The 68,168-nt window shown below is 48.1% G+C and overlaps 1 protein-coding gene across 4 annotated transcripts; it reads right to left on the reverse strand.

Annotated features, from left to right (window-relative positions):
* Window positions 1–2,347: 2,347 nt before the first annotated feature.
* On the reverse strand, window positions 2,348–46,516 carry LOC147092764 (NACHT, LRR and PYD domains-containing protein 3-like). 4 transcript variants are annotated; one of them, XM_085976019.1, is made up of 7 exons: window positions 45,796–46,434; window positions 40,787–40,882; window positions 30,067–30,228; window positions 6,052–6,135; window positions 5,689–5,859; window positions 5,380–5,547; window positions 2,348–5,215 (listed from the first exon to the last, which is right to left on the reverse strand). In XM_085976019.1, exons 3-7 carry the CDS (start codon window positions 30,096–30,098, stop codon window positions 5,128–5,130), a joined length of 543 nt encoding a protein of 180 aa, XP_085832145.1. In that variant the 5' UTR covers window positions 30,099–30,228; window positions 40,787–40,882; window positions 45,796–46,434; the 3' UTR covers window positions 2,348–5,127. The 4 variants fall into 4 exon arrangements, 2 of the variants coding, with proteins under 2 accessions (XP_085832145.1, XP_085832144.1); XR_015075073.1 differs by lacking the exons at window positions 2,348–5,215; window positions 5,380–5,547; window positions 5,689–5,859 and adding exons at window positions 14,145–15,760; window positions 46,444–46,516 and having other exon boundaries at window positions 6,050–6,135; window positions 45,796–45,968; XR_015075074.1 differs by lacking the exons at window positions 2,348–5,215; window positions 5,380–5,547; window positions 5,689–5,859; window positions 45,796–46,434 and adding exons at window positions 14,145–15,760; window positions 42,581–45,789 and having other exon boundaries at window positions 6,050–6,135.
* Window positions 46,517–68,168: the final 21,652 nt, after the last annotated feature.

Consider the following 68,168-nt stretch of genomic DNA (forward strand, 5'->3'; position numbering starts at 1 on the left):
AGGAAACTTGTTACAGAGTCTGACTCCTCACTGGGAGAGACACACACTGTACACTGGGACACTTGTTACAGAGTCTGATTCCACACTGGGAGAGACACACACTGTACACAGGGACACTTGTTACAGAGTCTGACTCCTCACTGGGAGAGACACACACTGTACACAGGGACACTTGTTACAGAGTCTGATTCCACACTGGGAGAGACACACACTGTTCACAGGGACACTTGTTACAGAGTCCGACTCCTCACTGGGAGAGACACACACTGTACACGGGAACACTTGTTACAGAGTCTGACACCTCACTAGGAGAGACACACACTGTACACAGGGACACTTGTTACAGAGTCTGACTCCTCACTGGGGGAGACACACACTGTACACAGGGACACTTGTTACAGAGTCTGACTCCTCACTGGGAGAGACACACACTGTACACAGGGACACTTGTTACAGAGTCTGACTCCTCACTGGGAGAGACACACACTGTACACAGGGACACTTGTTACAGAGTCTGACTCCTCACTGGGAGAGACACACACTGTACACAGGGACACTTGTTACAGAGTCTGACTCCACACTGGGAGAGACACACACTGTACACAGGGACACTTGTTACAGAGTCTGACTCCTCACTGGGAGAGACACACACTGTACACAGGGACACTTGTTACAGAGTCCGACAGCTCACTGGGAGAGACACACACTGTACACAGGGACATTTGTTACAGAGTCTGACTCCTCACTGGGAGAGACACACACTGTACACAGAGACACTTGTTACAGAATCAGACTCCTCACTGGGAGAGACACACACTGTACACAGGGACACTTGTTACAGAGTGCGACTCCTCACTGGGAGAGACACACACTGTACACAGGGACACTTGTTACAGAGTCTGACTCCACACTGGGAGAGACACACACTGTACACAGGGACACTTGTTACAGAGTCTGACTCCTCACTGGGAGAGACACACACTGTACACAGGGACACTTGTTACAGAGTCCGACAGCTCACTGGGAGAGACACACACTGTACACAGGGACATTTGTTACAGAGTCTGACTCCTCACTGGGAGAGACACACACTGTACACAGAGACACTTGTTACAGAATCAGACTCCTCACTGGGAGAGACACACACTGTACACAGGGACACTTGTTACAGAATCAGACTCCTCACTGGGAGAGACACACACTGTACACAGGGACACTTGTTACAGAGTCCAACTCCTCACTGGGAGAGACACACACTGTACACAGGGACACTTGTTACAGGGTCTGACTCCTCACTGGGAGACACACACTGTACACAGGGACACTTGTTACAGAGTCCGACTCCTCACTGGGAGAGACACACACTGTACACAGGGACACTTGTTACAGAGTCTGACTCCACACTGGGAGAGACACACACTGTACACAGGGACACTTGTTACAGAGTGCGACAGCTCACTGGGAGAGACACACACTGTACACAGGGACATTTGTTACAGAGTCTGACTCCTCACTGGGAGAGACACACACTGTACACAGGGACACTTGTTACAGAGTCTGACTCCTCACTGGGAGAGACACACACTGTACACAGGGACACTTGTTACAGAGTCTGACTCCTCACTGGGAGAGACACACACTGTACACAGGGACACTTGTTACAGAGTGCGACTCCTCACTGGGAGAGACACACACTGTACACAGGGACACTTGTTACAGAGTCTGACTCCTCACTGGGAGAGACACACACTGTACACAGGGACACTTGTTACAGAGTCTGACTCCTCACTGGGAGAGACACACACAGTACACAGGGACACTTGTTACAGAGTCTGACTCCTCACTGGGAGAGACACACACTGTACACAGGGACACTTGTTACAGAGTCTGACTCCACACTGGGAGAGACACACACTGTACACAGGGACATTTGTTACAGAGTCTGACTCCTCACTGGGAGAGACACACACTGTACACAGGGACACTTGTTACAGAATCAGACTCCTCACTGGGAGAGACACACACTGTACACAGGGACACTTGTTACAGAGTCCAACTCCTCACTGGGAGAGACACACACTGTACACAGGGACACTTGTTACAGAATCAGACTCCTCACTGGGAGAGACACACACTGTACACAGGGACACTTGTTACAGAGTCTGATTCCACACTGGGGGAGACATACACTGTACACAGGGACACTTGTTACAGAGTCAGACTCCTCACTGGGCGAGACATACACTGTACACAGGGACACTTGTTACAGAGTCTGACTCCACACTGGGAGAGACACACACACAGTACACAGGGACACTTGTTACAGAGTGCGACAGCTCACTGGGAGAGACACACACTGTACACAGGGACACTTGTTACAGAGTCAGACTCCTCACTGGGCGAGAAACACACTGTACACAGGGACACTTGTTACAGAGTCAGACTCCTCACTGGGCGAGACACACACTGTACACAGGGACACTTGTTACAGAATCCGACTCCTCACTGGGAGAGACACACACTGTACACAGGGACACTTGTTACAGAGTCTGACTCCTCACTGGGAGAGACACACACTGTACACAGGGACACTTGTTACAGAGTCTGACTCCACACTGGGAGAGACACACACTGTACACAGGGACACTTGTTACAGAGTCTGACTCCTCACTGGGAGAGACACACACTGTACACAGGGACACTTGTTACAGAGTCCGACAGCTCACTGGGAGAGACACACACTGTACACAGGGACATTTGTTACAGAGTCTGACTCCTCACTGGGAGAGACACACACTGTACACAGAGACACTTGTTACAGAATCAGACTCCTCACTGGGAGAGACACACACTGTACACAGGGACACTTGTTACAGAATCAGACTCCTCACTGGGAGAGACACACACTGTTCACAGGGACACTTGTTACAGAGTCCGACTCCTCACTGGGAGAGACACACACTGTACACAGGGACACTTGTTACAGAGTCCGACTCCTCACTGGGAGAGACACACACTGTACACAGGGACACTTGTTACAGGGTCCGACTCCTCACTGGGAGAGACACACACTGTACACAGGGACACTTGTTACAGGGTCCGACTCCTCACTGGGAGAGACACACACTGTACACAGGGACACTTGTTACAGAATCAGACTCCTCACTGGGAGAGACACACACTGTACACAGGGACACTTGTTACAGAGTCCAACTCCTCACTGGGAGAGACACACACTGTACACAGGGACACTTGTTACAGGGTCCGACTCCTCACTGGGAGAGACACACACTGTACACAGGGACACTTGTTACAGAGTCTGACTCCACACTGGGAGAGACACACACTGTACACAGGGACACTTGTTACAGAGTCTGACTCCACACTGGGAGAGACACACACTGTACACAGGGACACTTGTTACAGAGTCTGACTCCTCACTGGGAGAGACACACACTGTACACAGGGACACTTGTTACAGAGTGCGACTCCTCACTGGGAGACACACACTGTACACAGGGACACTTGTTACAGAGTCCGACTCCTCACTGGGAGAGACACACACTGTACACAGGGACACTTGTTACAGAGTCTGACTCCTCACTGGGAGAGACACACACTGTACACAGGGACACTTGTTACAGAGTCTGACTCCACACTGGGAGAGACACACACTGTACACAGGGACATTTGTTACAGAGTCTGACTCCTCACTGGGAGAGACACACACTGTACACAGGGACACTTGTTACAGAGTCTGACTCCTCACTGGGAGAGACACACACTGTACACAGGGACACTTGTTACAGAGTCTGACTCCTCACTGGGAGAGACACACACTGTACACAGGGACACTTGTTACAGAGTGCGACTCCTCACTGGGAGAGACACACACTGTACACAGGGACACTTGTTACAGAGTCTGACTCCTCACTGGGAGAGACACACACTGTACACAGGGACACTTGTTACAGAGTCTGACTCCACACTGGGAGAGACACACACTGTACACAGGGACATTTGTTACAGAGTCTGACTCCTCACTGGGAGAGACACACACTGTACACAGGGACACTTGTTACAGAATCAGACTCCTCACTGGGAGAGACACACACTGTACACAGGGACACTTGTTACAGAGTCTGACTCCTCACTGGGAGAGACACACACTGTACACAGGGACACTTGTTACAGAGTGCGACTCCTCACTGGGAGAGACACACACTGTACACAGGGACACTTGTTACAGAGTCCAACTCCTCACTGGGGGAGACACACACTGTACACAGGGACACTTGTTACAGAGTCTGACTCCTCACTGGGAGAGACACACACTGTTCACAGGGACACTTGTTACAGAATCAGACTCCTCACTGGGAGAGAAACACACTGTTCACAGGGACACTTGTTACAGAGTCCAACTCCTCACTGGGAGAGACACACACTGTACACAGGGACACTTGTTACAGAGTCTGATTCCACACTGGGGGAGACATACACTGTACACAGGGACACTTGTTACAGAATCAGACTCCTCACTGGGAGAGACACACACTGTACACAGGGACACTTGTTACAGAGTCCAACTCCTCACTGGGGGAGACATACACTGTACACAGGGACACTTGTTACAGAGTCTGACTCCTCACTGGGAGAGACACACACTGTACACAGGGACACTTGTTACAGAGTCCAACTCCTCACTGGGCGAGACACACACTGTACACAGGGACACTTGTTACAGAGTCTGATTCCACACTGGGGGAGACATACACTGTACACAGGGACACTTGTTACAGAGTCAGACTCCTCACTGGGCGAGACACCCAGGAACACAGTGCAATTGTCAGTGTCCCACTGCTGCCCAGACTGATCCCCACCCTGGGCCCTTCCTGTCTGTGCATTTCCCCAGTGCCCCATTGGGGAACATTCAGCCCCGGATATCCTGCAGAAGCAGCGCTGTGGGGCCGGGCGGCTGAGTCTCGTGACCCTGTGGCTGGGCCTCTGACCTCACAATGGGAGTTGACGCGCTCAGCTCGAGCTGGAAACCCTTAAATTAAATTAAATTCAAATCAACGGCCAAAAATGGTCAAATAATGAGAGCAGTGACGTCATCAATTGAAATGTTCACACACCCACACTCAGTCCGGGTCTTGTTGCCCGCAGTAACTCCAGCTGTTTCTTTCCTGTTGAACTGAACTGATTCCTCCCCAGCCTGAAACAGTTTAAAGATTAAACAGGAAATAAACAGATTGAACAACAGTGTAAATACAGGGAGACTGGGGTTAATATTACAATAATAATTACAGACAAATATTACCCATAAAAGTGACTGAATCCCATTTATATTTTATTTATTGCATTAACACAAACACTCACCAGATCCGCTCCAGACTCCTGCAGTTCAGTATGAGGTGGCGGAGAGCGGGGACAGATCGGTCTGTGAAGAAGTTTGATCCCAGGGTCAGATCCTTCAGTGACCGGTTTGTACTGAGAGCGGAGGCGAGATCCTCGGTACAAGAATCTGTGAGACCGACATTATACAGCCTGGGGATCAGAGAGAGAAATAACAGGAATCAGAGTAAATCCCCAGAGTTTATTAATAACACTATTACTGATACTAATAATAATGTACAGTGTCAGATATCCAGTTATTATAAACACAATCTCACAGAGTCTGGTACTTACCACAGTTGCTGTATTTTATAGTCCGGGTTCCTCAGAGCCGCAGACAGTAATTTCACTCCTGAATCTCCCAGTGCATTATTACCCAGGTTCAGATCCGTCAGTGAGCGGTTTGTACTGAGAGCAGAGGCGAGATACTTGGCATAAGAATCTGTGAGACCGACACTATCCAACCTGGGGATCAGAGAGAGAAATAACAGGAATCAGAGTAAATCCCCAGAGTTAATTAATAACACTATTACTGATACTAATAATAATGTACAGTGTTTATTAATAACACTATAACACTATTACTGATACTAATAATAATGTTCAGTGTCAGACATCCAGTTATTATAAACACAATCTCACACATCTGGTACTTACCACAGTTTTTGTATTTTACAGTCCAGGTTCCTCAGAGCCGCAGGCAGTAGTTTCACTCCTGAATCTCCCAGTTTATTGTTCAGTCTAAACACAGAGAGAGAGGAACAAACTGAATCAAACTCCGGATCTGATATATTTTTTTCTGTCAGATATTACAGCAATCACTGAAAGTACTTCAGGACATTAATAACCCGGTTTCCCCCCGCGATTTCCCTCCCTGGGCGGATCGGTGGCGGGTCAAGTGCAGCCGGGGTCGGTGGCAGGTCGGCTGGGGCCGGGGTCGGGTGCGGCCGGAGTCTGTGGCGGGTCGGGTGCGGCCGGAGTCTGTGGCGGGTTGGGTGCGGCCGGGGTCAGTGGCGGGTCAGGTGGGGCCGGGGTTGGTGGCGGGTCGGGTGCAGCCGGAGTCAGTGGGGGGTCGCAGCTGGAGTCTGGTTGTGTCCTTGCTCTGGAGAATTGGCGGAAGCGGGGTTGATGACGTCATTTGATGACACGCACATTGGGTTTGAGCATTGTGATGTCAGTGTTCTACAGTATTGAGGTGCTGCAAACACTGACCACCTCTGCACAGAGGAGCACGGTTGCACCCAGGCTCGCCCATAACTCCCTCCATATGCTTATGGTGGGAGTCACAGCACGCAGGGAGGCTCTCTTCACTTCCAATGGGCGGAAGAGACCAACGCAGCCTGGTTGCACATTGCAGTGGGGCCCAAGCATGGATGTCGTCAGGAGGACCAGCCTGCAGTGGCGCAAACCTTTCAATGAACTCAGTAGATCACAAAATGTTCCTGCAAAGCCACACTCATAGTCATAGAGTTATACAACACAGAAAGAGGCCCTTCGGCCCATCGTGACTGCGCCGTCCATCAAGCCCTGTCCAATCTAATCCCATTTTGCAGCATTTGGTCCATAGCCTTGTATGCAATGGCATTTCAAGTGCTCATCCAAATGCTTCTTGAATGTTGTGAGGGTTCCTGCCTCTACCACACTTTCAGGCAGTGAGTTCCAGACTCCAACCACCCTCTGGGTGAAAAAGTTCCTCCTCAAATCCCCTCTAAACCTCCTGCCCCTTACCTTGAATCTATGCCCCCTTGTTATTGACCCCCCTACTAAGGGGAAAAGTTCCTCTTTATCTACCCTATCTATGCCCCTCATCATTTTGTACACCTCAATCAGGTCCCCCCTCAGCCTTCTTTGCTCCAAGGAAAACAACTCCAGCCTGTTTAGTCTTTCTTCACAGCTGAGGCGCTCCATCCCAGGTAACATCCTGGTGAATCTTCTCTGCACCCTCTCCAAAGCAATCACATCCTTCCTGTAGTGAGGCGACCAGAACTGCACACAGTACTCCTGCTGTGGCCTTACCAGCGTTTTGTACAGCTCCATCATAACCTCCCTGCTCTTATATTCTATGCCTCGGCTAATGAAGGCAAGTATCCCATATGCCTTTTTAACCACCTTATCTACCTGTTCCGCTGCCTTCAGGGATCTATGTACATGTACACCAAGGTCCCTCTGACCCTCTGTACTTCCTAGGGTCCTACCACTCATTGTGTATTCCCTTGCCTTATTTGTCCGTCCAAAATGCATCACCTCGCACTTTTCAGGGTTAAATTCCATTTGCCACTTTTCCGCCCATCTGACCAACCCGTTTATATCGTCCTGTAGTCTGAGGCTTTCCTCCTCGCAATTTACCACCCCACCAATTTTCGTGTCATCTGCGAACTAACTGATCATACCTTTTACATTCTCATCCAAATCATTTATGTAGATCACAAACAGCAAGGGACCCAGCACCGATCCCTGAGGTACCCCACTGGACACAGGCTTCCAGTCACAAAAGCAACCTTCGACCATCACCCTCTGCCTCCTGCCACTCAGCCAGTTTAGGATCCAACGTGCCAAGGCACCCTGGATCCCATGGGCTCTTACCTTCTTGACCAGTCTCCTATGCGGGACTTTGTCAAAAGCCTTACTGAAGTCCATGTATACCACATCCACAGCATTTCCCTCATCCACACACCTTGTCACCCCCTCGAAAAATTCAATCAGATTGGTCAGACATGATTTACCCTTGACAAAGCCATGCTGACTATCCCCGATTAATCCTTGCCTCTCCAAGTGGAGACTAATTTTGTCCCTCAGAATTTTTTCCAATAATTTCCCTACCACAGATGTTAGGCTCACTGGCCTGTAATTCCCTGGTTTATCCCTGCTACCCTTCTTGAATAATGGTACTACGTTAGCTGTTCTCCAGTCCTCTGGTACATCCCCTGTGGCCAGAGAGGTTCTGAAAATTTGTGTCAGAGACCCTGCAATCTCCTCCTTTGCCTCACACAGCAGCCTGGGATACATCTCGTCCAGGCCTGGGGATTTATCCACTTTTTGGCCTGCTAAAACCGCTAGTACCTCCTCCCTCTCGATGCTAATATGTTCAAGTATGTCACAGTCCCCTTGCCCAATTTCTATGTCTACATCGTCTTTCTCCATAGTGAACACAGATGCAAAAAATTCATTTAAACCCCCGCCTACATCATCTGGCTCTACACACAGATTGCCACTTTGGTCCCTAATGGGCCCTACCCTTTCCCTGGTTATCCTCTTGCCCTTAATATACTTATAAAACATCTTAGGATTTTCCTTTATTTTGCTCGCCAGTGTTATTTCATGGCCCCTCTTCGCTCTCCTAATTTCTTTTTTAAGTATGCCCCTGCACTTTTTATACTCCTCTAGGGCTTCCTCCGTCTTTAGTCTTTTGTAACTGCCAAAAGCCCCCCTTTTTTTCCTAATGCATTTTTGTATATCCCTTGTCATCCAAGGTTCCCTTTGCTTGTTGGTCCCACCCTTGACCTTTACGGGAACATGTTGGCGTTGTACTCTCTCTATTTCCCTTCTGAAAGTCTCCCACTGTTTTGATGTGGATTTTCCTATAAGTAGCTGCTCCCAGTCCACTTTGGCCAGATCCTGCCTTATATTAAAATCGGCCTTCCCCCAATTTAGAAGCTTTATTTCCGGGCCGTCTTTGCCTTTTTCCATGACCACCTTAAATCTCACCGAATTATGGTCACTGTCGCCAAAATGCTCTCCTACTGACACTTCCACCACTTGCCCAGCTACATTCCCTAGAATTAGGTCCAGTACCGCCCCCTCTCTTGTAGGACTTTCTACATGTTGGCTCAAAAAGCTCTCCTGGATGCACTTTAAGAATTCTGCACCCTCTAAGCCTTTCACACTCTGACTATCCCAATTAATATTGGGGAAGTTGAAATCCCCCACTATTATTACCCTATTATTTTCGCACTTCTCTGAGATTTGCCTACATATCTGTTCCTCTATCTCCCCCTGACTGTTTGGGGGCCTATAGTACACTCCCAGCAAAGTGCTTGCCCCCTTTTTGTTTTTAAGTTCTACCCAAATGGCCTCATTAGAGGAACCCGCAAATATATCATCCCTCCTTACAGCAGTAACTGACTCCTTAATTAATATTGCAACACCCCCTCCCCTTTTACACCCCCCTCTGTCTCACCTGAAGATTCTATACCCCGGAATATTGAGCTGCCAGTCCTGACCCTCCCTCAACCATGTCTCCGTGATAGCAACAATATCGTACTCCCATGTGTTCAACAACTTCAGTTCATCCACCTTATTTGCAAGACTCCTTGCATTAAAATAAATGCCTTCCAGCCTTGCCATATTCCCTTTTGCCTTCACATATTTGCTCTGCCTTCCCAGCTGACTTGTTTTTTCCTCCTTATTTGGCTGTAAATCACCCCCTACGATAGCTCCACTCTGTATCCCACCCCCCTGCCAAGTTAGTTTAAACCCCCCCCAACAGTGCTAGCAAACCTCCCCGCAAGGATATTGGTCCCCCTCTGGTTCAGGTGTAAACCGTCCGACTTGTACAAGTCCCACCTTTCCCAGAAGCAGACCCAGTGATCCAGGAAACTAAAGCCCTCCCTCCTGCACCATTCCTTTAGCCACGCATTCATCTGTTCTATCTTCCTATTCCTATACTCACTAGCACGTGGCACCGGGAGTAATCCAGAGATTACAACCTTTGAGGTCCTGCTCTTTAATCTTCTACCTAGTTCCCTAAATTCTTGCTGCAGGACCTCATCCCTCTTTTTACCTATGTCGTTGTTACCAATGTGGACCACGACCTCTGGCTGTTCGCCCTCCTCCTCCAGAATGCCCTGCAGCCGCTCAGTGACATCCTTGACCCTGGCACCAGGGAGGCAACAAATCATCCTGGATTCACATCTACGGCCACAGAAACGCCTATCTGTTCCCTTTACTATAGAATCCCCTACCACTATTGCTCTCCCACTCTTTTTCCTCCCTTCCTGGGCAGCAGGAGCACCCCCAGTGCCAGGAAGTTGGCTGCTGCTGCCTTCCCCTGGTAAGTCATTCCCCCCAACAGTATCCAAAGCGGTATACCTGGTTGAAAGGGGGATGGCCACAGGGGTCACACTCATCCTAGTCCAATCATAGCAACTAACAACACGCAAGGCAATTGTGTGTTTTAGCCAATATTCATGCGAAGTTTCTGTTAATGTGGTGTCAAACATTGAAATCTTTAATTTCAACACTTTCCGTTCTTCGACAGATTTGTGTGCACCTTTGGAAGTGGCTTAGTGAGTTGCAGTGAATGGTGTGACATAACGCTACCTCCCGCAATGCTGATGAGCGTGACAGGAATGGCTTGGGCATTGTAGGGATGCTTTATGTTGTTGGTGTGGGCTGGTGGCAACCTGGCGCATCATGTGGCATTCGGGGCGTGCAGCGTCAAGTGAAGTAAATCTGGCCCTGGTGAGGCCATCTCCGGCATCACAGTCAGCAATGTGTTCTGGTGTTGATGCCCTCTGTGCTGTGCAGCATCAGGAGTTGCGGAAAGGGTTGGTGTTGTTGTTGGTGCTGCTGGTGTACCTGGTGCTGCTGGTGTTGGGGCTGATCGTGGTTGGACTCTGAGGCCCAAGGTGAGACAGCATAAACCATACACATGCTGATGTAATAGATGGCAGGTGAACTTGAGATGACAGAAGCGATTGGTCAATGGTGAGAGAGGTGGTTCCATTGAAGGGGCAATGGATAGAAAGTTTGCTTCAAACACTTGCAACCTGCATAAAGCTCAATCTGTCTTCCAAATGCAGGAAGCAACAGCTGCTTAGCTTGGAAAGTGAACAGCTGTGAGACGGGAGCTTTTATAGCACATTTCCAGATGTCAAGTAATGAGATGATTTGATGGCCATTCACCTCCCGCCCTGCTTACCTGACGTTATCCCCGAGCAGCGTGGACCATGTGGGCGACATGGTAAACTCTGAAGGTGAGCTGAAAATAGTTGTTAATCCTTTGTTAACAAGGTCTTGACCTGATTTGCCTCCCCCGCCACTGCATGTCGGGTCTGTTTAGCGCTGACAGACCCGACATTTAGGAAAGGCGGTTTGCCGGGGGTTGACAGCGGGGTCCCGACCCGCAGGGGAAAAATCCAGTTTCCCACCCAACCCGCCACTGATTGCGCCCGCTGAACCCTGCAAAACTCCCCCCTCACTGGGAATGTATATATATGCCCATATATTCAGGGACTGTCAGTAAATGTATTTATTAAATAAAGTGCTGTCTGTGTGAAGCCTTTAAATGTCCCTCAGTCCGGTCTCATTCCCTGATGATCAAAATTAGCCTGACCCGGCCGAGACAAGTTTGGGGAAAATTGTCTCATTTCTGCTGCTCCTTAAATCCCGTATTTTATGGGAATGGGGCGATTTTCCCTGAATTAAATGATAACGCGGTGATTCCCTACACTTTATACTCTGCATTATATTAATCTATATAATATCTCGGGGCGAGTTATATTGTGAAACGCTAACTGCTGCTGTAAAATCCGTCCCCCAGGATTTTATATAACAAGGAGAATTTATACTGAAATAAGAACAGAACATACTCGAAATACCCAGCAGGTCAGGCAGCATCTATAGAGAGCGAAACAGAATTAATGTTTCAGGTAAAGGACCTATCGTCAGAACTGGACAAAAGTTATAGATGTAACAGATTTTTAAGCAAGTGTAGAGGCAGGGAAATGTGCGGGAGCGGGGAGTGGAGGAAAGAACAAAAGGGAAGGTCTGTGATAGGGTGGAAGACAGGAGAGATTAAAAGACAAAGGGGATGATGGTGCAAGGCAAAAGGAGATGGTAATGGGACAAGTTAAGAAACAAAAGATGAATCCAGATGAGATGTGAATGGCAATGGCAGAATTTTTCAACAGCTGTCATGCAAGAGAAAAAAAAGTGCAAAGGAAAAACAATAATGAAAAATATAAAATAGGGGTCGAGTTTATAGTCTGAAATTGTTGAAGTCGATGTTGAGTCGAGAAGGCTGTAAAGTGCCTAATTGAAAGATGAGGTGCTGTTCCTTGATCTTATGTTGTACTTTGTTGGAAGAGTGTTAGAGGCCGAGAATGGAGAGATCAGAGTGGGAGTGGAGCAGAGAATTAAAGCGATAGGCGACCAGAAGCTCGGGGTCACACTTACGGACTGAGCGGAGGTGTTCCGTAAAGTGGTCACCCAATCTGCGTTTGGTCTCCCCAATGTAGAGGAGACCGCATCATGAGCAGCGAATACAGTATATTAAATTGCAAGAATTACAAGTAAATCGCTGTTTTACCTGGAAGGAGTGTTTGGGGCCCTGGACAGTGGGAAGGGAAGAGGTAAAGAGTCAGGTGTTGCATCTCCTGCGCTTGCATGGGAAGGTGCCGTGGGAAGAGGAAGGCATGTTGGGGGTGATTGAGGAGTGGACCAGAGTGTCATGGAGGGAGCAGTCCCTTCGGAATGCTGAAAGCGGAGGTGAGGGACAGATGTGTTTGGTGGTGGGATCACGCTGGACGTGGCAGAAATGGCAGAGGAAGATCCGTTGAATGCGGAGGCTGGTGGGGTGAAAGGTGAGGACAAGGGGAACCCTATCGTGGTTCTGGGAGGGAGCAGAAGGGGTGAGAGCAGAAGTGTGGGAAATAGAACGGACACGGTCAAGAGCCATGACAACCATGGTAGAGGAGAATCCTCAGTTGAGGAAAAAGGAAGTCATGTCGGAAGCACTAGTATGGAACGTGGCATCGTCAGAGCAGATGTGGCAGAGACGGAAAAACTGGGAGAATGGACCAGCGTCCTTATAGGAAGCGAGGTGGGCGGAAGTGTATTCCAGGCAGCTGTGAGAGTCAGAGGGCTTATAGTGAATGCTTGTCAACAGCATCAATAGAGTTTATTCTGTCCCGTTACAAGTTTTAAATGTCCCTGTGCTCCTAGTTTATAGGGGAAGGGAGTCTATCACTTTATTCCCCATTAAACAGGCTCTACATTTATTTCAGGTGTAACTGGTCCGACAGTTTTGGGGGAATTTTTGGAAGTTTGCTCCCCGAGCGGGGCCTCACACACAGGGGGCGGGTTATGGGGAATTCCTGGGTTCACTGCCCCCGGTTTACCCAGGAGTCACCCGCTGTGTGCGAGGCCCCACCGCTGGCCGGTGTGTGTCTGTACTCCAGGGCTACCACCCCACAATACGTTAGATTGGAACCTTTTTACCGGCAGATTTAAGATCCTGAATATCAATCTTTACTCAATGTTCAGGACTGTGAATAATTGTAAACATTTAAAGCTGAAAGAATTCCCGATTCCCCAATATGCCCGATCCAGGAAACTTCCCCCTCGATAAGACACACCCTGCACGGTATTGGAGTAAATATCGAACTGTTAGTGATTTAAACTCGTAGTTCTCTCCTGTTTCCAGTTGAACTGGTGGATGTGGAAAATATTTTAAATTAATTTTATTTTACTGCTGGATTAAATTTTATGTTTTCATTCCGCTGTCCAGCCGTATTAAATATAATTTATTGTCATTAAGTTATCAGACTCTCAGTATTTGCTGATCTGATAAAGACTGTAAAATCCCTCCTTATTCACCAGGATCCATTTTAGATTCTCCAGTCCTTAGGGAATTACTGACCAATCCTCTTATTATTGGTCATATTTGTGTTGAATCTGCTTCTCTCTGGCTTAACTGAACTGTTTGTTTCTCTTCATTACGGAGCAACAACACAATCCGTGACTGTTACCTCAACACCCGGCATTTGTACGGGTCCCAGCCGATGGACTCTTTCACACTGAATGGAGCAGCTCACTAGACCGAGTTCTTTTATTGTATCACAGGGTCCAATGACATGAGACAGGACCGCACAGTCAATCGGGGTCAGTTACAATCCACGAAATGTAAGTGTTTCCACAGATCCCACTGTGGCCCGAGCCAGTGCTTTATTCTGAGACTCAAACAGGTAGTGGAATGTGTTCAGGAGGTTACTTTAACCAGTTTCACTCCCTGTGTTTCCAATCTGTCCTTCAATCTTCTCCTTCACCCAGTCAATCACTCAGCAGGTGGTTTGATGAAGAAATGGACGCAGAAACTCCTCCAGGGGCCGAGCTGCCTGTGGGGAGAAGAGATCAGCAACAAAACGGAGAAATATCTCAAATCGCCCAGAGGAGTTTCTGGATGTCGCCGGGATCTGGAGTCAGGAATTGTGTGAGTGCGGCTACAAAGTCTTGGATGGTGAGGTGCGGGAATGTGTACACCATGCTCTGGGCAGAATCATCTCTCTCCAAAAGTTCCATCATGAACCCAGACAGGAACTGGGAAGGTTGCAGATTGTACTTGATCAAATCTCCATTTCTAAACACAATCTTCTTCTCGGAGACTCCTGTGAAGGCCATCTCACCAAGCTTCAGTAACACATCACGGGGGCTTTCAATCTCTCGGCCATGGTTTTTCAGAATGTTGTAAATATAGTAGGAATATAGTTGGGTGATGGTCTTGGGAACTTGCTGCTGTTCCCTGTCTCTTTATGTAAAGAAGGGACCCAGTGAGAGCCCGAGGATCCAGCAGTAGGAAGGGTTGTAGCACATGGTGTACAGGATCTTGTTCTCCTCCACGTGTTTGAAAACAGCTGCTGCCACCATCAGATCTTCAAAAAAATTCTTGAAATAATCCTTCCGCTCTTCACCAACAAACCCCAGGATTTCAGCCCAGATACTGATCTCAGCCTTTTCCAGTAAATGTAATGCAGTGGGGCGGCTGGTCACTAGCACTGAACCTCCTGGGAGCAGCTTGTGCTGTATTAAACTGTACACAATGTCAGACGCTTCACACCAGTCTTCGGGATCTATGCACATGTGCTGAGGTTCTGTATTTCTCCGATTGTCAGCAAAATCGATCCTGTCCTTGAATTCATCCAAACCGTCGAATATAAACAGCAATCCCTCTGGGTTCTTCCAGAGCTCTCCCAGAATATTCCCAAAGTAAGGATACAGATCCAGTATCAAATTGCTCAGGTTTATTCTACAATTAATAGCGTTCAAATCGTGGAATTTAAAACTGAAAACAAATTGAAAATGTGGGTATATTTTCCCCAGTGGCTCAATCATGAACAATCTTTTGTAACATTGTTGTTTTTCCAATTCCCGGGACTCCGCTCAATGCTGTTGAACTCCCAGATTTGGATTTTCTCTGGGAAAAATTGCTCCTGAACAATTGATCAGTTCGGATTATTTCCAGCTCTCTCCGGAGATGTTTCTCTCTCCACTTTTCATGGTCTCGGCCTCTTGCCAGCAGTTCATGTTCTACAAGTGTCCGATCTCGAACTGTCAAAATGAACTTTAGCTCAGCATATCGATCAACCAGCTGGAAAACATTAACCGTCTCCTTTATTAGGATAGTTTTCGCTCTCAGTGTTTCAGTTTGTACCCGGAGTGTTTCCTTGTGATTCTGTTGTACATCTTTAATTAGAACAGACTGGTTCTCAGTATTAGATGTATTGACATAAAAACAACTTCTTAATACCATTTCCCTAGTCAGTAAAATAACTCAAGATTTATTTGGCAGTTTCGATAGAGATGAATGTTGAAATTAAAACTCAGTTAGTGGCTGAGAACTGTTTCAAATCCTCACTTGATTCTAATATTTACTGTGAAATAGGGCATAGGGGGATATCAGTGGGATATGGACAGTCTGTGAATGGACAAATGTTCCACTCGGTGTTCTATTTAGCCATTAACTGATCTTCTGACCCCATATCCTCTCCATCACGAAGTCTGCCTGCTTCCACCCCTGCCATATCGTCAGTCTCCACCCTTGCCTCAGCCCATCTGCTGCTGCAACCCTCATCCGTGCTCCTCGTTACATCCGGACTCGACTATTCCAATGGTCTCCTGGCTGGCCTCCTACCTTACACCCTCCATAAACAAGCTCATTTAAAACTCTGCTTCCCATATCCGAATTTACATCAGTCCTGGTTACCCATTACCCATGTGCTACATTGGCTCCCGTTCAGGCAACATCTCAATTTAAAAATGCACACTCTGATTTACGAACATCTCCATGTCCTCACCCCCTCGTTATCTCTGTAACCTCATCCAGCCACACAATCCTCCGAGATAACTGCGCTCCTCCAATTCATGCCCCTTTCGCATACCGGATTTACTTTGCTCCATCATTGGCGGCCGTGCTTCAGTTGCCAGGATGCTGAGCTCAGGAATTACCACCTGAAACCTTTCTCTCCCTTAACAGCAGGTTCACTGTAAATGTCTCAGGGTTTGGGCAGGTTATCTGGGGTATTGTGTGCACTGAGAGAGGGACCAACTGTGAATAGACAGGAGGTAAATTGCTATTGTTTCATGACTTGCACAGGTTATCCGGTGTATTGTGCACACTGAGAAAGATGATTTAAGGTATTCAGAGTTTAGGCTGTGAGAAGGGTTACTGGGTTTGATGAGTTTTGTTTGGTCACGAGACTTCGGTATTGAAATGATTTAATGAAATTGACAAAATTAATGCAGGACACAAGTCACAATTAGCAATATAATTAATAATGGAGTGAATTGAAAGTCAGAAGTAAGAAGGTAAATCAGGGTATTTTTGTCACCCATAGGGTAATAGATCAGGTGGACCAGTTACCAGGGCAGGACAGTACTGGGGCCACGTTAGATGGGGTAGGGAGAATTGAACGTGTTTGTGTAGATACACGGAGAGGAGGGGTAAGTGGGTCATCTCTATAACAGGGACAGGCTTATTTTGGGCCAAATACCCATTTTCTGTACCTAATCATTCTCCTATTATAATGAGCCGGATTTTCCGACCACCACGGGTGCGTACGAGGTGTGTACGCACCCGTAGGCGCCTCGCAAGTACCGGTTTCAGGCAATAGAAGCGAATGCGCTGAAAACAGGCACTTGCGATCTGTCAAGATCCTCCTGCCCGGGAGATGTGCCTCTGCGGGTGGAGTGTTGCGCTTTATGCACAACTTCCGCCCACTGACAGGCCATAGAATTCTTACGCCTAGTGTTGAAAAATAGAAAAATGAAATTAATAACTCATTTATAAAATAAAAATACTCTTTAAAATGATAAGTTTATTTTTAGCCCCGTAAAATCATTTTCTTTCCAAAAAATTTAATTTTTAATTTTTAACTAAATGCAATTTTAATTAATTTAAATTATGAAAAGATTTTTTATATGTATTTAATGTGTTTTTAAATATGATCCCCATTAAAACTTTTGACAGTTCTGTGTGTACTTATTTTGCAGTGTATCAGGATCCTGCCAGGTGTGTATGCGGTTTCACAGTCTATCAGGATACAGCCAGGTGTGTATGGGGTTTCACAGTGTATCAGGTTCCTGCCTGGTGTGTATGGGGTTACACAGTGTATCAGGATCCTGCCAGGTGTGTATGGGGTTTCACAGTGTATCAGGATCCTGCCAGGTGTGTAGGGGGTTACACAGTGTATCAGGATCCTGCCAGGTGTGTATGGGGTTTCACAGTGTATCAAGATCCTGTCAGGTGTGCATGGGGATTCACAGTGTATCAGGATCCTGCCAGATGTGTATGCGTTTTCAGTGTATCAGGATCCTTTCAGGTCTGTACGCAGTTTCACAGTGCATCAGGATCCTGCCAGTTATGTATGGGACTTCACAGTGTATCAGGATCCTGACAGGTATGTATGGGGTTTCACAGTTTATCAGGATGCCGCCAGGTGTGTATGGGGTTTATCAGTGTATTAGGATCCTGACAAGTGTGTATGGGGTTTCACAGTATTTCAGGATCCTGCCAGGTGTTTATAGGTTTTCACAGTGTATCAGGATCCTGCCAGGTGTGTTTGGGTTTTCACAGTGTATCAGGGTCCTGCCAGGTATGGGGTTTCACAGTGTGTCAGGATCCTGCCAGGTGTGTATGGGTTTTCACAGTATATCAGGATCCTGCCAGGTGTGTACGGTGTTTCAGGCCATCAGGATCCTCCCAGGTATGTACGGGGTTTCACAGTGTATCAGGTACCTGCCAGGTGTGTATGGGTTTTCAGTTTATCAGGGACCTGCCAGGTGTGTATGGGATTTCACAGTGCATCAGGATCCTGCCAGGTGTGTATGCGCTTTTACAGTGTATCAGGATCCTGCCAGGTGTGTATGGGGTTTCACAGTGCATCAGGACCCTGCCAGTTGTGTATGGGATTTCACAGTGCATCAGGATCCTGCCAGGTGTGTATGCGCTTTTACAGTGTATCAGGATCCTGCCAGGTGTGTATGGGGTTTCACACTGTATCAGAATCCTGCCAGGTGTGTATGGGGTTTCACAGTATATCAGGACCCTGCCAGGTGTGTATGTGGTTTCATAGTATATCAGGAATCTGCCAGGTGTGTTTGGGATTTATCAGTGTATCAGGATCCTTTCAGGTCTGTACGCTGTTTCACAGTGTATCAGGATCCTGCCAGTTATGTATGGGACTTCACAGTGTATCAGGATCCTGACAGGTATGTATGTGGTTTCACAGATTATCAGGATGCCGCTAGGTGTGTACGGGGTTTATCAGTGTATCAGGATCCTGCCAGGTGTGTATGGGTTTTCACAGTCTATCAGCGTCCTGCCAGGAGTGTACGGGATTACACAGTGTATCAGGATCCTGTCAGGTGTGTATGGGATTTCACAGTGCTTCAAAATCCTGCCACATGTGTATGTGATTTCACCGTGTATCAGGATCCTGCCAGGTGTTTATGGGATTTCACAGTGTATCAGGATTCTGCTACATGTGTAAGTGACTTCACAGTGTATCAGGATCCTGCCAGGTGTGTATGGTGTTTCAGTGCATCAGGATCCTGCCAGATGTATATGGGGTTTCACAGTGTATCAGAATCCTGCCAGGTATGTATGGGGATTCACAGTGTATCAGGCTCCTGTCAGGTGTGTATGGGGTTTCAGAGTATATCCAGATCCTGCCAGGTGTGTATGGGACTTTACAGTGCATCAGGATCCTGCCAGGAGTGTATGGGATTACACAGTGTATCAGGATCCTTTCAGGTGTGTATGGGGTTTCACAGCGTATCAGGATGCTGCCAGGTGTTTATGGGGTTTCACAGTTTATCAGGAGCCTGCCAGGTGTTTATGGGGTTTCACGGTGTATCAGGTTCTTGCCAGGTATGTATGGGGTGTCACAGTGTATCAGGATCCTGCCAGGTGTGCATGGCGTTTCACAGTGCATCAGGATCCTGCCAGGTGTGTATGGGGTTTCACAGTGTAACCGGCTCCTGCCAGGTGTGTATGGGTTTTCACAGTGAATCAGGATCCTGCCAGGTGTGTATGGGGTTTCAGTGTATCAGGATCCTGCCAGGTGTGTATGGGGTGTCACAGTGTATCAGGATCCTGCCACGTGTGTATGGCGTTTCACAGTGCATCAGGATCCTGCTAGGTGTGTATGGGGTTTCACAGTGTAACCGGCTGCTGCCAGGTGTGTATGGGTTTTCTCAGTGTATCAGGGTCCTGCCAGGTGCGTATGGGTTTTCACAGTGAATCTGGATGTGGCCAGGTTTGTATGGGGTTTCACTTTGTATCAGCATCCTACCAGGTGTGTATGGGGTTTCGCAGTGTATCAGGATCCTGCCAAGTGTGTATGGGGTTTCAGTGTATCAAGATCCTGCCAGGTGTGTATGGCGTTTCGCAGTGTATCAGGATCCTGCCAGGTGTGTATGGGGTTTCACAGTGTATCCGGTTCCTGCCAGGTGTGTATGGGGTTTCGCAGTGTATCAGGATCCTTCCAGGTGTGTTTGGGGTTTCACAGTGTATCAGGATCCTGCCAGGTGTGCATGGGGATTCCCAATGTATCAGGATACAGCAAGGTGTGTATGGGGTTTCACAGTGTATCAGGGTCCTGCCAGGTGTGTATGGGGTTTCAGTGTATCAGGATCCTGCCAGGTGTGTATGGGGTTTCGGTACATCAGGATCCTGCCAGGTGTGTATGGGGTTCACAGTGTATCCAGATCCTGTCAGGTGTGTTTGGGATTGCACAGAACATCAGGAACCTGCCAGGTGTGTAAGTGGTTTCGCAGTGTATCAGGATCCTGTCAGGTGTGTATGGGGCTTCACAGATTATCGGGATCCTGCCAGGTGTGTATGGGGATTGACTGTGTATCAGGCTCCTGCCAGGTGTGCATGGGGTTTCACACTGTATCGGGATCCTGCCAGGTGTGTATGGGGTTTCACAGTGCATCAGGATCCTGCCAATTGTGTATGAAGTTTCACAGTGTTTCAGGCTCCTGTCAGGCGTGTATCGCGTTTCACAGTGCAGCAGGTTCCTGCCAGGTATGTATGGGATTTCACAATGTATCAGGAACCTGCCAGGTGTGTATGGGTTTTCACTGTGTATCAGGATCCTGCCAGGTGTGTATGGGGTTTCACAGTGTATCAGGATCCTGTCAGGTGTGTATGGGGTTTCACAGTGTATCAGGATCATGCCAGGAGTGTATGGGGTTTCACAGTGTATCAGGATCCTGCCAGGTGTGTATGGGGTTTCACAGTGTATCAGGATCCTGCCAGGAGTGTATGGGGTTTCACAGTATATCAGCAACCTGCCAGGTGTGTATGTGGTATTACAGTGTATTAGGATCCTGCCAGGTGTGTATGTGGTATTACAGTGTATCAGGATCCTGCCAGGTGTGTAGGGGGTTACACAGTGTATCAGGATCCTGCCAGGTGTGTAGGGGGTTACACAGTGTATCAGGATACTGCCAGGTTTGCATGGGGATTCACAGTGTATCCGGCTCCTGCCAGGTGTGTATGGGTTTTCACACTGTTTCGGGATCCTGCCAGGTGTGTATGGGGAATCACAGTGCATCAGGGTCCTGTCAGGTGTGTATAGGGTTTCACGGTCAGGATCCTGCCAGGTCTGTATGGGGTTTCACAGTGTATCTGGATGATGCCAGGTGTGTATGGGGTTTCACAGTGTATGAGGATCCTGCCAGGTGTTTATGGGGTTTCACAGTATATCAGGATCCTCCCTCGTGTGTATGGGGTTTCACAGTGTATCAGGATCCTGCCAGGTGTTCATGGGGATTCACAGTGTATCTGGCTCCTGCCACGTGTGTATGGGTTTTCACAGTGTATCGGGATCCTGCCAGGTGTGTATGGGGTTTCACAGTGTATCAGGATCCTGCCAGGTGTTTATGGGGTTTCACAGTGTATCAGGATCCTGCCAGGTGTGTATGGGGTTTCACAGTGTATCAGAATCCTGCCAGGTATGTATGTGGCTTCACAGTGTATCAGAATCCTGCCAGGTGTGTATGGGGTTACAGAATGTATCAGTATCCTGCCAGGTGTGTATGGGGTTTCACAGTGTATCAGGGTCCTGCCAGGAGTTTATGGGGTTTCACAGTGTCCTGCCAGGTGTGTATGGGGTTACAGAATGTATCAGTATCCTGCCAGGTGTGCATGGGGTTTCAGTGTATCAGGCTCCTGCCAGGTGTGTATGGGGTTTCACAATGCATCAGGATCCTGCCAGATGTGTATGGGGTTCCACAGTGTATCAGGATCCTGCCAGGTGTGTATGGGGTTTCAGTGTATCAGGATCCTGCCAGGTGTGTATGGGGTTTCATAGTGTATCAGGGTCCTGCCAGATGTGTATGGGGTTTCACAGTGTATCAGGATCCTGCCAGGTGTCTATGGGGTTTCACAGTGTATCAGGATCCTGCCAGGTGTGCATGGGGATTCACAGTGTATCCGGCTCCTGCCAGGTGTGTATGGGGATTCACAGTGTATCTGGATGCTGCCAGGTGTGTATGGGATTTCACAGTGTATCAGGATCCTGCCAGGTGTGTATGGGGTTTCACAGTGTATCAGGATTCTGCCAGGTGTGTATGGGGTTTCACAGTGCATCAGGATCCTGCCAGATGTGTATGGGGTTTCACAGTGTAGCAGGATCCTGCCAGGTGTGTATGGGGTTTCACAGTGTATCAGGATCCTGCCAGGTGTGTATGGGGATTCACAGTGTATCAGGGTCCTGCCAGATGTGTATGGGGTTTCACAATGTATCAGGGTCCTGCCAGCTGTGTATGGGGTTTCCCAATGTATCAGGATCCTGCCAGGTGTGTATGGGGTATCACAGAGCAACAGGCACCTGCCAGGTGTGTATGGGGATTCACAGTGTATCAGGGTCCTGCCAGGAGTTTATGGGGTTTCACAGTGTATCAGGATCCTGCCAGGTGTGTATGGGGTTTCACAGTCTTTCAGGATCCTGCCAGGTGTGTATGGGGTTTCACAGTGCATCAGGGTCCTGCCAGGAGTTTATGGGGTTTCACAGTGTATCAGGATCCTGACAGCTGTGCATGGGGTTTCAGTGTATCAGGGTCCTGCCAGCTGTGTATGGGGTTACAGAATGTATCAGTATCCTGCCAGGTGTGTATGGGGTTTCAGTGTATCAGGGTCCTGCCAGCTGTGTATGGGGTTACAGAATGTATCAGTATCCTGCCAGGTGTGTATGGGGTTTCAGTGTATCAGGATCCTGCCAGGTGTGTATGGGGTTACAGAATGTATCAGTATACTGCCAGGTGTGTATGGGGTTTCACAGTGTATCAGGATCCTGCCAATTGTGTATGGGGTTTCACAGTATTTCAGGATCCTGCCAGGTGTGTATGGGGTTTCACAGTGTATCAGGATCCTGCCAGGTATGTATGGGGTTTCAGTGTATCAGGGTCCTGCCAGATATGTATGTGGTTTCACAGTGTATCAGAATCCTGCCAGGTGTGTATGGGGTTTAGCAGTATATCACGATCCTGCCAGGTGCGTATGAAGTTTCACAGTGTATCGGGATCCTGCCAGGTGTGTATGGAGTTTCACAGTGTATCCAGGTCCTGCAAGGTGTGTATGGAATTTCAGTGCATCAGGCTCCTGCGAGGTGTGTATGGGGTTTCACAGTGTAACCAGATCATGCCAGATGTGTATGGAATTGCACAGTGTATCAGGATCCTGCCAGGTGTATATCGGGTATCACAGTGTATCCAAGTCCTGCAAGGTGTGTATGGGGTTTCACAGTGTATCAGGATCCTGCCAGGTGTGTATGGGGTTTCAGTGTATCAGGATCGTGCCAGGTGTGTATGGGATTTCGCAGTGTATCAGGATCCTGCCAGGTGTGTATGGGGTTTCAGTGTATCAGGATCCTGCCAGGTGTGTTTGTGGTTTCACAGTGTATCAGGAACCTGCCAGGTGTGTATGGGGTTTCAGTGTATCAGGATCCTGCTACGTGTGTATGGGGTTTCAGTGTATCAGGATCCTGCCAGGTATGTATGTGATTTCACAGTGCATCAGGATCCTGCCAGGTGTGTATGGAGTTTCACAGTGTATCAGGATCCTGCCAGGTGTGTATGGGATTTCACAGTGTATCAGGATCCTGCCATGTTTGTATGGGGTTTCGCAGTGTATCAGGATCCTGCCAGGTGTGTATGGGGTTTCAGTGTCTCAGGATCGTGCGAGATGTGCATGGTGTTTCACAGAGTATCACAATCCTGCCAGGTGTGTATGGGGTTTCACAGTGTATCCAGATCCTGTCAGGTGTGTATGGGTTAACACAGTGTATCAGAATCCTGCCAGGTATGTATGGGGATTGACAGTGTATCAGGCTCCTGCCAGGTGTTTATGGGGTTTCACAGTTTATGAAGAACCTGCCAGGTTTGTATGGTGTTTCACAGTTTATCAGGATCCTGCCAGGTATGTATGGTGTTTCACAGTGTATCAGAATCCTGCCAGGTATGTATGGTGTTTCACAGTGTATCAAGATCCTGCCAGGTGTGTATGGGGTTTCACAGTGTATCAGGATCCTGCCAGGTGTGTATGGGGTTCTACAGTATATCAGGATCCTGCCGGGTGTGTATGAAGTTTCACAGTGTATCAGGCTCCTGCCAGATGTGTATGAAGTTTCACTGCATCAGGATCCTGCCAGGTGTGTATGGGGTTTAGCAGTATATCACGATCCTGCCAGGTACGTATGGGATTTCACAGTGCATCAGAATCCTGCCAGGTGTGCGTGCGGTTTCAGTGTATCAGGATCCTGCCAGGTGTATATGGGGTTTCACAGTGTATCAGGGTCCGGCCAAGTGTGTATGAGGTTTCACAGTGTATTGGGATGCTGCCAGGTGTGTATGGGGTTTCACAGTGTATCAGGATCCTTGTAAGAAGTCACACAACACCAGGTTATAGTCCAACAGTTTTATTTGAAATCACAAGCTTTCGGAGTGCTGCACCTTCGCGAGGTGAGACTATAACCTGGTGTTGTGTGACTTCTTACATTTGTCCACCCCAGTCCAACACCGGCATCTCCACACTATCAGGATCCTGCCAGGTTTGTATGAAGTTTCACAGTGTATCGGGATCCTGCCAGGTGTGTATGAGGTTTCACAGTGTATCAGGAGCCTGCCAGGTGTGTATGGGGTTTCACAGTGCATCAGGATCCTGCCAAGTATGTATGAAGTTTCACAGTGTATCAGGATCCTGCCGGGTGTGTATGGGGTTTCGCAGTGTATCAGGATCCTGTCAGGTGTGTATGGGGTTTCGCAGTGTATCAGGATCCTGCCAGGTGTGTATGAAGTTTCACAGTGTATCAGGATGCTGCTAGGTATGTATGGGCCTTTACAGTGTATCAGGATCCTGCCAGGTGTATATGGTGTTTCACAGTTTATCAAGAACCTGCCAGGTGTGTATGAAGTTTCACAGTGTATCAGGGTCCTGCCAGGTGTGTATGGGGTTTCACAGTGTATCAGGGGCCTGCCAGGTGTGTATGGGGTTTCACAGTGTATCAGGATCCTGCCAGGTGTGTATGGGGTTTCACAGTGTATCAGGAGCCTGCCAGGTGTTTATGGGGTTTCACAGTGCATCAGGATCCTGCCAAGTATGTATGAAGTTTCACAGTGTATCAGGATCCTGCCGGGTGTGTATGGGGTTTCACAGTGTATCAGGATCCTGTCAGGTGTGTATGGGGTTTCACAGTGCATCAGGATCCTGCCAAGTATGTATGAAGTTTCACAGTGTATCAGGATCCTGCCGGGTGTGTATGGGGTTTCACAGTGTATCAGGATCCTGCCAGGTGTGTATGGGGTTTCACAGTGTATCAGGCGCCTGCCAGGTGTGTATGGGGTTTCACAGTGTATCAGGATCCTGCCGGGTGTGTATGGGGTTTCACAGTGTATCAGGATCCTGCCAGGTGTGTATGGGGTGTCACAGTGTATCAGGAGCCTGCCAGGTGTGTACGGGGTTTCACAGTGCATCAGGATCCTGCCAAGTATGTATGGGGTTTCACAGTGTATCAGGATCCTGCCAGATGGGATTTCACAGTGTATCAGAATCCTGCCAGGTATATATGGGGATTCACAGTATATCAGGCTCCTGCCAGGTGTGCATGGGGTTTCACAGTGCATCGGGATGCTGCCAGGTGTGTATGAAGTTCACAGTGCATTAGGCTCCTGCCAGGTGTGTATGGGGTTTAGCAGTATATCACGATCCTGCCAGGTGTGCATGGGGTTTCACCATGTATCAGGGTCCTGCCAGGTGTGTATCGGGTTTTACAGTGTATCAGGATCCTGCCAGATGTGTATGGGGTTTCACAGTGTATCAAGATCCTGCCAGGTGTGTGTGGGGTTTCACAGTGTATCAGGATCCTGCCAGGTGTAATTGAGCTTTACAAATGATAGTATTGCGCACCTGGATTAACTGGAGTTAATATAAATCTGCAAATTTGCAAATAATTCTGATATCTGAGTGAATTGTAACTGCAATTGATGCGGAAGATTTGAAGGTTGAAAATCCAAATCAACTTTTATTCTGTTTCGGCATCTTTTGAACTTCTGATTTCGGGTACTGATCCATTGTGAACATGACCTGAAAATTCTGTAAACGTCTTGATTTAAGGCAGTACAGGAGACTTTGGTTTATCCGGAGGATGTATGTCTGGAAACCTCGATCGACCGGCAGAAATCAGGAGCCGTTTTGTTAGGTTTTTTTTCTTCTCGTGGCTTTTTTTTCCAACAGTCAGGCTCTGGAAAGTCTCTCTGAAGCTGTTGCTAAGCTACAGAGACGCTTCCAAGGTACGGGCCAACTGTTTGAAGCTGTTGCTAAGCAACAGTGTTTGTTGTCAGATACGGAGATGAATACCTCCGTATGCTTCAACATTAACGCTGGTATGTCCAGCAGTTTTGATAGATCGGCAACAGCTCGGTCCCGTCGGTGCCGGATATAACAAAGTTTCCTGTAATGGGAAATAAATGTGATGGAACTAAAGCAAAAGGTTGAGATATTAACAGAAAATACTGGAAATACTCAATAGGTCAGGCAGCATCCGTGGAGAGAGAAACAGAGTTAGCGTTTCAGGTCGATGTCCTTTCGTCAGCAACTGAATGCTCGGCCAACACTGGTGAAGCCGTGTTGGTGGCGGTGGCACGGTTGTGCAAGAGGCCAGAGTTAGTGGAACAGACAATTCTAGAGTTGTGGGACTGCTGTAGAACTGCAAGAAGTTACGGTGATAGAGAAGGGCAAGGCCATGAGTGGATTTGAACAGGAGATTGGGAATTTTAAATTAGAGGCATTCGAGGACCACTAGCCACAACAGGCGAGTGAAAACACGAGCGATTGCTGAGTGGGCCCTGGGCGGAACAGGGTACAGGCAGCAGAGTTTTTGGATGAGCTGAAGTTTACAGTGGGCAGAGGAAGGGAGGCCGGCCATGAAAGCATTGAAATAATCGAGTCTGAAGGGGACAAAGGAAGGGAGCAGGGTTTCAGCAGCAGATGGGCTGAGATAGAAGTGGAGGCGGGTAAGGTTATGGAGATGGAAGTCTGCTGTATTTGTCATGGAGAGGATATGGAGTTCAAAGTTCAGCTCAAGAGCAATTAGGACACTGAGTTTGAGAACAGTCAGGTTCAGCCTCAGAGAGTGGCCGGGGAGGGGGATGAACTTAAGTGGCGAGTTGGTGTTTGGTGGGGTGGAATACAATGCTTCAATCTTCCCAATGTTCAACTGGAGGACACTTCAAACTAAATGAAAGGCCGGATCCATTAAAGGATTTTAAACAATGAAAGAATGTAAAAGTACATAGGCTTTTGTACAAAGTACAAAGGGACATAGACAGGCTAAGTAAGTGGGCAGAGATTTGGCAGATGGAATACAATACTGGAAAGTGTGAGGTTATGCACTTTGGCAGGAAAAATCATAGAGCAAGTTATTATCTTAATGGCAAGAAACTGGAAAGTACTGTAGTACAAAGGGATCTGGGGGTCCTGGTGCACAAAACTCAAAAAGTTAGTATGCAGGTGCAGCAAGTGATCAAGAAGGCCAATGGAATGTTGGCTTTTATTGCTAGGGGGATGGAATATAAAAACAGGGAGGTATTGCTGCAGTTGTACAAGGTATTGGTGAGACCGCACCTGGAATACTGCATACAGTTTTGGTGTCCATACTTAAGAAAAGACATACTTGCTCTCGCGTCAGTACAAAGAAGGTTCACTCGGTTAATCCCGGGGATGAGGGGGTGGTCATATGAGGAGAGGTTGAGTAGATTGGGACTCTACTCATTGGAGTTCAGAAGAATGAGAGGCGATCTTATTGAAACATATAAGATTGTGAAGGGGCTTGAACGGGTGGATGCGGTGAGGATGTTCCCAATGATGGGTGAAACTAGAACTAGGGGGCATAATCTTAAAATAAGGGGCTGCTCTTTCAAAACTGAGATGAGGAGAAACTTCTTCACTCAGAGGGTGGTAGGTTTGTGGAATTTGCTGCCCCAGAAAGCTGTGGAAGCTACATCATTAAATAAATTTAAAACAGAAATAGATAGTTTCCTAGAAGTAAAGGGAATTAAGGGTTACGGGGAGCGGGCAGGAAATTGGACATGAGTCTAGGTTCGGAATGGTCATGGCCCTGTGGGTAGTGGAGTGGGCCCAGGGGCCGTGTAGCCTGGTTCTGCTCCTACTGTGTTCTAATTCTGTGTTAGATTTCAGGAGATGGTTTTATTCCTGTTCCTGGCTGGGGTGGAGATCGCCTTTACAGAAGGTAAGTACTGTAGAAAATATAGGGACAGCGTGATCTCCTGGAAGAATTTCGATCGCCTAGATGGGTCGGAGAGGAATTTCCTAGATTTTTTTCTCCCAAATTGGCCATTGGGTCTTTATCTGGTTTTTCGCCTCTCCCGGGAGATCACATGGGTTCGGGTGGATGCACAGTGATAGAAGATTTGAGGTTAGGATCAGATCAGCCATGATCTTATTGAATGGTGGAGCAGGCTCGAGGGGCCGATTGGCCTACTCCTGCTCCTATTTCTTATGTTCTTATGTTCTATTCAACTTCCAACATTTCATCCCCCAGTCATGCTCTTCTTGACCAAGATGGAGTAGAAACCCATCCATTAAAGTTAGCGGGCAGGAAACTATATGAGCTCAATTTCCTGAGGTTCCCCTGGGGAGTGACATTCCACATCAAGAGCACAGAGGCAGAACATTTTTTCTGTTTTGTGCAGTTTGTGTCAATCCATCATAGGAATGAAGTAAAATCAATGGAAAACTGCTGTGCAGATTCACTAGGATGTTACCTGGAATGTGGAGTTACTGTTATAGAGAGGGATTTGAGAACTTTGGGTCATTCCACTAGAGGTGAGCAGTTGCTGCACACCTTCAGATTCTGAAGAGTTAGGATCAAATAAATCGTTACTGATAGTTTTCACTGATTGGCCAGAGGGCAAATGTGTATGCTAATTCAAAGCATTCGGTGTGAAATTGGATATATTTATTGATGCACGAAGTGGTTAGAAAGCATAATTCACTCCCATTAACTATTGTGAGATAATTCTATTGTTGTGTAGATAAAAGGAGAGATAGAGTATGGAGAGTGAGCAGATGATTGGAACTAGACTATGTGGGATAATAACCATAATGGGTAGTGAGCAGGAGATTGGGATTAAACTAGCTGGGATATTAATGGTAATGGGCAGTGAGCAGGTTGGGATTAGACTCGGTTGCCTAGATTTCCAACTTGTGCAGCTGGCAGCATTTCCATTTAGTGCTATTCCATTACAGGTAACTGAGAGACAATTAGCGGCTGCTTGAATGTAATTTTCTAAAGTGTTGTCCCGGGGAGTGACGCTCCACGACAGGTTCTACCGCCCGTATTGTATCTCTGCCCCGAAGTTAGAATTGACCCCCGGTGATGCAGGGGGAGGAAATACCTGTAACTTGCATGGCATCGGGTTTTGAACCTCCAATTTTTTGGGTTAATTTCTCTGTTTGGGTCTCATACCGATTTTAAACATTTTTTGTTTGTTCGTGAAATGCCTCTCATTTACTCATTGTCATCGCTCAGTTTACTTTAAGTAATTCAACTCAAGACCTTCCCACTAACTCCTGTCTGTTGCCTCTCGTCTCTCCTTTTCCCAATCCAACTCAAACTGTTCCCTTTGTTTACAGCCCACACAAGTCATACCCGAACCGTTCCCCTGTCCTTTGCACAGGTACTGACGGATTCGCTGGGTATTTTTCACCTCTTCGTATCATTGTTTCAGATTCACAATATTTTCAGTTTTATCCACTTCTTTCCTATTTGGCCTGTTTCTCGGTAACATTCTACATTTATAAGATCTGATATTCTGTCAGTTCTGTAATGTTTAAATAATCCAAACTCATTCTGTGTCCCTCCCACTTACCCAATGTTCTTGTCCACTGAAATGCCGCTCATAACAACAAGCTGACTCCGTCTACCCCTCCTTCAATCGCCTGTTCCAGTTTGTCCCGGTAGAATTTCGTCAACTGGAACAGCTGGTAATCGCCGCACTTTGTCAAGAACTCAGTGATTGTAGAGTTTGGATCTGTGAACACAAATGGAGAAAACTAAACCCATTATCCACTTTCTGCCCAGGCTGTTACATTTCCTCTTATATCAAACGTCTGAAGCCTCCTGTGAGCCACCTTATCAAACACCTTCTGCAAACCCAAACACACTGCATGGGCAACATTCCATCAATCTACAAAGTATTACAAAGTATTTACAGCACAGAAAAAGGCCATTTTACCCAACAGGTCCATGCTCCACTTGATCCTCCTCCCACCCCTCTTCATCTAACCCCATCAACATAACCTTCTCCTTTCCCCCTCATGTGTTTAGCTAGCTTCCCCTTAAATGCATCTATGCTATTCGCCTCGACTACTCCTTGTGGTAGCAAGATCCACACTCGAACCATTCTCTGGGTAAAGACATTGCTCTGAATTGCCTGTTGGATTTATTAATGACTCTCTTATATTGACGGCCCCTAGTTCTTGTCTCTCCCCCAAGTGGAAACGTCTTCCCTACGTCTACCTCATTAAACCCTTTCATAATCTTCAATCTCTCTCTCTGGTAACCCCTCAGTCTTCACTTTTCTAGAGAGTGCCCGTCCTGTTCAATCTTTCCTGAGAGGCATAACGGCTTAGTTCTGGTATCATTCTGGGAAATCTTGTCTGCACCATCTCCAGTGCCTTTATGTCCTTATATTATGGAGACGAGAACTGTTCCCAGTACTCCAAGTGTGGTCTAACCAAGGTTCCATACAAATTTAGCATAATTTCTCTGCTTTTCAATTGTGTCCTTCTAGGTATGAATTCCATTGGTTTTTTTTGCTTTATCAATGACTTTATTAACAGACATCACTACCTTTAGTGATCTATACAGTCACGTTTCAGCAAAGCTGCATCAAATTCGTCAAATACGACTTGTTTACAGCTAATCTGTTCCAGCCTCCCCTCATCATCTCCTTTATCCCTAAATGTTCACTAATTCGACTTGGAATTACAGATTCGAATAGCTTGCTCACAACTAAAAGACTAATTGGTCTGCAGTTACCTGCTAATCCTCTCTCCCCATTTAACAGAGAGATTGTTTGGGCTCTTTCAGTCCACCTGTATATTTCTGATATTATACGAGGATTGAAAAATTGTGCTCAGTCCCTCCTATCTCCCCTCTGATTTCCTTTCTGGGCCCAGTGACTTCTCCACCTCAGCTATTTTTCTCAGATCCAAATCCTTCTGTACAGTGATCTCTAACTGTGGGCCCACATCCTCCTCTAGTACATCAACATTCTCACTTCCACCATCAAAGGAAATATTTTGATGTTATCTGGAGGTATCGCACAGGCTGCTTACTGGCTTTTTGTGTGTCAGCCAGTGGCTCAATTGGTAGTAGCCTTGCCTCTGAGTCAGAAGGTTGTGGGTTCAAGTGCCACTCCAGGGACTTGAGCACAAAAATCTAGGCTGACACCTCAGTGCAGTTGTAGGATAGATTGTACCTGTAGGATTTAGTAAACATTATTAAGATTCTATAGCCATTATTAAATGACTATAATATGTGAAATTGTAAGTTAAAAAGCTAAAAAGCCTGTATAAAATGGCGAATGGCTGAGACCAAAGCCTGATGGTAAAATTAAGTCAACATTATGTTAACTGCGAGAATAGTGCTCAGGTAGTGTAGATTTTCTGTTATGTTAAAAACAAAAAGACAGCGAAGGACAAAACATTAATTAAGTCTCAAAGTAAGATAGAGGGTTTTCAATACCTAACATCCCTTATCGCTGAAGTTTCAAACCAGGCTAGATAATGGGCTATGGGAAAGGCAGAAGATGTAAAAGTTCTCAGAATAAAGCTCACAGCAGAAAAGGGGAGGAAATCATAGACAGTACTTGTGAATGTCAGAATGGTGAGATAGCCCAGCAGCTGCAAGTTGCTATGTATTTTTGAAAGGGGAAAAAAAGATATAAAGGAACAGCTATTGATCACTGAAAGCAGCGCGGAACCAGAGGAAGAGGAAGCGGAAGCTTCAGTCAACAGAACACAGCAAGAGAATAAAGAGACCATGCCAGTCACTCGGAAGGAACGCCGAGGTTCAATTAACAAACTGCGACTATCTTCTTGTTAAGTATTACTTCTTTGTACTGGATGTTTAATGCTTAATAAACCTGTTTTACTGATACACAATATACCTGGACCCAGGGTGGGTTTGTGTAGTCATGGACTGTTTCCCTGATACACAATATACCTGGACCCAGGGTGGGTTTGTGTAGTCACGGACTGTTTCCCTGATACACAATATACCTGGACCCAGGGTGGGTTTGTGTAGTCACGGACTGTTTCCCTGATACACAATATACCTGGACCCAGAGTGGGTTTGTGTAGTCACGGACTGTTTCCCTGATACACAATATACCTGGACCCAGAGTGGGTGTGTGTAGTCACGGACTGTTTCCTTGATACACAATATACCTGGACCCAGAGTGGGTTTGTGTAGTCACGGACTGTTTCCCTGATACACAATATACCTGGACCCAGAGTGGGTTTGTGTAGTCACGGACTGTTTCCCTGATACACAATATACCTGGACCCAGGGTGGGTTTGTGTAGTCACGGACTGTTTCCCTGATACACAATATACCTGGACCCAGAGTGGGTTTGTGTAGTCACGGACTGTTTCCCTGATACACAATATACCTGGACCCAGGGTGGGTTTGTGTAGTCACGGACTGTTTCCCTGATACACAATATACCTGGACCCAGGGTGGGTTTGTGTAGTCACGGACTGTTTCCCTGATACACAATATACCTGGACCCAGAGTGGTTTGTGTAGTCACGGACTGTTTCCCTGATACACAATATACCTGGACCCAGAGTGGGTTGTGTAGTCACGGACTGTTTCCCTGATACACAATATACCTGGACCCAGGGTGGGTTTGTGTAGTCACGGACTGTTTCCCTGATACACAATATACCTGGACCCAGAGTGGGTTGTGTAGTCACGGACTGTTTCCCTGATACACAATACACCTGGACCCAGAGTGGTTTCTGTAGTCACCGACAAATTAATTCAGAGCTTTTGAAAGCTACACAGTACTGAGGGAGCGCTGCACTGTCGGAGATGCCATCTTGCGGATGAGACGTTAAAACAAGGCCCTGTCTGCTCTCTCAGGTGGACGTAAAAGATCCCATGGCAATATTTCAAAGAGGAGCAGGGGAGTTATCCCCGGTGTCCTGGCCAATAATTATCCCTCAACCAACAAAAACAGATTATCTGGTCATCATCACATTGCTGTTTGTGGGAGCTTGCTGTGCGCAAATTGGCTGCCGCGTTTCCTACATTACAACAGTGACTACACGTCGAAAAAGTACTTAATTAGCTGTAAAACGCTTTGTGACGTCTGGTGGTCATGAAAGGTGCTACATAAATGCAAGTCTGTCTTTTCTGTGATAGATTTGGTGCAGGCGCAAAATTGTAAATGGGCCACGCAGCCCGTTAAAGGGAACCGTACCCCCCAAAAATTAGGGGGAATTTTGCCATTTCCCTTCCTTAACTGTGTCCATATGGATTACAGCAAACTACAAACAATATACAGCACCAAAACAGGCCATTCGGCCCAACCAGTCCATGTCAGCGTTTATGCTCTACTCGAGTCACCTCCCAGCCTTCCTTATTGAACACTATCAGCATAACCCTCTATTCCTTTCTCCCTCATGTGCTTATCTAGCCTCCTCTTAAATGCATCTATGCTATTCACCTCAACTACTCCCTGTGGTAGCAACCTGGGGAAGATGCAACACAGGACTACATGCATACCAGAAAGTGGAAGCAGCATGCTATAGACAGGGCTAAGCAATCCCACAATCAACGGATCAAATCAAAGCTCTGCAGTCCTGACACATCCAGTCGTTAATGGTGGTGGACCATTAAACAACTAATGGGAGGAGGAGGCTCCATGAATATACCTATCCTCAATGATGGTGGAGCCCAGCATGTGAGTGCAAAAGGCAAGGCTGATGCGTTTGCAACCATCTTCAGCTAGAAGTGCCGAGTGGATGATCCATATCGGCCTCCTCCTGAGCTCCCCACCATCACAGAAGCCAGTCTTCAGCCAATTCAATTCACTCCACGTGATATCAAGAAACGGCTGAGTGCACTGGATACAGCAAAGACTGTCGACCCCGAAAACATCCCGGCTGTCGTGCTGAAGACTTGTGCTCCAGAACTAGCCACGCCTCTAGCCAAACTGTTCCAGTACAGCTACAACACTGGCATCTATCCGACAATGTGGAAAACTGCCATGTATGTCCTGTCCAAAAAAACAAGACAAATCCAATCCAGCCAATTAAAGCTCCATCAGTCTACTCTCAATCATCAGCAAAGTGATGGAAGGTGTCATCAACAGTGCTATGAAGCAGCATTTATTCACCAATAACCTGCTCACTGATGATAGTTTGGGTCCTGCCAGGACCACTCAGCTCCCAACCTCATTACAGCCTTGGTCCAAACATGGACAAAGGAGCTGAATTCCAGAGGTGAGGTGAGAGTGACTGCCATTGATATCAAGGCAGCATTTGACTGAGTGTGGCATCAAGCAGCCCTAGTAAAGCTGAAGTCAATGGGAATCGGGGGCGGGGGAACTCTCCACTGGCTGGAGTCATACATAGCACAAAACAAAATGGTTGTCCTAGGCCCAACCATCTTCAGTTGCTTCATCAATGACAATCCCTCCAACATGAGGATGTTCGCTGATGACTGCACAGTGTTCAGCGCCATTCACAACTCCTCAGATAATGAAGCAGTCCATGCCTGCTTGCAACAAGACCTGGACGACATTCAGGCTTGGGCTGATAAGTGGCAGGTAACATTCACGCCACAGAAATGCCAGGCAATGACTATCTCCAACAAGCGAGAGTCCAACCACCGTATCTCCAAATTTCAACGTGATTACTATCGCCGAATCCCTGACGATCAACATCCTGGGGCTCACTTTTGACCAGAAACTGAACTGGACCAGCCACATAATTACTGAGACAACAAGCGCAGATCAGGGGCTAGGTATTCTCCAGTGAGTGTCTCACCTCCTGACTCCCCAAAGCCTTTCCACCATCTAAAAGGCACAAGTAAGGAGTGCAATAGAATATTCTCCACTTGCCTGTATGAGTGCAGCTCCAACAACATTCAAGAAGCTCGACACCATCCAGGACAAAGCAGCCCGCTTAATTGTCACCTCATCCACCACCTTAAACATTCACTCCCTCCACCACCAGCGTACCATGGCTGCAGTGTGTACCATCTACAAGATGCTCTGCAGTAACTCGCCAAGGCTTCTTCAGAAGCACCTCCCATTCCCGCGACCTCTTCCACCTAGAGGGAGAAGGGCAGCCGGCACATGGGAACATGTTCCCCTCCAATTCACACACCATCCTGACTTAGAAACATAGAAGATAGGAGCAGGAGTAGGCCATTCGGCCCCTCGAGCCTGCTCCGCCATTCAATGCGATCATGGCTGATCATCCCCATACCCCTTGATCCCTTTAGCCTTAAGAAATATATCCAACTCCTTCTTGAATATATTTAATGAACTGGCCTCTACTGCCTTCTGTGGTAGAGAATTCCACAGGTTCACCACTCTCTGGGTGAAGAAATTCCTCCTAATTTCTGTCCTAAAAGGCCTACCCCTTATCCTTAGACTGTGACCCCTGGTTCTGGATTCCCCGACCATCGGGAACATCCTCCCTACATCTAGTCTGTCCAGTCCTGCCAGTATTTTATAAGTTTCAATGAGATCCCCTCTCATTCTTATAAACTCCAGCGAGTACAAGCCCAATCAACCCAATCTCTCCTCGTACGTCATTCCTGCCATCCCAGGTATCAGCCTGGTGAATCTTCTCTGAACTCCTTCCATGGCAAGAATATCCTTCCTCAGATAAGGCGACCAAAACTGCACACAATACTCAAGGTGTGGTCTCACCAAGGCCCTGTACAACTGCAGCAAGGCATCCTTGTTCCTGTACTCAAACCCTCTCGCTATGAAGGCCAACATACCATTTGCCTTCTTAACCGCCTGCTGCACCTGCATGCTTACCTTCAGCGACTGGTGCACAAGGACACCCAAGTCTCGTTGCAATTCCCCTTCTCCCAATCTATTGCCATTCAGATAATAATCTGCCTTCCTGTTTTTGACACCAAAGTGGATAACCTCACATTTATCCACGTTATATTGCATCTGCCATGCTTCTGCCCAATCGCCCAACCTGTCCAAATCATCCTGTAGTTTCTCGGCATCCTCCTCACAGCACACACGCCCACGCAGCTTTGTGTCGTCTGCAAATTTGGAGATATTACATCTAGTTCCCTTGTCTAGATCATTAATATATATTGTGAATAGCTGGGGTCCAAGGACCGATCCCTGCGGTACTCCACTAGTCACTGCCTGCCACTCTGAAAAAGGCCCGTTTATTCCAACTCTTTGCTTTCTATCTGCCAACCAGTTCTCTATCCAAGTCAATACCTTGCCCCCAATCCCATGTGCCTTAACTTTACACGCTAATCTCTTATGTGAGACCTTATCGAAAGCCTTCTGAAAGTCCAAATACACCACATTCACTGGTTCTCCCTTATCTATTTTACTAGTTACATCCTCAAAAAATTCCAGTAGATTAGTCAAGCACGATTTACCTTTTGTAAATCCATGTTGACTTTGTCCGATCCTGTCACTGTTTTCCAAGTGCTCTGCTATTACATCTTTTATAATGGACTCTAGCATTTTCCCCACTACCGATGTCAGGCTTACCGGTCTGTAATTCCCCGTTTTCTCTCTACCACCTTTTTTGAATAGCGGGGTAACATTAGCTACCCTCCAATCCATGGGTACGGTTCCAGATTCCATTGAATGTTGGAAGATGATCAGCAATGCATCTACTATTTCTAGGGCCACTTCCTTAAGTACCCTAGGATGTAGATTATCAGGCCCTGGGGATTTATCGGCCTTCAATCCCATCAATTTCCCTAACACCATTTCCCTACAAATACTGATTTCTTTCAGTTCCTCTCTTTCATCAGACCCTATGTTCCCTGACATTTCTGGGAGGTTATTTGTGTCCTCCTTTGTGAAGACAGAACCAAAATATGTATTTAATTCACAGAAGATCACAGATCACAGAAACCCCACAGTGCAGATAGAGGCCATTTCGGCCCATCGAGCCTGCACCGACACATGTCCCACCCGATCCCCGTAACCCCTACACCAACACATATCCCACCCTATCCCTGTAACCCCACGTATTTAATCCCCCTAACACTAAGGGTCAATTTATCATAGCCAATCAACCTAACCTGCACATCTTTGGACTGTGGGAGGAAACCGGAGCACCCGGAGAAAACCCACGCAAACACGGGGAGAATGTGCAAACTCCACACAGACAGTCGCCCGAGGTCGGACTCGAACCCGGGTCTCTGGCGCTGTGAGGCAACAGTGCTAACCACTATGCCACATACCATAAATTGGTCTGTCATTTCTTTTTTCCCCATTATAAATACCCCTGATTCTGACTGCAAGGGACCTACGCTTGACTTCACCAATCTTTTTCTCTTCACATATCTATAAAAGCTTTTACAGTCCGTTTTTATGTTCCCTGCAAGCTTACTCTCATATTCTATTTTCCCTTTCTTAATTAATCCCTTTGTCCTCCTTTGTTGAATCCTAAACTGCTCCCAATCCTTTGGATTACTGCTTTTTCTGGCCAATTTATATGTTCTCCTTGGATCTTATGCTATCCCTAATTTCCCTCGTTAGCCACGGTTGAGTCACCTTTTTTTTGTTTTATTTTTATGCCAAACTGGGATGAACAAATTCTGTAGTTCATCCATGCGGTCTTTGAGTGTTTGCCATTGCCTATCCACCGTTAGCCCTTTGAGTGACATTCCCCAGTCAATCATACCCAATTCGTGCCTCAGACCATCGTAGTTTCAGGACCCTAGTCTCTGAGTCAACTACTTCATTCTCCATCTTAATGAAGAATTCGATCATATTATGATCGCTCCGACCCAAGGGGCCTCGTACAACAAGACTGCTAATTAATCCTTTCTCATTACATAATACCCAGTCTAAGATGGCCTGATCTCTGGTTGGTTCCTCGACATATTGGTCCAGGATGTATATCACCAATCCGTCAGTGTCGCTGGGTCAAAACTCTTGAACTCCCTCCCTAACAGTACTGTGGGTGTACGTTCACCACACGGAATGCAGCGGTTCAATAGGCGGCTCCCCACCACCTTCTCAAGGGCAATTAGGGATGGGCAATAAATGATGGCTTCGCCAGAGATGCCCACATACCATAAACGAATTTAAAAACAGTTCCACATTCTCACCTCTCTCTCTCTGGGTAAAAATGTTTCTGCCGAATTCCCTGTTTGATTTCTTGGTGACTATCTTATAAGAACAATAAGAAGTAAGAGCAGGAGTAAGCCGTACGGCCCTTCGAGCCTGCTCCACCATTCAATAAGATCATATCTGATCATCGACCTCACTCCACTTTCCCACCCAATCTCCATATCGCTTGATTCCCATAGAGTCCAAAAATATCTCTATCTCAGCCTTGAATATACTGAAAGACTCAGCATGCACAGCCCTCTGGGGTAGAGAATTCCAAAGATTCACAACCCTCTGAGTAAAGAAATTCCTCCTCATCTCAGTCTTAAATGGCCGACCCCTTATCCTGAGATTATGCCCCCTAGTTCTAGACACTCCAGCCAGGGGAAACAACCTCTCAGCATCTACCCTGTCAATCCCCTTCAGAATCTTGTTTGTGTCAATGAGATCACCTTTCATTCTTCTAAACTCCAGAGAGTATCGGCCCAATCTACACAATCTCTCATCATAGGACAGCCCTCTCATCCCAGGAATCAATCTAGTGAACCTTCGTTGCACCACCTCCAAGGCAAGTATATCCTTCCTTAGATAAGGAGACCAAAAATGTGCACAGAACTCCAGGTGTGGTCTCACCAAGTCCCTGTACAACTGTAGCAAGACTTCCTTACTCTTACATACTCTAACCCCCTTGCAACAAAGGCCAACAAGCCATTTGCCTTCATTATTGCTTGCTGTACCTGCATGCTAGCGTCCTGTGTTTCATGCACGAGGGCACCCAAATCTCTCTGAACACCAACATTTTTAAGTTTCTCAGCATTTAAAAAATATTCTGTTTTTCTATTCTTCCTACCAAAGTGAATAACCTCACATTTCCCTACATTCTACTCCATCTGCCAACTTACCGCCCACTCACTTAATCTTATATTGATGGCCTCTAGTTTTGCTCTTCCCCACAAGTGGAAACACTCTTCCTGTGACTCCAATTAAACATTGGGAAGACTGAAGCCATTGTCTTCAGTCCCCAACACAAACTCCGTTCCCTAGCCACCAACACCATCCCTCTCCCGAGCATCTGTCTGAGGCAGAACCAGACTGTTCGCAACCTTGTTGTCATATTTCACCCTGAAATGAATTTCCAACCACATATCCGCAGCATAACTAAGACTACCTATTTCCACCTCCGTAAGATAGCCCGCCTCCACCACTGCCTCAGCTCATCTGCTGCTGAAACCCTCATCCATGCCTTTGTTACCTCTACGCTTGACTATTCCAACGCACTACTGGCTGGCTTCCCACCTTCTACCTTATGTAAGCTTGAGGTCATCCAAAACTCGGCTGCCCGTGTCCTAACTCGCACCAAGTCCCGTTTACTCATCATCCCTGTTGACTCCCGGTTAAGCAATGCTTCGATTGCAAAATTCTCATCCTTGTTTTCAAATCCCTCCACGGCCTCGCCGCTCCCTAATCTCTGTAATCTCCTTCAGCCCCACTACCGCCTCCCCCCACCCGAGGTATCTGCGCTCCTCTAATTCTGCCCTCTTGAGCATCCCTGATTAAAATCGCTCAACAATTGGTGGCTGTGCCTTCAGCTGCCAAGACGCTAAGTTCTGCAATTCCCTCCATACACCTCTCTACCTCGCTTTCTTCCTATAAGATGCACTTTAAAACCTAATTTCTCCTCATGTGGCTTGGTGTCAAATCTATTTATAACACTCCTGTGAAGAGCCTTGGGGCATTAAATACAAGTTGTTGTTGTTGCTCTCCTTTCCTTCGCAGCGATGGTCCGACCCATTCCAGGATGTTCTTCCCTCTGCCACCAGGGAGGCAATTTACCATTCGGGACCTGCTCAGGGCTGCAGGAGAGTCTGTCGATTCCCCTGACTATAGAATCTCCCACCAGTATTGCTCTGCTCGTCCTGTGCCCCACTTGCGATTTTAGCCCCGTCCCACTCTGGGTGGCCTCTGGTGTCATACTTGCTCAGGAAGACCCTCCTCTGAGTCACTATCTCTATCCACCTTACAGTCCCCAATACCAGGTATCTATTGGACAGTTCCAGTACTTGGGGGCTCCCTCCACCTGTGACTGCGGTGCCTCTCTAGATAATCACTCACTTCCCTCTTTCTACTCAACCCCTGTCCTGTTCTCTCGACCTATGCGAGCTGCAGGTTCTTGCTCGAGATCTGGACCTTTTGTCTGGACAGAAATTATATTTTTAAATATTTTGTGAACCTACCCGTGTCCATTCTCATTCTTTTTGAAGATGTTGGATCTTCTCCCCTGTTTGGACCTTCAGCCATGGTGGTGACAGGCGTTCCCAGATTCTGATGCTCTATAATAAAATATATCAATAGGAGGGTTAGATGGAAATATTAAAATGAGAAGGAGAACGTTGCCTTGTTAAACATGATATCAAGTCCCTCCTCCCCCATCAGTACAGCAGCTGTTAGCTCTGGGATCGATCATTTCCCGAGTGTTACGATCAACTCTCCACATCAAGTGTGACACAGACAGCTGCCCAGTGAAATCCAGTGAGTCCCGCTGATCTCCACAACCCAGTTCCAGACGGGCTCCCGTCGGCCGAGACTCCGCACTGGGAGCGCCCATTGGTGAGATTTACTCACACAGTGCAGGTCAAAACCAGCCTTATTCCTGAGGTAGAGAATATTCTGCAGGGAAATATGGAGCGGGTGATCATTGATGGATTAAATGACCCTTCACTTGATTTTACACAGTCTGGCGGTATTATATTACTTTTATTCATATTTGCTTTTAATATTTTTAATTTGTTTGTTTTGATATTAAATTTGATATTAAATTCTGGTACTTTATGAATATGATATCTATCCACATACACAATATATAGCTGGGTGTGATCCCTCCGGTCTCTATGGGCAGTGACATTGTCCGTGTGTTCATGGAGATGTGTCCTGGTTGGTGCTTCTATTTGAATATATTGACCATATCTCTCATGGTGTCAGCACCTGACTAATGAGCACTGTGGGAGGTGAGGACATTTACTGCTGTTTCACTAATATATGATGTTGTGAATTGTATATCTTTATACAGTCGGGTACTAAACAACATTGATTTTTTTCAATTTTTTTTTAAGGAGTCTTACAATCTCAAAACACCATAAATATACAAGTGGTAGATTTGCCCGTTTTACAGTGAATATTCTCCACTTGTGCTCGTGTCTCGCTGTGTATGTGTCCACGCATGTGCGTTCAATCAAACTCTCAATCAGCGTCCTTTCCTTACCCCACTGTGGAAATGTAAAAGTTATTCAGTCTCGGATCAGTAATTTCTCCAAACTTTAGTTGAAATCATTCTCCGGCATTAATTTTTGATTGGTGAGAGTTAAGAAACAGGCAGCAGTGTTTTGGGTGAGTGCAGGTTTATGGAGGGTGTAAGATGGGAGGCCAACCAGGAGAAGGTTGGAATAGTCCAGTCTGGAGGTAACAAAGGCAATGCTGAGGGTTTCAGGAACAGATGAGCTGAGGCAGGGGTGGAGACGGGCACTGCTACGGAGGTGGAAATAGACGGTGGTGGTGATGGAGTGGATATGTGGTCTGAAGCTCCTCACATGGTGAAGGTTGTGAACGGTCTGATTCAGAGTCAAACAGTGGGCAGGGAGAGGGTTGCAGTCGATAGCTCAGGCACGGTGTACGTGGCGAAGACCGAAGTCAATGGCAAATGTTAGACATTGTACCAGGGAAGAAACATGCATCTCTTCTAATAACAGCAAAATACTGGAGATGATGGAAATCTGTCATAAAAGCTGAAAATGATGGAAACGCTCAGCGGGTCAGGCAGTGCAGGGGGGAGGGGACGGTGGGACTAACGGTTCAGGTCAATGACCAGTCCTGAGAACGGGTTCAGGATCTGAAACATTAACCCTATCTTTCTCTCCCCACAGGTGCTACCTGACCCGCTGAGTGTTTCCAGCATTTTCTGCTTTTATTTCTAATATTATTGCTAATCCACCTTTCAGTCTATATTGTGTGATTTACTTGTTTTGGGTTCTTACCATTTCAGAATACACTGGGAATCTGATGCTCACTGTGTATCTGACGTTGATTTTGGAAGCACATTCCCTGCTTGCTTTGACCAGTGTTGTTCCACTTCTGTATTGTGTGTGTCTGTGACCAATGAAACAGGAGGCAAACACTCACCCGGCATTTAATGTATTTCACCGTCCCCGATACTAAACACTGGGGATGTCCAAAGGTAATGAAGCTGTGCTCAGCTCATTATCATACAATACTCTGTACCTGCTGCTCACAGGCCGTGCTGATCTGTGAGATTTGTCTCTCCATCGTGTTAAATGAATTGACAATAATTAGTTTTTCTGTTCAATCTTTCCCTTGATTTGTCACCAGATCTATTTTAACACTGAGATCTGATGGTGTCGTTGTGAGTTCAGCCCCACCTAATAAACAGACACATGTCCATCTGCTGGACTCTGCCCCAGACTGGAGTCATCTCTCAGATCAAACCCCTTTACAATATAACACGCACAATATTCAGTGAGACTGTGTTTAGAGACAGAGACTGATCGCACGACACATCCCATTGCATGGCCTCATGCTGGATAATTGTGCTGTGGTCAGACTCTCCCTGTCTAATTCTCACCATTTTGTGCCTTACTTTGTAACCTGTGTGTACTGTCTACAGGACCAGTGTGTATCTGAGTCAATGGGACTCTCTCTGACCTTTCTCCCCAGTCCATCTCCAGGACCAGTGTGTATCTGAGTCAATGGGACTCCCTCTGACCTTTCTCCCCAGTCCATCTCCAGGACCAGTGTGTATCTGAGTCAATGGGACTCTCTGATCTTTATCCACAGTCCCTCTCCAGGACCAGTGTGTATCTGAGTCAATGGCACTCTCTCTGACCTTTCTCCCCAGTCCATCTCCAGGACCAGTGTGTATCTGAGTCAATGGCACTCTCTCTGACCTTTCTCCACAGTCCATCTCCAGGACCAATGTGTATCTGAGTCAATGGGACTCTCTCTGATCTTTCTCCAGTCCCTCTCCAGGACCAGTGTGTTACTGAGTCAATGGGACTCTCTCTGATCTTTCTCCGCAGTCCATCTCCAGGAGCAGCATGTATCTGAGTCAATGGGACCGCATGGATGAACTACAGAATTTGTTCATCCCAGTTTGGCATAAAAATAAAACAAAAAAGGTGACTCAACCGTGGCTAACGAGGGAAATTAGGGATAGCATAAGATCCAAGGAGAGGACATATAAATTGGCCAGAAACAGCAGTAATCCAAAGGATTGGGAGCAGTTTACGATTCAACAAAGGAAGACAAAGGGATTAATTAAGAAAGGGAAAATAGAATATGAGAGTAAGCTTGCAGGGAACATAAAAACTGACTGTAACAGCTTTTACAGATATGTGAAAAGAAAAAGATTGGTGAAGTCAAGCGTAGGTCCCTTGCAGTCAGAATCAGGGGAATTTATGGGGAACAAAGAAATGGCAGAACAATTAAATACATATTTTGGTTCTGTCTTCACAAAGGAGGACACAAATAACCTCCCAGAAATGTCGGGGAACATAGGGTCTGATGAAAGGCGAGGAACTGAAAGAAATCAGTATTTGCAGGGAAATGGTGTTAGGGAAATTGACGGGATTGAAGGCCGATAAATCCCCAGGGCCTGATAATCTACATCCTAGGGTACTTAAGGAAGTGGCCCTAGAAATAGTAGATGTATTGCTGATCATCTTCCAACATTCGATGGAATCTGGAACAGTACCCATGGATTGGAGGGTAGCTAATGTTACCCCACTATTCAAAAAAGGTGGTAGAGAGAAAACGGGGAATTACAGACCGCTAAGCCTGACATCGGTAGTGGGGAAAATGCTAGAGTCCATTATAAAAGATGTAATAGCAGAGCACTTGGAAAACAGTGACAGGATCGGACAAAGTCAACATGGATTTACAAAAGGTAAATCGTACTTGGCTAATCTACTGGAATTTTTTGAGGATGTAACTAGTAAAATAGATAAGGGAGAACCAGTGGATGTGGTGTATTTGGACTTTCAGAAGGCTTTCGATAAGGTCCCGCATCAGAGATTAGCAAGTAAAGTTAAGGCACATGGGGGCAAGGTATTGACTTGGACAGAGAACTGGTTGGCAGATAGAAAGCAAAGAGTTGGAATAAACGGGTCTTTTTCAGAGTGGCAGGCAGTGACTAGTGGAGTACCGCAGAATCGGTCCTTGGACCCCAGCTATTCACAATATATATTAATGATCTAGACAAGGGAAGTAGATGTAATATCTCCTAATTTGCAGACGACACAAAGCTGGGTGGGCGTGTGTGCTGTGAGGAGGATGCCGAGAAACTACAGGATGATTTGGACAGGTTGGGCGATTGGGCAGAAGCATGACAGATGCAATATAACATGGATAAATGTGAGGTTATCCACTTTGATGTCAAAAACAGGAAGGCAGATTATCATCTGAATGGCAATAGATTGGGAGACGGGGAAGTGCAACGAGACCTAGGTGTCCTTGTGCACCGGTCGCTAAAGGTAAGCATGCAGGTGCAGCAGACGGTTAAGAAGGCAAATGGTATATTGGCCTTCATAGCGAGAGGGTTTGAGTACAGGAACAAGGATGTCTTGCTGCAGTTGTACAGGGCCTTGGTGAGACCACATCTTGAGTATTGTGTGCAGTTTTGGTCGCCTTATCTGAGAAAGGATATTCTTGCCACGGAAGGAGTTCAGAGAAGATTCACCAGGCTGATACCTGGGATGGCAGGAATGACATATGAGAAGAGATTGGGTCGATTGGGCTTCTACTCGCTGGAGTTTATAAGAATGAGAGGGGATCTCATTGAAACTTATAAAATACTGGCAGGACTGGACAGACTAGATGCAGGGAGGATGTTCCCGATGGTCGGGGAATCCAGAACCAGGGGTCACAGTCTAAGGATAAGGGGTAGGCCTTTTAGGACAGAAATGAGGAGGAATTTCTTCACCGAGAGTGGTGAACCTGTGGAATTCTCTACCAAAGAAGGCAGTAGAGGCCAATTCATTAAATATATTCAAGAAGGAGTTGGATATATTTCTTAAGGCTAAAGGGATCAAGGGGTATGGGGATGATTAGCCATGATTGCATTGAATGGCAGAGCAAGGTCGAGGGGCCGAATGGCCTACTCCTGCTCCTATCTTCTATGTTTCTATGTCCCTCTCCAGGACCAGTGTGTATCTGAGTCAATGGTACTCTCTCTGACCTTTCTCCCCAGTCCATCTCTGGAAGCTCTTTGAATCGGAAGGATTCTCTCTGGTTGGTGCTCTCACAATCCTGTGCTGGTTCTCCTGCTGTTGTTCCTCAGTCTACAATCCCTGTTTACCTCCAGCTGTGGACCTTCCTCAATCACTCCATCATTCACCGGAAGATCTAATTCTGGCAGAGCAGAAAATGAGAACAATTTTGAAAGCGTGAAATAATGTAATGTGGACTTTTTATTTGCTTACTAAAAATTAAAATTCAAGGCCGAGTATTTCTGTTTGATTTTGTCCCTTTCCTCAGACCCTCAGTTCCGGGGCTGTGTGTTTAGTTTGGACATTTTCCTCACAGTATTTTTCCGGCCGCCTGAGACTCCCCCAATTTCACTGCTCTGGGCGGAAATGCGCCATTTTGTGTCCAAACTGCCTGAGCCCACCGCGCCCTCCACCCCCGGACCAGCCCCTGTATTGTGAGCCGATTCAGCACATTCCCCGGGAGCTGATGCTGACAGGAATCTCCCCTCCGTTTCTCTGCGGAGTTACAAGCCGGGGCTGTGACTTTGTGAAGCCCCTCCCTCGCTGTGATCTAAACTCAGTCACAGAGCGCGGCCCCTGTAACCGGGGCAACCATGCTGTTTATTACAGTCACTCACACACCGGCCTGCGCCGCCCGGCCCGGCACACAGCAAACCCCGCCCACTGCACATCCCCGGATCAGCAAGGGAGCGGCACTGCGCCTGCGTGGGAGACAAAGGGATCGACACCGCGCCTGCGCGAGGGAAATGTGGCACGAACGCATTACTATAGCACCCCCAGTGGTAGGAGGACTTCATCGGAACACAGCAAAAGGAGGCGACTATTCAGCCCCTCCAGCCTGTTCCACCATTCAATTAGACCATGGCGGATCTGTGTCTTAACCCGAAACCTTAATGCCCAACAAACACCGATTAATACAATAGCAAAGTACTGTGGATGTTGAAAATCCGAACTAACAACAGAAAATGCTGGAAACACTAAGCAGGTCAGGCAGCATCCGTGGAGAGAGAAAAACATCTATTAATCTCAGTTTTGACATTTTCAATTGACCCCCCATCCTCAACAACTTTTTGTGGGACTGATTTCCAGATTTCCACTACCCTTTGTGTAAAAAAATGCTTTCCGCCATCCAAACAGAATTAGATAAGTACCTGAAAAAAATTGCCCGGTTACGAGGAAAGGTGTGGGATTGAGCGGAAGTGCTCTTGCAGAGTGCCGGCATGGTCTGGATGGGCCGAATGGCCTCCTACTGTGCTGTAACAATGATTATTTGATTATATCACCCCTTAATGGCCTAGCTCTAATTTTAAGCTTATGGCTCATTGTTCGGGACACACCCACCGGAGGGAAAATTGAGTCATTGAGTCATAACGGCACAGAAGGAGACCATTCGGCCCATCGAGTCCATGCCGGCTCCCTGCAGAGCAATCCAGTCAGTCCCATTCCCCCACTCTATCCCCGTAGCCCTGCAAGTTTATTTCTCTCAAGTGCCTATCCAGTCTTCCCTTGAAAACATTGAGTCTCTCTGCTTCCACCACGTCTGTCAGCAGTGAATTTCAGGTCATCACCACTCGCTGTGTAAAAAAGTTTTTCCTCATAGCCCCCCTGTATCTCTTGCCCAAAAGCTTAAATCTGTGTCCCCTAGTCCTTGTACCATCAACTAGTTGGAACAGCCTTTCCCTGTCTAGCCTATCCAAACCCGTCAGAATCTTGTACACATCTATCAAATCACAACTCAACCTCCTTTGCTCTAATGAAAACAAATCCAGCTTCTCCAACCTGTCCTTGTAACTAAGATCCCCCATCCCCGGAACCATTCTGGTAAATCTCCTCTGCACCCTCTCAAGGGCCCTCACATCCTTCCTAAAGTGTGGTGACCAGACCTGGACGCAATATTCCAGCTGTGGCCTAAGCAGCGTTTTATAAAGATTCAGCATAACTTCTTTACTTTTGTACTCAATACCTCTATTTATGAAGCCCAAGGTCCCATATGCTTTGTTAACCACTCTCTCAATATGTCCTGCCACCTTCAGGGACCTATGCACATTAACTCCCAGGTCCCTCTGTCCCTGCACACTCTTTAAAACTGTGTCATTAAGTGCATATTGCCTCTCCCTGTTCCTTCTGCCAAATTTCATCGCTTCACACTTCTCTGTATTTAATTCCATCTGCCACTTGTCTGTCCATTCTGCTAGCCTTTCTATGTCCTGTTGCAGTCGATTGATGACATCACCACTGTTTGCCACACCCCCAAGTTTGGTGTCATCAGCAAATTTAGAAATTCTACTCTGCATTCCAAATTCCAGGTCATTTATATATATCAAAAAAAACAATGACTCCAGCACTGACCGGTGGGGAACACCACTGTCTGCCATCCTGCAATCTGAAAAACAGCCACTTACCACAAATGGCCACTGCATCCCCTCCAAGGCCAATATCTCTTTCCTGAGGGGCGGTGCCCAGAACTGAATAACATGTGGAACAATATTCTCTATTCAAAATGTATTGAGGCAAGGGTTATCAAATTTAAAAGATGTGTTATTAGATCATGGCAAGAGGAAATCTTACGAATTATATGTATCTACATAGCCTACTGCTCAGAAACAACAGGTTCCTAATTCTGGACTGCCGAATACACAGGCAGGAGTTTACACTGAATGTTTCACGGTCTTTCAGATATAAATTGGAGCCAAAGCCTCTTGTACTGAGATCTGACAGATTGTTATCCTGGTAACAGAGGAAATCATGCACTGAAAATAACTGGAAGCGGAAATAAATCCAACATCACATGTTTGGTGTTTAGTTCAGAACATCAATCCTGAACATTCAGCCAGTGTTTCTAACCATGAAGCTGCGATTCCAGCACTGGATTGTATTACACCACCAGATCTGACTCCGTCAGCCCCATCAGTACGGAACATTAAGCAGCGCTGCATCTACAGAAATACATCAATAAAATAGTCACATTGTTGGAGATAGAACCCATGACCCCTGAAAATCAGATTGTCTTAAACCATTTAAATCTGTTACTGTTATCAAATTATATGTATCTACAAATCTGGATCATGTGATCACCAGGAAACATTATTCTGACAGCATACAATAATTTTACTAATATTCATTAAAAAGTAAGATTTACGTATCATTTTATCCGTTTATATTTAAATGATAATCATTTATTTCAACCGTCATTGTGAAATTCAGAAATAGATTTACTGATAGAAAATAACATTTTCTGTAAGTAAACCCAGCGTTCAGTTCAGAATTGTAAGATTATTTATTGAGAGTTGGATATGAAATATATTTGAGTGTCTGGTACTACCTTAAAATGCAGTATAATAATGCTATAGGATAAGGGGTAAGCCATTTAAGACAGAAATGAGGAGGAATTTCTTCACCCAGAGTGTGGTGAACCTGTGGAATTCTCTACCACAGAAGGCAGTAGAGGCCAATTCATTAAATATATTCAAGAAGGAGCTGGATATATTTCTTAAGGCTAAAGTGTTCAAGGGATATGGGGAGAAAGCAGGGACAGGGTACTGAATTTGGATGATCGGCCATGATCGCATTGAATGGCGCAGCAGGCTCGAGGGGCCGATTGGCCTACTCCTGCTCCTATTTCTTATGTTCTTATGTTCTAGGGAAGATTGGAAAATAATGGCAAGCCATTCCGCTATCTCCTCCCCCAATTCCCTTAGCAACCTGGGATGTCAGACATCTGTACCAGGTGACTTGTACACTCGAAGCATACCCAACCTTTCCAGTACACCCTGTCTATCAATTTTCACCCCTTCTATTGCTTCTACCTTTTCCACTTCTACCAATATTTTGGCAGCATCCATCACCTTAGTAAACAGCGATACAAAGTAATATTGGGTATTCTAGCCTTGCCCTGCGTATGTAAGCATATATCAAGTCTTTTCTCCATCTATCCTATCAAATCCTTTAATCATCTTAAACACCTCGAGTAGATCACCCCTTGATCTTCTATATTCAAGGGAATAGGAGCCCAGTCTTTGCAACCTGTCCTGATAATGTAAGCATTTTAGCTCAGGTATCACTCCGATTTATCGGCACTGCATCCCCTCCAAGGCCAATATCTCTTTCCTGAGGGGCGGTGCCCAGAACTGAATAACATGTGGAACAATATTCTCTGTTGAAATTGTATTTAGACAGAGGTTATCAAATTTAAAAGATGTGTTATTAAACCATGGCAAGAAGAAGTCCTACGAATTATATGTATCTACATAACCTACTGCTCAGAAACAACAGGTTCCGACTCCTGGACTGCCGAATACAAAGACAGGAGTTTACAATGAATGTTTCCCGGTCTTTCAGAAATATATTGGAGCCAACGCCTCTTGTACTGAGATCTGAAAGTTTGTTACGCTGGCAATATAGGAAATCACGCACGGAAAATAACTGGAAACGGAAATAACAAAACTGTTGTGTATGTAATATGTGTGCTACTTTGAACCTATGGACAGGACTGCACTACTTGTTGGGCGTAGTGATACGCAGTACCACTCCTGGCCATAGGGGTATAAATAGTACTGTGGGTACTGATCTCCCCTCAGTTCCCGCCTGTGGGCATGAAGTAAAGACCTATGTATAGTCCCTACCTCCAACCAGTAAAGACCTGTTTGAGTTATACGTTTAAGTCTTTGTGTTAATTGTTCAATACAATACACATACTTAACACTGGCGACGAGTCAGGTTCTTACCCTGCGGCAGTTGAAGAGAGGTTTCAAACATCACCACCCCACTAGAAGCGACAGGCTTTAGGACTCTGAAGCCTCCATCAGCGACTGAGCACTGGAGTGCAGCAAACATCCTGACAGCTTCCAGCGACTGACAGAAGTCTTTCTGCAGTTTCCTTGTTCAACCTAGGTGGTGGGGTAAGCCGTGCAGTGTTGGCTGCAAAGACAGGGCTGGGGAAGTTGGAGAAGATAAGGGTGATCGCAATCCCGGATAAGAGCCGCGGTGAAAAGCGCGAGCGGGTAAGCCAGAGGCCGGGAGCCGCTTCAAGTGCGAGGCGCAGCGCGGGCCAGCGATCGGAACCAAAGATAAGGGCCGCACTCGGACTGAAAGGCGCGGCGGCTGCAGAAGCTCAAGGTGCGAGAGCCGCGGTGCACAGCGCGGGCTATCGATCACGGCGAAGATAAGGGCCGCACTCGGGGGCTGAAGGGAGACGGCGTCGGGGGACGGGTGAAGACCGCCAAGCGCGGGAAAACCGCCATTTTGTGGGCGGAGGACGACGGCAAGAGCGGGAAGCCGCCATCTTTGATAACAAGTAAACAAAATAAAATCTGAGAAATTGCAAATCTACAATGCCTAAACACGGGAATATTAGCACCTTTGATAGTGACCTCGAAGATTGGGCCATATATGTTGAAAGAGTAAAAAATTATTGTAAGGCCAATAAAATTCGTGACCAAGATAAAGCTCTAACATTATTAAATTTAATGGGTGCGAAGACATACGGGCAATTGAAACACCTGTTATCACCAGATGAACCGGCGGATAAGACGTTCGATGAGATTGTTACTGTCCTGAAAGATCATCTAAACCCCACGCCGCTGATGCTAGCGGAACGATTTAAATTTTACGACAGAAGGCAGCTACAGCATGAAAGCAATGCTGATTATTTGCTGGAATTGCGTAAATTAGCGAAATATTGCCAGTTTTGAACGGGACTGACAGAGGCACTTCGAGACAAATTTGTGTGTGGTTTATTTAAACAGGATACACAAAAGCGACTGCTCGAGGAGAATGAGCTGACGCTTGAGAAGGCGGTCACTATGGCAGCAGCACACGAAGCCGCAGCTACGGTCACCGGAGCTCAGTGCACACAAATTGGGTGTGAGTTCTGGCAAATGTTATCGTTGTGGAAAGACAACGCATGATCAGAACCAGTGTTGGTTTAAAAACCAAGAATGTAGAACTTGTGGTAGGCTTGGACATATAGCTAGAGTATGCAGGTCAGGGAAGAAGACCAGCAACAAGAAGTCACCGCAAGGAAAATACGCAAAGGTACACAAGGTGACCGAACAGGAGTCCGATTCAGACGCTAGCAGTAATGAACTGGCTAGCTTAAGCTGTAATGAACTGGCTAGCTTAAGAGTACTCAACGCTGGTAAGGGTGCAGACCTCCAGACAATTTGGGTCACTCTTCAGATAGAAGGAGTCCAAGTAAAACTGGAATTGGACACTGGATCGGCATTGACGGTCATAAATAAGAAAGATTACGGAAAGTTATTCCAACATATTCCCCTACAGGATACGGGGATTATATTGAAAACATACACGGGGCAAAGAGTGTACCCCATCGGGAAAATAGAGGTTGCAGTGGTCCACAAGGGCGAAGACAGTCAAATAATGGACTTATATGTGATATCTGAAGGAGGTTCTCCACTACTAGGACGGGAGTGGATTAGGAAAATGAATATGGACTGGCATTTCCTACAAACAATAACGAGTGAGAACTCGGTGAAGATAGTCGGCCCAGACTCTGGAACGGATGATGGTAAGCCCAACTCAGGTGCAAAAGACAAAGTTTCAGCACAGAATTCCACTGAGCAACAACAACATAGTTTAACTGTGGATTCTGAGTCTGGCAAGTCTACTGATGTGCCCATTTCTGAGGGACACCGGGCTCGAACTCAACTCCATTTCAAACTACAACAGCAATTAGAACAAATGCTTTGCCGTTGTGAGCAAGAGTTGAATGCAACGAAAGAGTTCTTTGATATAGAGTTGGAGAATCTGGAAAGACAACAGAAGCAGCTGATGGAGAAAATGGAGCAGGAGCACACAAAACGTCTGATGTCAGAGGAGTTAACGGTCAGCCAACTCCTGCATATGCTGAAGGACAGGACTCTGAAATGGGAAAAACTTGAACACGAACTTCAATATTCAAACGAAAGGGGTTCGGAGCTCTCAAAGGTTATTGGAAGAGCTGAGGTGGCAACACAGACTGAGATGACTGCAACAGAGCAGCCCTTGGATGCCAAAAGTACGCTGACTCACGTCAACGTAGAACAACAGACCGCTGAAACAGCTGCTCCGGTAGAGGGATTGAATAGTCCGATCAATCAATCTCCAAAAGAAGTTGAAGTAGTAAAATCTCAAATGAGGTCATTAGTAAACGACTTGCTGAAAGCCCAGAAAAAGCTGGATGAAGAGGTACGCATGAAGAAGTCTCTTCAGGAAAGATGTCTGGACTTGGAACAAAAGCTGGCTAATGCCCAGCTGGGTATGGAGGAAATAGAAGACCCTCTCGCTGGCCTAGATCAGGACGACACCGAATATTACTATGTCCTGTCCTGCCCAACTTGTAACTTCGACTCCCACCATACAGAAATCATGGAGGAGCACCGAAAGTCTACGGAACATCGGGAGAAGGTGGCTCTACTACGGAAAAAGGAGGGAGAGAAGGAGGAACTGCGCATGCAGCTGGCAGCTGACAGTGGAGCCCAGAGAGTCTCCAAGAAGCAGAAAAGGAAAAGTCGAAACAGAAGATGACCCATCTGAACCATTATTACCTCTACCAGATCACACACGTGGTCCCTCCGAACGGAGCCAATTCAGTTCGGAAGTTCAAACTGTTAAATCCATGGAAGGACTATTGAATGAGTCACTCCAGCAACGTGAACCGACTCCACCACAGAGATTGAATCTGTGAACTGTTTTCCGCAGAGACTGAATCTGTGATCTGTTTTGACATGAAGTTATCTATGTATCTATGTTATTCTGTTATGTAAACCTGAAGTTATATATGTATATATGTTATTACGTTATGTTAAATGGGGAGATGACTGTAAAGCTAGGAAGGGAGGAATGTTGTGTATGTAATATGTGTGCTACTTTGAACCTATGGACAGGACTGCACTACTTGTTGGGCGTAGTGATACGCAGTACCACTCCTGGCCATAGGGGTATAAATAGTACTGTGGGTACTGATCTCCCCTCAGTTCCCGCCTGTGGGCATGAAGTAAAGACCTATGTATAGTCCCTACCTCCAACCAGTAAAGACCTGTTTGAGTTATACGTTTAAGTCTTTGTGTTAATTGTTCAATACAATACACATACTTAACAAAAACCTATATCACATGTTCAGAGTTTAGTTCAGATCATTAACCCTGAACACTCCGCCAATGTTTCTAACCATGAAGCTACGATTCCAGTACCAGATTATATTACAACACCAGGCTGGACACCGCGGGTTTACTGAATCCACCGTCAGTCCCAACTGTACAGAAAAATAAGCAGCGCCACATCTACAGAAATAAGTCAATAAAATAGTGGCATTGTTGGTGATAGACCCCATTACCCCTGAAAATCAGATTGTCTTACAGCATCTGTCACTGTTATCGAATTATATATGTATCTATATATATAAGCCTGGATCATGTGAACAACAAGAACATTTATTCTGACAGCACATAGGTGAAAAAATGATCTAACTCAGACAGAACGCCCCTCTCGCAGACTGAACCGTCCCCTCTCTCAGACTGAACTCCCCCTCTCTCAGACTGAACCGCCCCTCTCGCAGACTGAACCTCCCCCTCTCGCAGACTGAACCTCCCCGTCTCGCAGGCTGAACCTCCCCCTCTCGCAGACTGAACCGTCCCCTCTCTCAGACTGGACCGTCCCCTCTCTCAGACTGAACTCCCCCTCTCAGACTGAACCGTCCCCTCTCTGAGACTGAACTCCCCCTCTCTCAGACTGAACCGTCCCCTCCCTCAGACTGAACCGCCCACTCTCTCAGACTGAACCGGCCCCTCTCTCAGACTGAACCGTGCCCTCTCTCAGACTGAACCGTCCCCTCTCTCAGACGGAACCGTCCCCTCTCTCAGACTGAAGCTCCCCCTCTCTCAGACTGAACCTCCTCCTCTCTCAGACCGAACCGTCCCCTCTCAGACCGAACCGCCCCCTCTCTCAGACTGAACCGTCCCCTCTCTTAGACTGAACCCCCCCTCTCTCAGTCTGAACCACCCCTCACTCAGACTGAACCGCCCTCTACCAGAATGAACCGCACTCTTGCCGAATGAATCGGCCCCTCTCACAGACTGAACCACCCCCTCTCTCAGACTGAACCGCCCCCTCTCTCAGACTGAACCGCCCCCTCTCTCAGGCTGAACCTCCCCCTCTCTCAGACTGAACCGTCCCCTCTCTCAGGCTGAACCTCCCCCTCTCTCAGACTGAACCGCGCCCTCTCTCAGTCTGAAATGTCCCTCTCTCAGTCTGAAATGTCCCTCTCTCTGACTGAACGGCCCCTCTCTCAGACTGAACGGCCCCCTCTCTCAGACTGAACGGCCCCTCTCTCAGACTGAACTGTCCCCTCTCAGACTGAAATGTCCCTCTCTCTGACTGAACGGCCCCTCTCTCAGACTGAACCGCCCCCTCTCTCAGACTGAACCGTCCCCTCTCTCAGACTGAACGGCCCCTCTCTCAGACTGAACCGCCCCCTCTCTCAGACTGAACCGTCCCCTCTCTCAGACTGAACCTCCCCCTCTCTCAGACTGAACCGCCCCCTCTCTCAGACTGAACCGTCCCCTCTCTCAGACTGAACCGCCCCTCTCTCAGACTGAACCGTCCCCTCTCTCAGACTGAACCGCCCCCTCTCTCAGTCTGAACCGTCCCCTCTCTCAGACTGAACGGCCCCTCTCTCAGACTGAACGGCCCCTCTCTCAGACTGAACGGCCTCTCTCTCAGACTGAACCGCCCCTCTCTCAGACTGAACCGCCCCCTCTCTCAGACTGAACTGCACCGTCTCTCAGACTGAACTGCACCCTCTATCAGACTGAACCGCCCTCTCCCAGACTGAACCGCCCTCTCTCAGACTGAACCGCCCCCTCTCTCAGACTGAACTCCCCCTCGCTCAGACTGAACCTCCCCCTCTCTCAGACTGAACCGTCCCCTCTCTCAGACTGAACCGCCCCTCTCGCAGACTGAACCTCCCCCTCTCGCAGACTGAACCTCCCTGTCTCGCAGACTGAACCGTCCCCTCTCTCAGACTGAACCGCCCCTCTCGCAGACTGAACCTCCCCCTCTCGCAGACTGAACCTCCCCCTCTCGCAGACTGAACCTCCCTATCTCGCAGACTGAACCGTCCCCTCTCTCAGACTGAACCTCCCCCTCTCTCAGACTGAACCGTCCCCTCTCTCAGACTGAACTCCCCCTCTCTCAGACTGAACCCCCCCTCTCAGACTGAACCGTCCCTTCTCTCAGACTGAACTCCCCCTCTCTCAGACTGAACCCCCCCTCTCAGACTGAACCGTCCCCTCTCTGACGGAACCGTCCCCTCTCTCAGACTGAACCGCCCCCTCTCAGACTGAACCGTCCCCTCTCTCAGACGGAACCGTCCCCTCTCTCAGACGGAACCGTCCCCTCTCTCAGACGGAACCGTCCCCTCTCTCAGACGGAACCGTCCCCTCTCTCAGACTGAACCGCCCCCTCTCAGACTGAACCGTCCCCTCTCTCAGACGGAACCGTCCCCTCTCTCAGACGGAACCGTCCCCTCTCTCAGACTGAACCGCCCCCTCTCAGACTGAACCGTCCCCTCTCTCAGACTGAACCGTCCCCTCTCAGACCGAACCGTCCCCTCTCAGACCGAACCGCCCCCTCTCTCAGACTGAACCGCCCCCTCTCTCAGACCGAACCGTCCCCTCTCAGACTGAACCCCCCCTCTCTCAGACTGAACCCCCCCTCTCTCAGTCTGAACCGCCCTCTACCAGAATGAACCGCACTCTTGCCGAATGAATCGGCCCCTCTCACAGACTGAACCACCCCCTCTCTCAGACTGAACCGCCCCCTCTCTCAGACTGTACCGCCCCCTCTCTCAGGCTGAACCGTCCCCTCTCTCAGGCTGAACCGCCCCCTCTCTCAGGCTGAACCTCCCCCTCTCTCAGCCCGAACCTCCCCCTCTCTCAGACTGAACCGCCCCCTCTCTCAGGCTGAACCTCCCCCTCTCTCAGACTGAACCGCGCCCTCTCTCAGACTGAACCGTCCCCTCTCTCAGACTGAACGGCCCCTCTCTCAGACTGAACGGCCCCTCTCTCAGACTGAACGGCCTCTCTCTCAGACTGAACGGCCCCTCTCTCAGACTGAACGGCCCCTCTCTCAGACTGAACGGCCCCTCTCTCAGACTGAACGGCCCCTCTCTCAGACTGAACGGCCCCTCTCTCAGACTGAACGGCCCCTCTCTCAGACTGAACGGCCCCTCTCTCAGACTGAACGGCCCCTCTCTCAGACTGAACGGCCCCTCTCTCAGACTGAACGGCCCCTCTCTCAGACTGAACGGCCCCTCTCTCAGACTGAACGGCCCCTCTCTCAGACTGAACGGCCCTTCTCTCAGACTGAACGGCCCCTCTCTCAGACTGAACGGCCCCTCTCTCAGACTGAACGGCCCCTCTCTCAGACTGAACGGCCCCTCTCTCAGACTGAACGGCCCCTCTCTCAGACTGAACGGCCCCTCTCTCAGACTGAACGGCCCCTCTCTCAGACTGAACGGTCCCCTCTCTCAGACTGAACGGCCCCTCTCTCAGACTGAACGGCCCCTCTCTCAGACTGAATGGCCCCTCTCTCAGACTGAACGGCCCCTCTCTCAGACTGAACGGCCCCTCGCTCAGACTGAACGGCCCCTCTCTCAGACTGAACGGCCCCTCTCTCAGACTGAACGGCCCCTCTCTCAGACTGAACGGCCCCTCTCTCAGACTGAACGGCCCCTCTCTCAGACTGAACGGCCCCTCTCTCAGACTGAACGGCCCCTCTCTCAGACTGAACGGCCCCTCTCTCAGACTGAACGGCCCCTCTCTCAGACTGAACGGCCCCTCTCTCAGACTGAACGGCCCCTCTCTCAGACTGAACGGCCCCTCTCTCAGACTGAACGGCCCCTCTCTCAGACTGAACAGCCCCTCTCTCAGACTGAACGACCCCTCTCTCAGACTGAACGGCCCCCTCTCTCAGACTGAACAGCCCCCTCTCTCAGACGGAACCGCCCCCTCTCTCAGACTGAACCGCCCCCTCTTTCAGACTGAACCGCCCTCTCGCCAAATGAACCGCCCCCTCTCACAGACTGAACCGCCCCCTCTCACAGACTGAACCGCCCCCTCACTCAGACTGAACCATCCCTCTCTCAGACTGAACCGCCCTCTCCCAGACTGAACCGCCCTCTCGCCAAATGAACCGCCCCCTCTCACAGACTGAACCGCCACCTCACTCAGACTGAACTGCCCCCTCACTCAGACTGAACCGTCCCTCTCTCAGACTGAACCGCCCACTCTCAGACTGAACTGTGCCGTCTTTCAGACTGAACCGCTCCTGTCTCAGTCTTAACCATCCCCCCTCTCTCAGACTGAACCTCCCCCTCTCTCAGACTGAACCTCCCCCTCTCTCAGACTGAACATCCCCCTCACTCTGACTGAACCATCCCTCGCTCAGACAGAACCGCCACTTGCTCAGACCGACCCACCACCTCTCTCAGACTGAACCGCCCTCTACCAGAATGAACCGCCCTCTTGCCGAATGAACCGGCCCCTCTCACAGACTGAACTGCCCCGTCTCTCAGACTGAACCAGCCATCTCTCAGACTGAACCGCCCCCTCTCTCAGACTGAACCGCCCCCTCTCTCAGACTGAACCGCCCTCTCTCTCAGACTGAACCGCCCCCTCTCTCAGACTGAACCGCCCCCTCTCTCAGACTGAACTGCCCCCTCTCTCAGACTGAACCGCTCCCTCTCTCAGACTGAACCGGCCCTCTCTCAGACTGATTCATCCCCTCTCGCAGACTGAACCGCCCCCTCTCTCAGACTGAACCGCCCCCTCTCTCAGACTGAACCGTCCCTCTCTCAGACTGAACCGTCCCTCTCTCAGACTGAACCGCCCCCTCTCTCATGCTGAACCTCCCCCTCACTCAGACTGAACCTCCCCCTCTCTCACACTGAACCGTCCACTCTCTCAGACTGAACCGGCCCTCTCTCAGACTGAACCGTCCCCTCTCTCAGACTAAACCGTCCCCTCTCTCAGACTGAACCGCCCTCTCTCAAACTGAACACCCCCTCTCTCAGACTGAACCGCCCCCTCTCTCATGCTGAACCGTCCCCTCTCTCAGACTGAACCGCCCCCTCTCTCAGACTGAACCTCCCCCTCACTCAGACTGAACCGCCCCCTCACTCAGACTGAACCGCCCCCTCTCTCATGCTGAACCTCCCCCTCACTCAGGCTGAACCGCCCCCTCTCTCAGACTGGACCGTCCCCTCTCTCAGACTGAACCTCCCCCTCTCTCAGACTGAACCTCCCCCTCTCTCAGACTGAGCCGCCTCCTCTCTCAGACTGAAGCGCCCCCTCTCTCAGACTGAACCGTCCCCTCTCTCAGACTGAACCCCCTCCCCTCTCTCAGACTGAATCCCCCACTCAGACTGAACTGCCCCTTTCTCAGACTGAACCGCCCCCTCTCTCATGCTGAACCTCCTCCTCACTCAGACTGAACCGTCCCCTCTCTCAGACTGAACCGTCCCCTCTCTCAGACTGAACCCCCTCCCCTCTCTCAGACTGAATCCCCCACTCAGACTGAACTGCCCCTTTCTCAGACTGAACCGCCCCCTCTCTCATGCTGAACCTCCTCCTCACTCAGACTGAACCGTCCCCTCTCTCAGACTCAATTAATTAAAGGGTAAGTCATGGCAGGACAGCCCGGCCCTGTGCTCTGCTCCTCCTGCGATATGTGGGAACTCAGAGACACTTCCTGTGTCCCTGACATTTACGTGTACAGGAGGTGCACCCAGCTGCAGCTACTGACAGACCGCATTGCAGCGCTGCAGCTGCGATTGGATGCATACTGGAGCATTCACGATGCTCGGGACATCGTGAATAACACGTTTAGGGAGTTGGACACACCACAGGTAGAGTTTGGACAGGAAGAAAGGGAACGGGTGACCAACAGGCAGAGGACTAGGCGCAGGCAGGTAGTGCAGGGTTCCCCCGTGGCCATCCCCCTCTCCAACAGATATACCACTTTGAGTACTGTTGGGGGGGATGGCTTATCAGAGGAAGGCAGCAGCAGTCAACTTCCTGGCATCAGGGGTGGCTCTGCTGCACAGAATGGGAGGAAAAAGAGTGGTCGAGCTATAGTAATAGGGGATTCAATTGTAAGGGGAATAGATAGTCGTTTCTGCGGCCACAAACGAGACTCCAGGATGGTGTGTTGCCTCCCTGGTGCAAGGGCCAAGGATGTCTCCGAGCGGCTGCAGAACATCTTGGAAGGGGAGGGTGAACAGCATATAGGCACCAACGATATAGGTAAAAAGCGGGATGAGGTCCTAAAAGCGGAATATAGGGAGTTAGGATGCAAATTAAAAAACAGGACCTCAAAGGTAGTAATCTCAGGATTGCTACCAGTGCCACGTGCTAGTCAGAGTAGAAATAGAATGATACTCAGATGAATATGTGGCTAGAGGAATGGTGCCAGGGGGAGGGATTCAAGTTCCTGGGACATTGGAACCGGTTCTGGGGGAGGTGGGACCAGTTCAAACCGGACGGCCTGCACCTGGGCAGGGCTGGAACCGATGTCCTAGGGGGAGTGTTTGATAGTGCTGTGGGGGAGGGTTTAAACTAAAATGGAAGGGGGTTGGGAACCTGAGCAGGGAGACAGGAAAGAGAAACAAGGATAAAAGCAAAAGATAGGAAGGAGAAAAACAAAAGTGGCAGTCAGAGAAATCAACGGTTTAAGTCAAACGTGGCCACAGTAAATAATAATTCTAATAGGTCTAAGAGCGTTAAAAAAACAAGCCTGAAGGCTTTGTGTCTTAATGCGAGGAGTATTTGTAATAAGGTGGATGAATTGGCTGCACAAATAGAGGTAAACAAATACGACTTGGTTGGGATTATGGAAACGTGGCTCAAGGATGGCCAAAACTGGGAACTCAACATCCAGGGGTATTCGATATTCAGGAAAGATAGGCAAAAAGGAAAGGGAGGAGGGGTAGCATTACTGGTTAAAGAAGGGATTAACACAATTGTAATGAAGGATATTAGCTCTGATAATGTGGAATCTGTATGGGTAGAATTGAGAAATACTAAGGGGAAAAAAATATTAGTGGGAGTGGTATATAGACCTCCAAACAGTAAGGCGAAGGTTGGGGATGGCATTAAAAGGGAAATTAAAGAAGCGTGCAATAAGGGCACAGCAGTCATCATGGGTGACTTTAATCTACATATAGATTAGGCTAACCAAATTACTAACAATACTGTGGAGGAGGAATTCCTGGAGTGTTTACGGGATGGTTTCCTGGACCAATATGTCGAGGAACCAACCAGAGATCAGGCCATTTAGACTGGGTATTATGTAACAAGAAAGGATTAATTAGCAATCTTGTTGTACAAGGCTCCTTGGGTCAGAGCGATCATAATATGATCGAATTCTTCATTAAGATGGAGAATGAAGTAGTTGACTCACGAACTAGGGACCTCAATTTAAATAAAGGAAACTACGATGGTCTGAGGAGTGAGTTGGGTAGGATTGATTGGGGAATGGCACTCAAAGGGTTGACGGTGGATAGGCAATGGCAAACATTCAAAGACCGAATGGATGAACTACAGAAGTTGTTCATCCCAGTTTGGCATAAAATAAAACAAAAAAGGTAACTTAACCGTGGCTAACAAGGGAAATTAGGGATAGCATAATATCCAAGGAGAGGACATACAAATTGGCCAGAAAAAGCAATAATCCAGAGGATTGGGAGCAGTTTAGGATTCAACAAAGGAGGACAAAGGGATTAATTAAGAAAGGGAAAATAGAATATGAGAGTAAGCTTACAGGGAACATAAAAACTGACTGTAAAAGCTTTTATAGATATGTGAAGAGAAAAAGATTGGTGAAGTCAAGCGTAGGTCCTTTGCAGTCAGAATCGGAGGAATTTATAATGGGGAACAAAGAAATGGCAGACCAACTAAATACATATTTTGGTTCTGTCTTCACAAAGGAGGACACAAATAACCTCCCAGAAATAGCGGGGAACATAGGGTCTGATGAATGGCTGGAACTGAAAGAAATCAGTGTTTGTAGGGAAATGGTGTTAGGAAAATTGATGGAACTGAAGGCCGATAAATCCCCAGGGCCTGATAATCTACATCCCAGGGTAATTAAGGAAGTGGCCCTAGAAATAGTAGATGCATTGCTGGTCATCTTCCAGAACTCAATAGAATCTGGAACAGTACCCATGGATTGGAGGGTAGCTAATGTTACCCCACTATTTAAAAAAGATGGCAGAGAAAAAGCGGGGAATTATAGACCGGTAAGCCTGACATCGGTAGTGGGGAAAATGCTAGAGTCCATTATAAAAGATGTAATAGCAGAGCACTTGGAAAGCAGTGACAGGATCGGACAAAGTCAACATGGATTTACGAAAGGTAAATCATGCTTGACTAATCTACTGTAATTCTTTGAGGATGTAACTGGTGAAATAGATAATGGAGAACCAGTGGATGTGGTGTATTTGGACTTTCAGTAGGCTTTCGATAAGGTCCCACATAAGAGATTAGCGTGCAAAATTAAGGCACATGGGATTGGGGGCAAGGTATTGACTTGGATAGAGAACTGGTTGGCGGACAGAAAGCAAAGAGTTGGAATAAACGGGTCGTTTTCCGAGTGGCAGGCAGTGACTAGTGGGGTACCGCAAGGATCGGTCCTAGGACCCCAGCTGTTCACAATATATATTAGTGATCTGGACGAGGGAATTGGATGTAATATCTCCAAATTTGCAGACGACACAAAGCTGGGTGGGAGGGTATGCTGTGAGGAGGATGTCATGAAACTCCAGTACGATTTGGACAGGTTAGGTGATTGGGCAGAAACATGGCGAATGCACTATAATGTGGATAAATGTGAGATTATCCACTTTGGTGGTAAAAACAGGAAGGCAGATTATTATTTGAATGGCAATAGATTGGGAGAAGGGGAAGTGCAAAGAGACCTGGGTGTTCTTGTTCACCAGTCGCTGAATGTAAGCATGCAGGTGCAGCAGGCGGTTAAGAAGGCAAATGGTATATTGGCCTTCATAGCAAGAGGGTTCGCGTACAGGAACAAAGATGTCTTGCTACAGTTGTACAGGGCCTTGGTGAGACCGCACCTTGAGTATTGTGTGCAGTTTTGGTCGCCTTATCTGAGGAAGGACGTTCTTGCCATGGAAGGAGTGCAGCGAAGATTCACCAGGCTGATACCTGGGATGGCAGGAATGACGTATGAGGAGAGATTATGTCGATTGGGCTTATACTCACTGGAGTTTAGAAGATTGAGAGGGGATCTCATCGAAACCTATAAAATTCTGTCAGGCCTGGAGAGACTAGATGCTGGAAGGATGTTCCCGATGGTCAGGGACTCCAGAACCAGGGGTCATAGTCTAAGGATAAGGGGTAGGACATTTAGGACTGAAATGAGGAGGAATTTCTTCACCCAGAGAGTGGTGAACCTGTGGAATTCTCTGCCACAGAGGGCGGAGGAGGACAGTTAATTAAATATATTCAAGAAAGTGTTGGATATATTTCTTAAGGCTAAAGGGATCAAGGGATATGGGGAGAAGGCAGGGACAGGGTACTGAATTTGGATGATCAGCCATGATCTCACTGAATGGCGGAGCAGGCTCGAAGGGCCAAATGGCCTACTCCTGCTCCTATCTTCTATGTTTCTATGTTTCTCTCTCAGACTGAACCGCCCCCTCTCTTAGACTGAACCTCCCCCTCACTCAGACTGAACCGCCCCCTCTCTGTGACTGAACGGCCCCTCTCTCAGTCTGAACCGTCCCCTCTCTCAGACTGAGCATCCCCTCTCTCAGACTGTACGGGTCCTCTCTCAGTCTGAACCGCCCCTTTCTCAGTCTGAACCGCCCCTCTCTCAGTCTGAACCGTCCCCTCTCTCAGACTGAACCGTCCCCTCTCTCAGACTGAACCGTCCCCTCTCTCAGACTGAACCGCCCCTCTCTCAGACTGAACCGCCCCTCTCTCAGACTGAACCGCCCCATCTCAGACTGAACCACCCCCTCTGTCAGACTGAACCGTCCCCTCAGACTGAACCATGCCCTCTCTCAGACTGAACCGCCCCCACTCTCAGACTGAAGCGTCCCCACTCTCAGACTGAACCGCCCCTCTGTCAGCATGAACCATCCCCTCTCGCAGACTGAACTGCCCTGATCACAGACTGAACTGCCCTCTCTCTCAGACTGAACCGCCCCCGCTCACAGACAGATCTGCCCCCTCACTCAGACTGAAATGCCCTCTCTCAGACTGAACCGTCCCCTCACACAGACTGAACTGCCCCCTCTCTAAGACTGAACCGTCGCTCTCTCAGACTGAATCACGCCTCTCTCACAATCTGAACTGCCCCCTCTCTCAGACTGAACTGCCCCCTTACTCAGACTGAACCACCCCCTCTTTCAGACTGAGCTGGCCCTCTTTCAGACTGAACCGCCCCCTCTTTCAGACTGAACCGCCCCCTCTTTCAGACTGAGCCGGCCCTCTCTCAGACTGAACCGTCCCTCTCAGTCTGAACCCCCTCTCTCAGACTGAACCGCCCCCTCTCTCAGACTTAACCGCCCCTCTCTCAGACTTAACCGCCCCTCTCTCAGACTGAACCATCCCCTCTCAGACTGAACCTTCCCCTCTCTCAGACTTAACCGTCCCCTGTCTCAGACTGAACCGTCCCCTCTCTCAGACTGAACCGTCCCCTCTCTCAGGCTGAACCGTCCCCTCTCTCAGGCTGAACCGTCCCCTCTCTCAGGCTGAACCGTCCCCTCGCTCAGGCTGAACCGTCCCCTCTCTCAGGCTGAACCGTCCCCTCTCTCAGGCTGAACCTCCCCCTCTCTCAGACTGAGCCTCCGCTCTCAGACTGAACCGTCCACTCTGCCAGACTAAGCCGCCCCCTCTCTCAGACGAAACGCCCCCTCTCAGACTGAACAGCCCCCTCTCTCAGACGGAAACGTCCCCTCTCTCAGACTGAACCCCCGCTCTCCCAGACTGAACGCCCGCACTCTCAGAATGAACCGCCCCTCTCTCAGACTGAACCGCCTCCTCTCTCAGACAGAACCGTCCACTCTCTCAGACTGAGTTGCCCCCCTCTCGGACGGAACCGCACTCTCTCTCAGGCTGAACCGCCCCCTCACTCAGACTGAACACCCAGTTCTCAGACTGAACTGTCCCTGCTCTCAGACTGAACCGTCCCCGGTCTCAGACTGAACCTCCCCCTCTCTCAGACTGAACTGGCCCCCTCTCAGACTGAACCCCCCCCTCAGATTGATCTGTCCCCTCTCTCAGACTGAACCGTCCTCTCTCTCAGACTGCACCGCCCCCTCTCTCAGACTGAACCGCCTCATCTCTCAGACAGAACCTCCCCCTCTCTCAGACTGAACCGCCCCTCTCTCAGATTGAACCGTCCCCTCTCTCAGACTGAACTAGCCCCTCTCTCAGACTGAACCAGCCCCTCTCTCAGACTGAAACGTCCCTCTCTCAGACTGAACCGTCCCCTCTCTCAGACTGAACCGTCCCCTCTCTCAGACTGAACTGCCCCCTATCTCAGACTGAACCATCCCCTCTCTCAGACTGAACTGTCCCTCACTCAGCCTGAACCCTGCCTCTCTAAGAGTGAACCGTCCCCTCTCTCAGACTGAACCCCGCCTCTCTCAGACTGAACCACCTCTCTCTCAGACTGAACCATCCCTCTCTCAGACTGAATCTCCCCTCTCTCAGACTGAACCGGCCACTCTCTCAGACTGAACCACCTGCTCTCTCAGACAGAACCTCCCCCTCTCTCAGACTGAACCGTCCTCTATCTCAGACTGAACCGCCCCCTCAGACTGAACCGTCCCCTCTCTCAGACTGAACACCCATTTCTCAGACTAAACCGTCCCCTCTCTCAGACTGAACAGTTCCTCTCTCAGACTGAAGCACCCCTCTCTCTGACTGAACTGCCACCTCTCAGACAGAACCGCCCCTTCTCTGAGACTGAACCCCCCCAGACTGATCTGCCCCTCTCTCAGACTGCACCGCCCCCTCTCTCAGACTGAAGCACCCCTATCTCAGACTGATCTGTCCCTCTCTCAGACTGAAGCACCCGCTATCTCAGACTGAAGCACCCCCTCTCTCAGACTGAACCGCCCCCTCTCTCAGACTGGACCCCGCCTCTTTAAGACTGAACTGCCCCTCTCTCAGACTGAGCCGACCCTCTCTCAGACTGATTCATCCCTCGCTCAGACTGAACCGCCCCTTCTCTCAGACTGAACTGTCCCGTCTCTCAGACTGAACTCCCCCTCTCTCAGACTGAACCGTCCCTCTCTCAGACTGAACCCCCCTCCCTCAGACTGAACCCCCCTCCCTCAGTCAGAACTGCCCCTCTCTCAGACTGAACCGCACCCTCTCTCAGACTGAACCTCCATTCTCTCAGACTGAACTGTCCCCTCTCTCAGACTGTATCGCCCCCTCTCTCAGACTGATAAGAACATAACATAAAAAATAGGAACAGGAGTAGGCCATTCGGCCCTTCAAGCCTGCTCCGCCATTCAATGAAATCATGGCTGATCTTTTGCCCCAACTCCGTTCACCAGCCCTATCGCCATATCCCTTGATGCCTTTACTAGTCAGAAATCTATCGACTTCCATTTTAAATAAACCCAATGACTGCGCCTCCACTGCCCTCTGGGGTAGAGAATTCCAAAGATTCACCAGCCTCTGTGTGAAGAAATTTCTTCTCATCTCAGTCCTGAATGGCCTACCCTTTATCCTGAGGCTGTGGCCCCTGGTTCTAGACTCCCCAGCCAAGGGACACATTCTCCCAGCATCCACCCTATCATGCCCTGTAATAACTTTGTATGCTTCAATGAGATCCCCTCTCATTCTTCTGAATTCAAGGGAATACAGGCCTAGTTTATTCAATCTCTTCTCATACGGCAGTCCCGCCATCCCAGGAATCAATCTCGTGAACCTTCGTTGCACTCCCTCTATGGCAAGTGTATCCTACCTTAGGTAAGGAGACCAAAATTGTGCACAGTACTCCAGGTGTGGTCTCACCAAGGCCCAATATAATTGGAATAAGACTTCTTTACTCCTGTACTCAAATCCTCTTGTAATGAAGGCCAGCATACCATTTGCCTTCCTAATGGCTTGCTGCACCTGCACATTCACTTTCAATGATTCATGTACAAGGACACCCAGGTCCCTTTGAGCATTTGCATTCCCCAATCTTTCACCATTTAGGAAATACTCTGCTTTTCTGTTTTTTCTACCAAAGTAGATAACATCACATTTGTCCACGTTATATTCCATCTGCCATGTTCTCGCCCACTCAGTGAGCCTGTCGAGATCCCCTTGAAGCCTCTTCACATCCTCTTCACAACTGACACTTGACACTTAGCTTTGTATCATCAGCAAACAAAACCTACTTGACCTCGTCTTCTCCAATCTACCTGTTGCAGATGCATTTGTCGATGACAGCATTGGCAGCAGTTACCAGTGGCCATTCATTGTGGAGACGAAGTTCCATCTTCACACTGAGAATACCCTCCATCTTGTTGTGTGGCACTACCACCGTGCTAAATGGGATAGATTCAGAACAGATCTAGCAGCTCAAAACTGGACATCCATGAAGCGCTGTGGGTCATCAGCAGCAGCAGAATTGTATTCCACCACAATCTGTAAACTCATGGCCTGGCATATCCCTCACTCTACCATTACCACCAAGCCAGCAGACCAACCCTGGTTCAACAAGGTGTGTAGAAGAGCATGCCAGGAGCAGCACCAGGCCTACCTAAAAATGAGGTGCCAACCTGGGGAAAGTGCAACACAGAACTACATGCATGCTAAAAAGCAGAAGCAGCATGCTATAGACAGGGCTAAGCGATCCCACAATCAACAGATCAGATCAAAGCTTTGCAGTCCTGCCACATCCAGTCATGAATGGTGGTGGACCATTAAACAGCTAACGGGAGGAAGAGGCTCCAAGAATATCCCCATCCGCAATGATGGTGGAGCCCAGCACGTGAGTGCAAAAGACAAGGCTGAAGCGTTTGCAAACAATTTCAGCCAGAAGTGCCGAGTGGATGATCCATATCGGCCTACTCCCGTGATCCCCACCATCTCAGAAGCCAGTCTTCAGCCAATTCGATTCACTCCATGTGATATCAAGAAACGGCTCAGCACACAGGATACAGCAAAGGCTATGGGCCCTGACAACATCCCGGCTATCGTGCTGAAGGCTTGTGCTCCAGAACTAGCCGTGCCTCTAGCCGAGCTGTTCCAGTACAGCTACAACACTGGCATCGATCCAACAATGTGGAAAACTGCCCAGGTATGTCCTGTCC

Source organism: Somniosus microcephalus, unplaced genomic scaffold (assembly GCF_052327205.1).
Source record: "Somniosus microcephalus isolate GS21.2 unplaced genomic scaffold, FLI_Smic_1.0 unresolved_chr2, whole genome shotgun sequence".
NCBI lineage: Eukaryota > Metazoa > Chordata > Chondrichthyes > Squaliformes > Somniosidae > Somniosus > Somniosus microcephalus.

Bases quoted from the DNA above. Each gene is read 5' to 3' on its own strand.
- LOC147092764 (XM_085976018.1), bottom strand. From the start codon at position 15,504: ATGATTGAGCCACTGGGGAAAATATACCCACATTTTCAATTTGTTTTC.